The 72,089-nt window shown below is 42.1% G+C and overlaps 1 protein-coding gene across 2 annotated transcripts; it reads left to right on the top strand.

The window, feature by feature from the left end:
• The first annotated feature begins 28,971 nt into the window (after window positions 1-28,971).
• On the top strand, window positions 28,972-48,222 carry Asns (asparagine synthetase (glutamine-hydrolyzing)). 2 transcript variants are annotated; one of them, XM_059257360.1, is made up of 12 exons: window positions 28,972-29,049; window positions 32,610-32,881; window positions 36,554-36,791; window positions 39,396-39,581; window positions 39,792-39,893; window positions 40,250-40,377; window positions 42,267-42,393; window positions 45,312-45,418; window positions 46,058-46,158; window positions 47,095-47,176; window positions 47,262-47,417; window positions 47,865-48,222. In XM_059257360.1, exons 2-12 carry the CDS (start codon window positions 32,633-32,635, stop codon window positions 48,072-48,074), a joined length of 1,686 nt encoding a protein of 561 aa, XP_059113343.1. In that variant the 5' UTR covers window positions 28,972-29,049; window positions 32,610-32,632; the 3' UTR covers window positions 48,075-48,222. The 2 variants fall into 2 exon arrangements, with proteins under 2 accessions (XP_059113343.1, XP_059113341.1); XM_059257358.1 differs by having other exon boundaries at window positions 29,015-29,131.
• Window positions 48,223-72,089: the final 23,867 nt, after the last annotated feature.

The following is a 72,089-nucleotide window of genomic DNA, read 5'->3' as shown; positions in this document are numbered from 1 at the left end:
CCCTTTTATCCCCTCCCCACTCCGATTAGTCTTCTTTGACCCCCTGGAATCTAGGGATCACGCCATCTGTACATAAATTATTTATGTATCTATCAATTCTAGGCCCACCAATCTGAGTGTTCATATTATACAGTACTTAAGTGTGTTAACCAGCTCTGCACACTATGACAATACTGGAGACAACTTAAAAAGATTAAGGTTTTTTGTTTTGGGTTGGTTGTTTGCATGCTTTTTGATTCATGATCTTAGAGATTTCAGTCCATGTTGGGTTGGCCCGTTTGCTTTGAGTCTCTGGTATACCATGTCATGTCAGGAACACATGGCTACCAAAGCCTGTCTTCTACACTACGACACAGGAACGAGAGTGGGGAGAAGAAGAGGTGAATGGCACAGAGTCCAGTGACCACATTTATGGAATGCCTTCATTTACTGAAAACTTCCTGCAAAGTCTATGTCCTAAAGTTTCCATCACCTACCAATAGTGCCATGCTTCGAACAAGCCTTTAACCTGTGGCCACTTTCAAGGACACAGAAGGTCCAAACTGTAACATTCTACCCTTGGCTCCCAAAGGCTTATTTATGCCCACCTCACAACGCAGCATGCATTCAGTCCATCCCAAGAGTCCCCACATCTCGACTGCTCAGGATCACTCAACTGAACTCCAAACTCTGCTCTGCTTTAGGCAAACTCAGCTTTGAGCCCTTGTGAAAAAGTCATGAAAAGGTTACATGCTTCCGAGATACAGTGGGTCAGGTTGTACATTCCCGTCCCAGAAGGAAGGAACAAGGAAGTACCAAGGGAAAGTGGCAGCAAAGCAGGACCCAAACCCAGTAGGGCAAGCGTTAAGTCCTAAGTCTCTGTGTTCATCGTCAGGAACCGGTTTAGGCAGCCCTGTTCCACCACATCAGCTCTCCTGGACAGGTTTTGCATGCTCTCTGCTTCTCTGCCTGGCAGGTATTACTCATCCTTGGCCACTCTCCCTTCCTTTGGCTTCCCTCTCCCAGCTCCAAGCATTCTCTTGTCAGAGTCCATTTGCAGAGATGCCACACTGCCTGGCCTCCCAGGCTTTCCTCTGAAGTCTTTCTGGAAGCTCCCATGACTTCATAAGTCTTACATTCAGTGCTTTAGATATGTGGAGAGCACCATTTATTGCAAACAACTGCATAATGTAGACCATTCGATATTGACTATAATTGTTCACTTGTTATGATGACTAATCTTAGTTGTTAACTTGATGCACTGGAAAGAGGGAACCTCAGTTGAGAAACTGGCTTGTGAACATGTCTCTGGAACATTTTCTTGATTGCTAATTGACATAGGAAGGCTCAGCCCACTGTGGGCAGTGCCACTCCTAGGCCCAGGCTGTATAAGGAAGGTAACTGAGCAAGCCATGCAAATAAGATAGTAAGTAGCATTCTTCCATAGTGTCTGCTTTAAGTTCCTGCCTCTGCTTCCCTCACTGTGGAAGAATGATGCTATTTTGATGTTTTATCATGGCAACAGAGAAACAAACTGCCTTTCTCACACAAAATGGGAATTGCTATGTTCCAATAAAACTTTGTTTGTAGATGATAAACTTTGACTTTCATACATTCTCTTGCTACTCTCAACCCTTACAATACAAAAATCAATTCTTAATTTCTAGGTAATTGTGAGCTTTGACTCATGGGTCACCTTTTCCTGAGCCCCACTACAGAAGCCTATCTCCTTGTGTAATAACTTGCAGCCTTTGATCATTATCTGTCTACGTCATAAGGTGACCTTACCAGTGTTCAATACAGTATCCTCACACATTGTGTGCTATTGATTTACAGACACATTGACAGTGACATTTTCTTAATCTTAATGATTTTAACAGTGGCTTTATGACTATTTTGTTAAGTTCCACGTTTATTATGACATACTTTGCTTACAGTAATATTTGCTGTACAGTGTAATAGTGTTTAGCATCTTCCCAAAGCTGTGCCATCATTAGTAATTAACTTTGGGGCATCTTTTACCACCCCAAAAAGAAAGTCACTTCCTACGCTCTTGCCCAGCTTTTGGCAGTCATTAGCCACTTTCTGTCTCTGGGGTTAGTTTTCCTACAGAGTTCATATAAATAGAATAACACAACCTGAGTGTCCTCTGTCTGGCTCCTCATACTTAGTATAATGTTTTCGTTGTTGGTGTAGGCTGCAGCATGAATCTGTACTTTGTTCATTTTTGTGGCTGAGTGATACCCCTTTGTACGCACACACCGTATTTCGTTTAGTGCCTTGTCAGTGTCTGGACACTAGGCTCTTTCTACTTTTTTGATTACCATGTATAGTACAGTTATAAACATTCATGTACAAGTTTTTGTATAGACATGTGTTTTCAGTTCTACGGGATATAAATCTAAGGATAGAATTGCTGGGTCAGATGGCACCCTGTTTAAACTGTGAGCAGCTCCCTCATCAATGCCCGTCTTTGCCATCCACTGTACCATGACTGCCACCTGGTGGACAGTGATTTGATCTCACAGTCACTTGTAAGGCCTGAGTTTAGGGAGGTAAAATTTGATGGGATAATTGTGTTTAAGAGTTTATATAATACAATATAAGGATTCCGCTTTTGTCAAATTTATAATTTCTGGTTTGGAGAAAATATACTCTCAACCAAACCAAGGCAGATCCAGAGCTCCCAAAAGAAGTCACCAACAATTTGTCGGAGGGGTGGCGCCAAATGGCATGGACTCAGTGGGCCCATGCAGATATCTGGCTTGGGTAATTCCTTGAGTGAAAAACGGATCATTCGCAGAACCCTACATTGTGGCACTCTACCCGTTGACACAAAAATCACAGCTTTCATTGTAAAGAAAATAAGAGAGTTTACCCTAGAGCCATTTTGAGTGACCACGACCTAGGAACACAGATTTAGGTCACCCCAAATTCCTTGTTTCAACATGGAAGCAGTTTCATGAACATTTATAGTTTTACAGGACAAAGGAAGTCATACGTCAGGGCAATTTTAAAATACACAGGGGGAGGTACATTAGAGAGGCAGTTACAGAGAGACTGGGGATTGTCTTTTTGTAAGTCATAAAATGCTGTCTGATGATGCTCTTAGCCTCTGAGCTGCTGAAAGCTAGGGGCCTACTGAGTTGATAAATCCCAAAGGTTTTTGGGTTTTTTTTTTTGTTGTTGTTGTTGTTTTTTTGAGACAGGGTTTCTCTGTGTAGCTTTGCGCCTTTCCTGGAACTCACTTGGTAGCCCAGGCTGGCCTCGAACTCACAGAGATCCGCCTGGCTCTGCCTCCCTAGTGCTGGGATTAAAGGCATGCACCACCACCGCCTGGCCTCCCAAAGGTTTTTATGTCACAAGATGTTAGTTCTAACACAGAGGTAGGCAAGGAATGGCTGTTGGGGGTGTGGCTAAGATCAGCCTAAGACATAAAGTAAGTAGTCATTGGACCAGTAACACTGCAGTCTCCGCACAGAACTGCAGCTCTAACGAGCCAGTCTCTGCAGACAGCTTCTCTCCAGGAGTCCTCGTTCACAGTGGAGAGATGGATGACAGGAAGTATGCTGGGCTTCCAGAGACAATGCGTGGAAAGGTTAGATAATGGGGAAACCTTAGGACAAGGTTATGTCAACCGTGATAGGACAGAGATTCAGAGTCACACCGCCACCCTCATCAGGCCTGAGGAATTCCCCTAGCCTTTCAGGGGCCTTGACCCAAGCCAAACCGGGACTCATGGCTTCAACAGTGGACATCATTTTAGGACTAGCTGGTACAGAGAAGTAGAGTTGGCCATTTTGCTAAAGGTATTTTCATATGGGACTAAGCAGAAGGTTTGGGAGGAAGAAAGGTACTGAGAAGAAAGTAAGACACATCACCGAGTATGAGTGTTAGCTCCTCACAGTCACAAAAAGGAAGACTTCACCATGTATGGGGGAGATAATCCAGGTGGAAATGCAATCTGATAAAGGAAAGGCAGACGCACACAATCGCTTGAGGGGTTAGTCTGCCGCCTTGTGTAAACAGGGATTGGAATGAGCAGCTGCAGAAGGGGAGAGGCCTTAAGCAATCCCTCACTGTGCTGAATTCTCAGTCTGTGGGTGAGACACTGCAGTCAGATCCTGGGCGTAGGTTTCCTTTTCTTTCTCAAATTCCCTGGATTACCCCTGACTCTCTAGTCTGCCTCAGTTCACCCTTCATGGCTTCTGTTCTGTCGTCTTTGGTTGTAGCATCCTAGCCCTTCCCCGGTATAAGAAGTGTGTGTGCATATGGGACACCTTGCAAAGAGAAATTTATAATCTATTGCCAGGCAGCGAGGGGGAGGGCAGAGAGCGCTCCTCCTGTCCCCTGTAGTTTGGCCTTCAACTCAAACTGAACCTCATGCAAAAGTGCAGCACATTGTACTCCGCCACACAGTGAGCACAGTGGCCTTTATGGCAAAGGGAACCTTGTTAAGATGCAGTTAAGTTGGAGAGACTAGCTTGGTTGTGTGTGTGCTGCAAGCCACAATAATATGAAGTAGGATTTCAGCTGATTATGACAAGCTATACCTGGAAGAAGCCAAGGGCCTTCCAGAGGTCAAGCTGACGCTCAAGGAGTCTTGGTGATATTGGCTTTTGATTATTAGCCATTTCCTGCTATGAATTTCTCGTGTGCTATTGTAGCTTCTCATCACTCATTGGGCACTGAAAGACCCTAGTCCTTCAGGCTTACACCCCCAAGCCTCAGGAAGAGAGAAACTTCAAGCACCAGGAAATGAGAAACTAAAAATCTAGTTCCAAGGGCCACCTGACTCAGCCACTACTCAATCACCCCTGTAACAATATAACAATGTAAAAAGATTTCTGTTAAGAGATGTGCTCAACTGTGACTGTGATAGTTGCAGGTGTTCCGGGAAGGACCACTGTGACCTTTGTGTAAGCTCCACTCCTGCCCTGATACCCCCCTTGAGGTTTCAGGAAGAATGTACATGCTGATGTAACTGTATCCACTCTGTGATCACCCTGTGATCAGGCCATGAAATTGTATGGGAATTGTAATCTTGTGGGGTTTGTGGGTTTTTCCTTTAAAAGCCCTTATGGGGCTGCAGCAAGATGCGGCTCTTGCTCTTAGGACCAGAGTTTGCCCTTCTGTACAGAAGCCAATAAAATCCTCATGCTGTTGCATCAACTGGACTGGAGTCTGGGTTCTTGGGGTGCCCACTTGAGACCCTAAACTTTGGGGTCCAACAGGTACAATTTCCCCTCTACTAATGGAATATTTAATTAACCTTCTGTGCAGTAACACAGCCAGGATCCCTAATTTCAGGCCTTTCTGTAATTATCATCCTGGCAGGATACAGCCAGGACCATCCCCAGATGGACGAAAATATCTTATCAGAGATACCTCTGGACTCTCTAAGAACAGACTTAAGCATCCAGACTATCTGACTGGGAAGGCCTGGTGGATGTGCTAATTAAGCTTAACTTTCTCCTTTCCAAAGTCTTATCTCTAGTTTCAGATTAACTCAGAGCTAAAGGGTTCCTACTTATAGGTACATCTAGCTGTGATGGAAGTTGCCTAGCCAAGTTGAATAGCAACCGAGCACACTTGCCAGAAATGGCGGGAGCAGAGATAGCTTGGAGAGATAAGGGCCAAAAGGGATAAATGGCAGTTTTATTTTCAGAGCAAGGATAGAAAAGCAAAAAAGAGAATGGAAGATCTAGATGGGTAAGAACTCGAGAGGAACGAACTGAGATGAGAAAGAACTAGACTGGAGGACTAGAAGAGAGAACTAGAGGAACAAGATGGAAGATGAGGAAGAGCCAGATGGGGAAGAACAAGATGAAGAAGAACAGGATGAGAGAGAAGGAGAATGGAGAGGAGCTGAGATGGGGGAGAACTAGATGGATGAGAACCTGGATGGGGCAGAACTAGATGAAGAAATTAAGATAGAACTTAAAGGGAACAGCAGATAAATGTAGAGAGAAATCAGGCAAGAAAGGAGCTAAGTAAGAGAGCAGAATTGAAGCTGTGTAGACAGAGAACTGACCCAGAGGATTAAAGTGAATGGACTAAAGAGTATTGTGTATGTAGATTTATTAGAGAATCCCTCAGATCAATCCGCCACTGGTAGCGTCTCTTCTGGAACTCTGGGAGAAGACTATCGAGGGGCTGGAACCCTATAGCTTTCATTATGTGTGAGTAAGCAGGAACCCTTGAGGAATTAGGATGTGGTAGGAAGAGAAAGTGGCTGCGAACCTGGGATACAGGCCATCTCTAGAAATGCAAGGGAACGGCATTTCTCCTAGGGATGCCAAAGTCATGGAAGTCTATTGATTCCTGAGGTTAGGAATTCTGATCTAATAAGTTTTATTGCTTTGTTCCCTTTTTGCGTTTACGTCACAATGTGTCGTGTGCTGTTACGGCAACAGGAAAGCAGCACAGGCTTTCAACTCTCCAGTGGAAAACATCAAAAAAGGCTTGCGTTTAAGATCATTCTAATCTCTTGCCTCGAATCCTCACTGTGGGGTTTCCACCAATCCTGGACCGACCTCTTGATTCTTGGCCAACCATAATTAACCCCCTCTTTTCTGCTTTAAGGAACCTGCCTTAAACTACACTTGGAATTCTTGGCAAACCCGGACCTTACTGTCCACTCCTCTTCTGTCCCTTCAAAACATGACCTAAGCTCTGAGTGTGTGACCATTTTTTTTTTTTACCCCAGCAAACAATAAGCTTAGTTTTGGCTAACCAACAGGTTGTCTTTGCTTTGATTTGGTTATTGGTTAATTGCTTGTGTTCTCTAAGGGTCCATTGTGATCAAAGACTTGGTCCTCGGGAGATGATTTGGGTGCAATAGTCGGTCCTCAAGTGCTGTCTTAGTTTGGGTTACTATTGGTATGGTGAGGTAACATGACCAAAAGTGAGTTGGGGAGGGAAGGATCTGTAGATGTAACCAACCATTGTATTAAATAAGAAACACAGAACCAATGCAAAGAAGAAAGCCAAGAGGTCAGAGCTAAGAGCTAAAAACCTTACCCTTCCTCTCGTGGTGGTCCTACCTCTCCGAAAGAGACCTACTTCCTGTGTCTGTCTTTTCTTGTAGAGTTTCTGTTTTGTCTTCTCATTGGTTGTAAACCCAACCACATGACCTCCTAGTCACTGCCTTGTCTGTACAGACCTCCAGGTCTTCTATGGTTGGTATTGAGATTAAAGGCATGTGTCTCTAATGCTGGCTGTATCCTTGAACACACAGAGATCTACCTAGCTCTGCCTACCAAGTGCTGGGATTAAAGGCATGCACCACCACTGCCCAGCTTTCCTATGGCTTGCTAATAGCTCTGACCCCCGGGCAACTTTATTTATTAACATACAAATAACATTTTAGTACAAATAAAATACCACCATAAGGATCTATTTGGCTTACAATTCAGCATTGCTGTTCATCATTGAAGGCAGGCAGGACAGGAACTCAGACAGGGCAGGATCTTGGAGGCAGGAGCAGATGCACAGGCCATGGGGGTGGGGTGCTGCTTACTGGTGAGTTCCTCATGGCTTGCTCAACCTGCTTTCCTATAGAACCCAGAACCAGCAGCCCAGGGGTGGCTCCACCCACCATGGGCTGAGCCTTCCTCCAGCATTAATTAAGAAAATGCCTTGCAGGCTCATCTGCTTAGAGCCTGATGTTATAGAGACATTTTCTCAATTGGGAGTCCCTTCCCTCAGATGACTGTAGGTTATGTCAAGTTGACATAAAACCAGCCGGCATTGGTGCTATTGGAGATTGTGCAATATTTAGTAGGCAATGCCTAGTAGGACATAGAATGTGAGTCCTTAGTTTCTCTCTGTCTCTCTCCCTCTGTCTCTCTCTCTCTGTCTCTCCCTCTCTCTGACTTCTTATTTAACAATTTAAGCTCTCTCTCTCTCAGTCTCTCTCTCTCTCTCCTCTCTCTCTCTCTCTCTCTCTCTCTCTCTCACACACACACACACACACACACACACACACACACACACACATGTCCATACCATAATGAACTACAGTCAGGAAGGCTTTGGCCACAACTGAGCAATGGCAGGTAGCAGTCCCTTGAACCTCTAGAATAGTGAGTTAAACAAACCTTTCTTCTATATTAAGTAGATGTTTCAAGTATTTTGCTGCAGTAAACAATGCTGACATTTGATGAGCTAGTGTCTGATCTCTGCCTGAGTCAAGCCAACAGCACTTGTTAGATTTCTGATATGACTTTTAGAGCTCAATAGCAATGTCAACTAACAATGCTTCCAGCCTCCTGGATAGAAGGTGCAATGTCAGAGATCACATATGTTGTATCCTGTTGAAAGATCCAAACCTCTGTTGGGTGTGGTGGAAGTGTATAACCCTCTCTTCTTTTGGAGGGCAGATGTGGACAGATGCATGGGCTCCCATGGGGATTATCTTAGGATGGAGATTATTATCAAAAGCAAAGTTTAGATGGGCAACATTTAACAAGCCTTAGAAATGACTAAATCCCTGGGTATTAGGGTCTTTCAATTCAGGACAAGTGATATCTGTGAACTTCCTGGCCCACAACTGTCTGGGGACAGTGGCTTGAAGAACTGTCCCATTATACAGAAGACCAATTTGGAGAAAAGTTTTGAGTCACTGAGATTCGACCCTAGTGTGTGCTTTATTAAAACATTCAATATTATCACTGACATTTCTACCATCGTCTTTTGTTCCAGTATATTCTATTAAACAATATACTTTCCCCACTAGTCCATGTTTTCTTATTCTGTCAAAACATTGGTTCCCATGCCTCTCAGTACCAAGCCCAAGCCACAGTGTGAAAATAATTCTTTCATAGCATCTATTTTCTTGCCTTTTGTACTTACTCTTTGTCCCAGTCTGTAACAAATAAATCTGCACTAATAAGCTGTGTGCAGTCTCACTTCTGGTCCTGGCTGCCAAGGATTTTCTCTCTTTATTGATTATACTATTAGAAGTAAATGGTTTCCAGCCTTTGTGTGACCTCAATAATTGTCTGTCCTCCTGTTTACTTGTCCCAATCAGCTCTTTTCCCACAGGCCACCCATGACTTCCACCCTTGTCTCTTCAAATTGACACTCTCAGCAGACTTCTCAGGGGAAGTAGAAAGTCTTCCAACTTTTCTCACTTTTCTTTAGGCTCCCCTGAATGTACCCATTCTACTTTGCCTCTGCTCTTAACAAGGAGGTCACCTTCTCAGAGATCAGCTCCTTCTCCTGGGCCAACACCTTCTGTCTTGTTCATATTCCTTGGAGACTTTTTTCCTCTAGATTGTTTTTCATCCAATATGTTTTGATCATGTTTTTTCCCTCCTCTAGTTCCCCCCATATCCTCCTCATACCCCTACCCACCCAATTTCATGTACCGTCTCTCTCTCTCTCTCTCTCTCTCTCTCTCTCTCTCTCTCTCTCTCTCTATCCCTCTCAAAAAACCCTCCACAAAAATGAAAACCAAAACAAACAAACAAAAACCCAATAAGACAAAAATTGCCAAGTAAAACAAACAAACAAACAAACAAACAAACGTAAATCCATGATTTGTGTGTGTGTGTGTTGGCCACTACTCCTGGGCCCAGGACCTGCTCTGGAGTGTAGAAAACCAGATCTATATCCTGTACGGTGAGATGGGAGGCAGGGACAGGAGAACCACCAGGAAACTCAAAGGCTAGCTAGCTAGCCCCGCATCACAGTAGCAAGAACAAGAGAGACCCTGCTGCAAAAAAGGTAGAAGGGCAAGGAGCAGTTTCCAAAAGTGGTCCTCTGACTTCTGGAGGTGAGCTGTTGCTCATCTTCTGTCTGCTTTTCCAATTTAACTTGTTTTCAGCTCTGCTCACTTGTTCCCTCAGCACAACGGATTTTGCTCCCTAAGCATGATTCATGGCTTAGACCACACATCCTTTACTTACTCAGTTCCAGTTGTGAGCACCTGTGTTGCTCCTAACCCTAGGGAACATCTGCAAGTTTCCTAAATCCTTCGTGTTTACCTTGTAGAGAGGAGAACTATAAAGATGTAAATGTACAATATATCAGATAGAGCTAAGGAAAAGTTTAGAAAGTAGAGCAGATGCAAAAGACAAATGTAATAGTCACACTGATGGTATTTAGCAAGGTCACTATTACAAACACCAGCAACAATGCTAATCACCTCATTTGTCTTCATTCAACTTAATCCTTTAAATTTTATTAAATTTGACTAAATATTACTACTACAGTTTGCTGAAGACCTTTACCATAATTCAAAGTCACCAGTAATAAAATTGACTTCCAACTTGGATTTAACCTAGATTAATCTAGCCATACAACTGTTTTTTTTTTTTTAATCTATACCCTGTAGTGTCAAATGCATGCCAGCACTGTGCGTGTGTCTTCTGGGGAGATTTAAAAGGTGCAGGTGTCTTTATTGTAACCCTGTATTACATTTAAGTAACCATCACAGTGGCTGGGGTTAGGAAACATGTGCTTTTGAAAAAGTCACAGACAATGTCGCATAAAAGAGAGAAAGTCCCTTAGTGGCTGTTTGAAGGGCTACATCTCACTAGAGAAGTATTTTGCTACAAAACCATCTGAAGTGGGATCTTGGGGGTGACTGGGGAAAAGTCCAACGTGATGGAGCAGGCACTGGAAAAGACATTAATGAGCACACTGGCACCAGGAAACAAGGCCCTTCCCTCTTGTTCCCTCTCCCAACAGAGCCTAGCATCATGCCAGCTGCCTGAGAAAACTCAAAGGGTCCAGGTTCGATTCCACCGGACAGTTTTTGATGAGCATGGAGCTGAAAGGCTATTAACTATTAACAGGTCCAGGGAGGATGGCTGCGGGCTCCTTTCCTTTCCTTCCTTACCATCTTATCCAGTTGGTATCATGTCCTGTAGAACTTTCGCAATAGCTAGCTAGTGGCATAGTGGCATCCTCATTTTCTTCCTCTTCAGTGGTCTCCTGCCCCCAACTCTTCCCATTGCTTCAATTGACTTTTGACCTTTCCCCTTGAAGTTAAATACATATGGTGATGAAGTGGGAAATAATTTCTCTGTTAATGTACCAAGAGACAAGGTAGTAACTGGTCTAAACTGACAGAACCCATAATGTGGCAATATAATACCTGTATATGTACCTGAGCATGAGAATTTCTTGGCTGGGGAGTGGTGGCTCATGTCTTTAATCCTAGCACTCAAGAGGTAGAAACAGGTGGACCTCTGAGTTCAAGGCCAGCCTGGTCTATAGTGTGAAGTCCAGAACAGCCAGTGCTACACAGAGAAAACCTTGTTTCAAAAAACAAACAAACAAACAAACAAAAAAAAACAAACAAAAAAAAACACAAAGAAAGAAAGAATTTCTTTTCTTGAACTTTCTACCCTATTTTATCTCACTGCATTTTAGTTTAGGAACACTCAGTACATTCCAGAAATGGCAAGAGTCAAAAGATTGGGTGAAGAATTAAAGAGCAAGTGTCCTGTTTTTCCAAGGAAATCTGACTTTAAAATACTGAAAAGGAAGTCTTTCTAAATCCTAGGTTGAAGATAAGAGCAAAGAGATGACCATCAAGTATATAACAACTAATCATGTGTATACACTGTCTTGAAAGATAGATTTGGGCAAAGTCGACTTCTACACTACATGGTGCAAAGATACACAGTGAACATGTTCTCGTTTTAATTAACAACCAGAAAGAAAGGGAAAAAAAATAAATGAATGTTTAGGTCAAAGAAAATGTTTTAATGTATAATATTAATATATTTGGCTGCATATCAAAATGTTAGTGTAGGAAATGTAGGGCCCATGAAAGTCATGATGCAGCCCTGTGTTTGGGGGTCCAACAGAAGTTGAGAATCCAATTCAGTGTTTTCTAACCCAGTGGCCATGGGTTCACAGAGTTATGGCAAAATTTGATGAATTTCTTCTTGTCATATTGCTTGTAGAGTGAATGATAGTCTCTGATAAACAACATTAGTGTGTTTTTAGGTGCTGACTAAGATGAAATGTATTTCAGGGTATTTCTAAAGTCACTCTCTTATAACATGTACTCAGCAATATAACGGACAGAATGCTATTGTAGACTTATCTGGTCTACTGTAAGAGTGACCCATATAGCTCCCTGAAAGACGACCCAGTCCCTGTTGGAGATGATGAGCAGTATGTAGTGCTCTTAATTTCAAGAGGAAGGCTTCATTCTGAATTAGTTATGGTCTTCTTAGTGGTCATGACATGAGTGATAAGCTCATGATATGTAGGAACTAGCCATGTCAAGACCTGAGGGCAGAGTAGTCCAGATGGAGGGGAGAGCAGAGCAAAGTTCCAGAAAAGATGGTGGAATATATCATCAAAAGTCATTCCTAGGGCCTGGAGAGATGGCTCAGCGATTAAGAGCACTGATTGCTCTTCAGAGGTCCTGAGTTCAATTCTCAGCAACCACATGGTGTCTTACAACCACCCGTAACGAGATCTAGTGCCCTCTTCTGGTCTTCAAGGTCACATGCAGCGGAATACTATATACATAATAAATATTTTTTAAAAAGTCATTCCTAAGGGGTAATATGGAAAGAGACAAGAATTAGGAGGGCTAATTGGACAGACAGTTTCTGTTTTTAACTCCCCCTTTTCTAGACAGAAACCAGCTGAGGGATCAAGCATATTTATGGCAGTTGTAAAATGTTATATTCCCTGAGGAGCAGATATGAGTTTAAAGATGAACCGAAATCCGGCATCCCAGAGTCCAGAGCTCACATAGCCCCTCTCCTGGAGCTCACACTGTTATTCTCAAGGTCTTGTTTCACAACCAAACCATTGTGTAAAGAAATATTCAGACTCATAATTTTAAGAGGGCTTTGTTGCTTATTAAACTGTACCATAGATAAGAATGAGAGAATATACACCATTCAAGGGCCGAGGATCACCCTAATGATGTGTACTTGATTAGTTCTTTTAAATTTACTTTTATTTTTTAACGAATTCCCTGCAAGTGCCTGCCTTGAGGGGATTTCTCTCAGGGTCCAGAACAGGTGCTACAAATGGCTAAGGATTCTAATCTGAGGGATATTCAATGAATCTAAGCACACTGAGTTTGTTAGTCCATTCACTTTATTCTTCTAAGTCAATTCTAACTACACAGTTTCTTTTCTGTTCTCATATTTAGCTCCTCTCAGTCCCTCCTGCTCTCAGCCCCTCTGCTGTTCTACCTAGTTCTTTCCATCTTTGTCCTCCTCTTTGTTCTTCACAATCCATTCTCTTCTTACTGTTCTCTCGTATCTATCTCGGTCCTTTCCATCTTCTTCCCTTCCTTGTTACCCCAAGCATACATATATATATCCATCCATTCATTAACAACTTGTAGTAAAAACTACAAAGTAAACTCTCAGGCTTAAGTATTCTGATAAGAGTCACACTTGGCAAAGACTTGGTCATTGACAACAACTGTAGGTTGTAAAAAGTTCTGACTATCTCTTTAAAAGATAGCTACAAAGGTTATAAGGAAAAATTAAACCAATAAGAGATTTAAGGAAAAGGCAGAGAATATGTGTACTATTTTATGTGATTAATAATATCCAGATATGCTTGGTCAGTTAACAGCCTTTTTCTGTTAGTCACCTGAATCTCAGGACCTATATATAATTAGTCTACTGAGCCTAAAATCTTGCATTTAAAACTGGTGTAGAAATAAATACAAAGTGTTGTTATTTGAATCAGAGTGGGGGTTGCTAGTGGAGAAAGCTTAGGGTAACATAGGTGCTATTGATCTCTTGAAGGACTAAGATATACCAAGGCCAGACACCTTCACTATCACTTCTGGTTCACTATAATTCTTCTGAAGGGTTTTGATCTAACAAGGCCAGGCACCTACAATTCTGCTCTGTGAAAGTTCTATGAAGACACTATGTCTGGCCAATATTTACCTTGTCAGTGGCTAAGGTTGGAGAACAAGACCTCTAAGTGTCTACAGTCCACATGGAAAAATAGATCTAGTATGAAGCGTATTTTAATACGTTTCTATTCATAAAAATTGTACAGTTAAATAAGAAACTATCTTCTAGACTATTCACAATTACGTGTGCCCATAAGACTGAGATGCAATCATGAGATTACATATACAGGTAACATGGAGATGCATGGTAAATGGGGAGAATCATAGCTGTTACTGCACAAGAAGTTTACAAGAGACAGCCACTTCATTCAAAAGTCAGTAATTCCACAACACCTTGCATGATGGTTTCCTCTAACAGAACTTTTAGTTCTGATAGGTAGACCTTCTGAACTCTAGTTGTCACTACTGTATCCTCCATGGAATTTTGTCACCAGCGACTCTCAATAATCTTTTACTTGTATAAGTATTTTTTTTTGTCTATGCACCATGAGTGTGCAGGGCCCACAGATGCCAGAAGACAGTGTCAGCTCCCCTGGAACTGGAATTACAGACAGTTGTAAGCTGCCGTGTTGGTGGTAAAAATCAAACCTGGGTCCTCTGGATTTGCTCTTCACCACTGAGACATCTCTCCAGGCCCCCTTGGCTAGTTCTTAATAGAAAACTGTGTTTGCTGAAAAGTCATGAGCCAGATAGTCTATTGAAAACTAGCCTTAGACCACATTCTGCCATGTGCCAAAGAAAGCCCATGATAGTGTTTTCAACAGTATAGTTTTATTCACTTGCTAGAGCACAATCATCTTATTCCTTTAGTCATTCTGAAAATGTATTGAAGGTTGATTTGAGACAAAGGCAAACTGTTTCAGAGACAGGATATGGTAGTCTTTACATAACATCTCCATCAGAGATTAAAACCAATGGCAGGTCACAACATGACACAAGGTCAAGAATAGATGTCATCTATGAAGCTACAAACTAGCCATAGAGTAGTTCTCTACAAATTGTTTTGTCTGCAATGAGTTCCTCACTTTCCAGTCCAATGATAAAAAGTTCCTTATTCCATATACTGATGGTATTGGCCTACTCTGAGCTGTTATAACACTTTGTTCATTGTTTGCAGCTCACCACTTCCTGGCAGTTTTCTCTTTCATGGTTGATGACCTTTTTTTTTTCTTTACTCTAGAATATTAGCATTCTGAACTTGGCCTTTAATTCCTTCCTAACTCTCAACTTTCAGGACTTTTGTTTTTCACTTTCTAAACATGTTGAAGACTGTCAAATATACCACTTTTTATTCAACTGTTTTGTGTCAGGGACTATGTATGTATCTTACTAATTCTTTCAGAAATCTCGAAAGGTCATTATTAGCATCCAGTTCACATGAGGTTCAAAGTCACATGCTTTGCTCAAGTCACAGTTTGGGTGAACTAGGATTTGATCTGAGATCTGGCTACAAAATCATCTTAAACTTATTCTGTTCTATCAAACATATCTCCAACTCAGGTTAAACACAAGACAGGGACCTCAGGGGACAGCCTAGACAGATCAATAAAAACTCTTTTAAGCATTTACATTCTCCTTAGATCATAGATATGTAAATAGCCTTCTTCATCTTTCTGTGAGAGCAGTCATGAACACATCTAAAGGAATGCATTTTAAGGTGGGTGTAGAAGCTGAAGGATTTTCAAGTCTTTAAATTTTAAATAAATTTATCGAATCACAAAATGAGTATCTTAATTTTTCTCAGTTCGTAAGTAAAAAATAACTATTGTCATGTGAATCGGTTCAGCTTGTCATAGGAAAAAGACATGCTTACTCATAACTCTATATCAACTAGACTATGTTCATGTAAAATTTCTTTTTTAACTAATATTTTTAGCCAGACACTTCTTTGGCTGTAGACCTGGGGCTAGAGTGTATTTTATAAAATAAACTATGTAATATAAGAATGACAAAGTGCATGGAGGACAATGCCACCATACAGACACCAAGACCTCAAACAAGAACACAGTCAATTCTTTCTTAATAGCCCAATTGAAATAAGAAAAGATAGCTGTGGTCTTTTTGTTGGCTTCCAAGAGGAATTTAGATAAAGCTTGAAAAAGGATTCTTCTTAATAAGGTATTAAACCTCACTGATCTGGTCTTCTAACCTCTGATATTGCTAACATGCCTCTTGTACCAATATTATAAGGCTGGGGCATCAAGTATAAGGAAGTAGTCATTTTTCTGCAGACTATGAAAAACTTCATCAGATGACTTATTCCATTCCAATTCAATGCAAAGTAATTCAACAAAGGTTCACACGCAGTAAGTCTGCTTGGTAGGGCTTAGACTGTTCTAAAAAGTTGGGTTGACTGATAAAGTCGAGGGAGAAATAAAATGGAGGGGAAGGCAGTAACAATGAACGATGGCATCCCTAAAGGAATTCTCAACAAAATGCAGAAGCACATCATTTCTTGTTGATTGCTTGCTGACTGATTAACCATGGTGCTGGGGATGAACCTACATGCCCAGAAAGTGCTCTGCCACTGAGTTATATCCCCAACTCATATTTTAATAGCAAGACAGGCAACCTCCTAATAACCAGAGATGAAGTCATCTCTAGTGAAAAATGAGCTCTCTTTTGTCTCAGCACCAAACCTGTTTGGAAGGGGCATTCCAATTCCAGACAAATAGAAGAGGATGAGAACAGTGGACCTTGCAGGAAGATGTGAGCAGGAAAGCTGAGGACAGCTCTGGACAGAGTCATGCATGTTGTCCACATGACTCTGCACTCCTCTTCGACTCTCCACACCTCACAGCACTCTGGTAAACAGATGGATTTGTCACCCTTTAAACTTATATCTCCACTCTCCATCAGGGCATGGCAGCATGCTGGGCCATGCTTGGTGCTCATGGTAGAACCAGATGAAGTGAATCCATAGGTTGCTTTGGGATCATGTTGGGATATTTCCTTATTCGTGACTCCCAAGCTCCCCTTCGCCTTCTGCTCATTTTCAGACTTGGGATGAAGCTCAATGGTAGAGCAAATACTTTGTATTCACAAGGTCCTGAATTACTCAACAACCCCAACATTTGCTTATATACATATTTATTTCTATGTATATATATATAGATTTATAAATAAATACATATTGATATAAACACAAATGTCAATATATAGGTGACATAAAATTCACATTTCTCACTTTATAGTTCATATTTGTTATTTATTATATTCACAGTGATGCACAATTGATGTGCTTTTGTAAGGCATTGTGTCTTCAGATACCATGTGAAACTAAAAAACACCCCTTCAAGAGATCAAACCAGACTCCAAGAAAGTCACTTTTTCAAACTAGCAAGTATTTTCTTATCGTTTTTATTCTTAGCTCATTGAGACACATCTGGGAATCAATGAGCATGTTCTGTACACCTCTCCAGGTCTGAAAGGGTGGATGAGGCTGCATAGGGTCCAGAAGACCTCCCTTCTCCAGTCTGAGACCCGCATCTCATGGCCACGTGTCAAGGTGGTCAGCAGAGCAGGGAGCAGGCCTTGAACCTTTTCGTGTGTTCCAGCTTCTCTACTAAGTTGCCAACCTTCCCTTTCCTTCCAAACCTCCCAGGAAACATGCTTTATTTTCAGTCATGCTTGTCAGTGCGGGGACTGAGAGTCTGAGGGGGCCTTGCTCAAGACCACGCAGCTTCAAGGTTATGTATTGTGGATTGTCTGGTCCAGCGGGGGCCATGCCAAGAGTTTTTCTCTCAGAACTGCTTGTAGTCCCAACACTTCTGAAGTTAAATGTGATTGGTTTTTGTTTTTGTTTTTTTCCCACAAACCAATTCTTCAACTATTTGGCCATGACTGGCATCCTATGATTTAATTTAATTTAAACCTGTTTTTGTTGTTGTTTAACCTGGAGTTAGCATCAGACCCCACAGGTTAAGGGCTAACTCCCACAAGACTGCATTCTCGATTCGGATTCCAAGTTCAAGTGTTACTTCTCTTTATGGAGAGAAGATCCTCTCCTCTGTTGAGTAACCTTTTAGAATGACCCACAGACCTCAGGAAGGCACTTTAGTTAGGATCACTACGTTGTTATAAAGCAGCCAACTCAGGAAGTACCAAATGGAAAAACTGCATGGGGCCTGATGTGGGGAAGTGTGGCAATTTCTTGCCCTCTGAGTGTGTGTGTGTGTGTGTGTGTGTGTGTGTGTGTGTGTGTGTGTGCCATCCGCCGGCTCCCCAGTGTGTTCATGAGCCTAAACACCTCTGGATGCCATTCTTTGTAGATTTTATGGAAGTTTCATTACATAGGCATGATAGATTAAATCACTGCCCATTGTTGATTAACTAAATCAACAGGTCCTATTCCTCCCAGGAAGCCGGGCCTGAGGGGAAGCGGGAGGGAGTTCCAACCCTTTATCACAAGGCTGGTTCCTGTGGTGGCCACCAGTCCTCCCAGTCTCTTCATAAGCATAAACTCAGATGCAGTGGCAAAGGACTTGAAGGACAGAGACGCTCCCCTCAGCCAGCCAGGAAGTTCCCAGGGTTTTAGAAACTCTGTATCAGTACCGAAGACAAAGACTCAGTTTATGTTTCTTACTGTCCTCCCAAAAGACTACAGGAGACCTTCTGAGCTTAACATTTCACAATAGCTGAAAGTTCATCTGAACCTGAGATATGGAACCAGGCAGGATAAGCACTAAGAGGCAGAGGGCAAAATGCTAGACAGAAGGTAGGGATATGCTCAACATTTAATCCACACTTTATTGACCACTCTTCCCCGGGCAGCAAAGATTTGCTGGAAGCAGATGTGTTCCTGTGTATCCACAGTGGAGGATCAGGCGATGGCCTGCTCTAATATACTCTACACAGTATGAAATAGTAGCTTTAGGGTTGGGTCTTGCTCTATGTGACTCCATTTTACAAAATTGCAATGGCCTTTATTTCTGAGTACAAATTCTGAGGTAGAATGAATCTACATCTTTTTAAAATTTTTTTTCATATAAGATATTCTGAGCATATTCTTTACCCTCCCCTAACTCCTCCCAGATCCCCCCTACCTCCCTACCAATTTAACTCCTTTCTCTCTCAAAAAGAAAAACAACAAAATCAAAACAAAAAAAAAAGAAAATTAAAACAAACTGAAAAAAGAAAGAAAATTAATGAGAAAAAAAAAATACCAAAACAGAAGAGCTCTCACACAAACACAAGAAAGGAGTCTGTTTTGTGCTGGACAACTACTTCTGGACGTGGGGCCTGCTGTGGAGTGTGGTTGATACGCCCAGTGTCACTCCATTGATGAAAACTGATTTTCCCCATTCCCAGCATGCATCAATTTCAATGAACTTCTTTTTTTTTTTTTTTTTTTTTTTTTTTTTTTTTTTGGTTTTTCGAGACAGGGTTTCTCTATGTAGCTTTGCGCCTTTCCTGGAACTCACTTGGTAGCCCAGGCTGGCCTCGAACTCACAGAGATCCGCCTGGCTCTGCCTCCCGAGTGCTGGGATTAAAGGCGTGCACCACCACCGCCCGGCTTCAATGAACTTCTTGATTAGGGGTGGGACTTTGTGTCCACGTCCCCTTCTCAGAGCTGGGATTTTGTCAGGACTGAACTCTGCGGGTCTTCTGTGCGCTGTCACAATCTCTCTGAACTCGCATGTGTATCAGTCCTGTTGTGTCTGGAGGACGCTACTTTCTTGGAGTCATCCACCACCTCTGACTCCTGCAGTGTTTCTGCCTCCTCTTCCACATAGATCTCTGAGCCTTGAGGGAAAGGGCTTGATAAACACATCTCATTCAGGGCTGAGTGCTCCAAAGTCACTCTCTGCACATTGTCCAATTGTGGGTCTCTTTGTTAATTACCATCTGCTACAGTGGCTCTCAACCTTCCTGAGGCCGCAACCCTTTAATACAGTTCCTCTGTTGTGGTGACCCCCAGCAATAAAGTTATTTTATTGCTACTTCATAACTGTAATTTTGCTACTGTTATGAATCATAATGCAAATATCTGAGATGCAGAGTATCTGATGTGCGACCTCTGTGAAAGGGTTGTTTGACCTTTCCGAGGGGTTGTGGCCCACAGATTGAGAACCACTGGAGTAAGCAGCTTCTCTAATGAGGTTTGAGGATGCTCTGATCTGTGTTCTAGCCTAGTGTGGCAGCTGTGGTCCCTAGTAGAGAGAGGCTCTGTGGTTGTCAGGGTCACAAAGGACAGATGGGCTGAGTCAGCCTGGTGTGGCAGCTGTGTTCCCTGGTAGAAAGTAAATCTATGTCTTATTTGTGCAAGTAAATACTCACCATCTGTCCCACATGAATGATGACACAGACTGAAGTCACTTATTTAATAAATATAATATTACCACCTACAAACTTATCAAGCTCAGTGAGGAACACATGAACATGTGGGTATATCAAACCTCATCAGAGAAGGTAAGTTCACACACTAGATCAATGAAAGGCACAACTCCCCTGCCTGAATTGTGTAGAGGAGGCATCTGTCACTGGGGTATGTGGCACCTACCAGACCTGTCCTGAAAGCATGTGGTGCATGCTTCATGAGACCCAGAGATGATGAACTGGGGACCGTGTCTCTAGCATTTCAGTGCAGCACCCACCCCCCCCTGCTGATGTGGTTCATCAAGCAGCTCAGGGCCTTGCTGTCTCTCCTCTCCTCCCCTCACAGAGCCTCCAAACTGTCTCCTCCAGTAGCTCTGTGGTAGGGTTCTTTCATATCTTACCTCACCACCCACATTGACTCATTCCATTTATCCAGGTCTCTTTGAATCTTGAAAGGTGTATTATCTTGCCTGTGCCTGGGACCTGATGAGGGGGACCTGTTCAACGTGATGGATTTCTGGAGGGTGGGGCTATCCCTGCCTTACCTGTGAGTTCAGCTTCCAAGCAGGTTTTGGATGCTTAGCAGTAAGTAAGAATAACTTGCTTGGAAAAAATGACCCAAATGCCCACACTTCACAGTAGCTCTGGATAGTCTGAGTGTGGCCTTCACCAGCTGCCAGTCTATTGAAGGCCCTCCTAAGCCAAACAGGCAGTCTCCATAAGGAATACTGAATACTATTTGCTCTTAGCTTTCTGCAGTATGGATGAAGCAGTGAGTGTCACTTGTTTTTTGTTTTTTAGACAGGGTTTCTCTGTGTAGCTTTGGAGCCTTTCCTAGAACTCACTCTGTAGACCAGGCTGTCCTTGAACTCACAGAAATCCACCTGCCTCTGCCTCCCGAGTGCTGGGACCAGCCATGAGTGTCATTTGTACTGGTTTCTCCCCTGAACACCTGTCTCCACAATCGTGTTACAAATCTTACTTTGATTGGGTGGTGGTAGTACACACCTTTAATCCCAGCACTCGGGAAGCAGAGGCAGGCAGATCTCTGTGAATTTGAGGCCAGTCTGGTCTACAAAATGAGTTCTAGGACAGCCAGGATTGTCACACAGAGAAACCCTGTCTCGAAAAAACAAAACAAAATAAAAACAAACAAACAAAATCTTACTTTGAAGTACTATGCTGGTTCCTATTGTGGTGGCCAAAATTGGGGTAAGAGTAAAATGAATCTTTAGTTGGTGTTAGGTTCTACTGAAGTCTGGAATCCAGCAAACCACTGTTCAGAGCAGTGCTGGCTGAGATGCCACAGTTTGGGTGTCCACAGCTGCCAGCCTTTGGTGGGGTATTATTTGAGTCTGTTACATTCCAGCAATATAGACTCTGGCTTACTATCCTGGGGTGATATTTTTAGCATTTTACCCAATGCTGAAATCCAATTAGCTTTTACATGGGATGATATTTCTACATGACAGAATTTCATTGTGTTATTTTCTCCGCACTGTTTTTCTCTATAGCACTTCTTTATTCTTATCTATATGAAGCGTACACCTTGTTTCCTGTGTTTCCTTGCATCATGAAGTCCAATCCTGGCATACTGCATGCACAAAATGATTTGGTAGGTCAGTGAAGAAACTCAACCCCCATTTTCAGTTCTAACAATGCTAATCATAACTTCCACCAGACAAAAAGGAGCGTTGGCCTGCTCTCTAGCCATAAGTGAACTTTCACCCCTATTGTGTCTGAGAACAGCAGTAGGACCGGTGTGTCTCAGGTGAGTAAACTAGGGAAGGTGGAGGATTTGAGACAGACGAGGGTAGACATCATCAGGTTGCAGGGCTCACCATATGACCTTGATTTTCTGGGGACATTTTATTTCAGGCTGCTAACTTCTAGTGCAGTATCTATAAACATCTTGACCGGACAGGGTACAGCTTGGAAATGTTCCAGGGACTTAGCTTTGAGAAGATCTGTTTTACTATTGTGTTCTAGGCCCTGGGCTGAGAGATCCTCCATACCTTGTTTTATGTGATGGTGTAAACGTACATCTTCGTCTCTCATGGAAACACCAACGCCCTCTGTTGCTCTGATGTCTATGCTTTCATCCAGACTTGCCTCCTCAGCCTCTGCTGTGTTCTCACTCTGGCTTTCCTTCTTCCCTTCCCAACAGTTGTATTCAGCCTCTAGTATTCAGGATAGGCTAATTTACACCACACTTACAAAGAACTCCCGAATCTTGGGGTACGTAGAGTGAGAAAGGCCTCACTATTCACCCAAGCTGCGTGGTGAGAGGCGAACTGTGGCCTCTTTCCACATCATTGTCAGCCTGGGCCCTGGCTTAGCAGAGCTTCTATCTGAAACACAGTCAGAAGAAAGGGGAGAAGACAGGGAGCCCCAGGGCTGCTCATAGCCATAGCGACACCTGTCACTTCTGTGCACATGGCATTGTCAGTTGCAGATGGAATGAAACAGGCTGGAAACAGTGTAATCCTCCCCTTGGGAGGGATCGTGAATAGTTTTGAGCAAATACAGACTCCACCAAGTGTGCCCCTCTTGCTGAAGCATACTTGCATGCTTTCTCTGGGCCAGTTGTTTTTTTTTTTTTCCCCAGCAACATACTTGACCAAACCCAGATCTATTCATCTCTGTGGCCTGACTCCAGCTCTTAGCCTACTGCACAAGACAGGACTGTGAATGTCTGTCTTAACTGTCCCAGGACACACATCCTTGCCTTCTTCACTGGACCATCGTCTTTTCTCCCTCATCCAATTCTCTTTAGCATTTGTCTCTTTTGGTCCCCTCCCCTTCCTAGTCCCTCCCTCTTTCCTTTCTTCCCCACTCCCACCCCTCTTTCTTTCTGGGTCTCATGTAGCCCTCAATCTGAGTATATAGCTGCAGATGGTCTTGAACTGAGCCTCCTGATTCCACCTTCCAAGTGCTGCTGTCATGACCACACCTGGCTTGTCTACTATTTCAAAGACTTTCATTGTCTTGTCATCATTGTTGGCTTCTTTTTCTTTTTCTGTCAGCACAAATTCTCCTAAAAGTTCTTGTAATCCTATCCTCCTGACTTTTTTATCATTGTTTTTCTATATTACTTATTATTATTGAAGCAGTAGATATAGTTGGTTTCTCTGGTTATAGATGCAGTTGGTTTCTCTTGTTATAGACATAGTTGGTTTCTCTTATTATAAATATAGTTGGTTTCTCTTGTTATAGATATAGTTGGTTTCTCTTGTTATAGATGCAGTTGGTTTCTCTTGTTATAGATACAGTTGGTTTCACTTGTTATAGATACAGTTGTTTTCTCTTGTTATAGATGCAGTTGGTTTCTCTTGTTATAGACATAGTTGGTTTCTCTTGTTATAGACATGATTGGTTTCCCTTGTTATAGATACAGTTGTTTTCTCTTGTTATAGATACAGTTGTTTTCTCTTGTTATAGATGCAGTTGGTTTCTCTTGTTATAGATGTAGTTGGTTTCTCTTGTTATGGACATAGTTGGTTTCTCTTGTTATAGACATAGTTGGTTTCTCTTGTTATAGATGCAGTTGGTTTCTCTTGTTATAGACATAGTTGGTTTCTCTTGTTTAGATATAGTTGACTTCTCTTGTTATAGATGCAGTTGGTTTCTCTTGTTATGGACATAATTGGTTTCTCTTGTTATAGACATAGTTGGTTTCTCTTGTTATAGATATAGTTGGTTTCTCTTGTTATAGATGCAGTTGGTTTCTCTTGTTATGAACATAGTTGGTTTCTCTTGTTATAGATATAGTTGGTTTCTCTTACAGTCTCTTTCTCTTGCTCCTACTTCCAGATTTACCCGCACCACCATGCTTTCTTCTTCCCTCTTGTTTCAGAGAAAAAGGAGCTTTTTCCCCTTCCCAAATGCTTTGTGATTGTCCCCTTTTCTGCAGCTCCCCTCTGAGCTCTGCTTCCTTTGTTTGTTTGCTCTAATAAGAGGGCATCTCTTCCATTTCATTAGCTTTGCCCACCTAGTCTATGGACTGGCTCCTGTTGTCCTCAGGGACACCCTTTCAGCTTCCCATGCTGGTGTCGTCTAAGCCTCTTTATACTAGGAACACTCTGGTCAACATACTGAGACTGGAACATTCGGCCAGCCGCTCAGTGTGGTGTGCTAATCTTTCTTCTTTAATCATCCACCCGGTCTTTACTGTCAAAAAGAGAAGAAGAATTGTTTGATGTAACGTAGACGTGCTGTACAATAGATAGGTTCTCACTCAAAGGCAAGAAGTGTCGTAGAAATTTCTGCCCACAGTGACCAGCTCTCTGATCTCTACTGGGAGCCACACCCGGTAGTTCTCTGTGTTCACTGCACTGTCTTCTTTAACCCCTTAAAGCACCAACCACTCCAGCTCTGGTTAGTGGTCTTTCCCTACACATTTGTGACTTTTTACATCAACACCCCCACCCTCTACCCCCAGTTGTCTTCTTCCTCAGTCCCCTTCAACAGACTAAGGCACTTGGCTCCTTTTATTTTGGACTAAATTAAAAAAAAAAAAGTTTGGCTAGGTGGTAGTGGCGCACACCTTTAATCCCAGCACTCGGGAGGCAGAGACAGGCAGATCTCTGCAAGTTCAAGGCCAGATTGGTCCAGGACAGGCACCAAAACTACACAGAGAAACCTTGTCTTGAAAAACAAAACAAAACAAAACAAAACAAAACAAAACAAAACAAAACAAAACAAAACAAAACAAAAGTTTGTAAGAATATGCAGTTCCTTCTTACATGAAACCAGAATCCTACAATTATTATCTACATGGTCTGGGTTAATATTTCCACTTTAGTTTTGTAAAAGGCCAAACAAAAACATTCTAGAGTGACAAAGCAAGGAGTATCGCAGTAGATTTGTCTCCCTTGAATGTGGAACTTTGTGAATCATCCATATACCCATGGTAACTTGCCGAATGGAATATGTGAAATTGGAAGCGAAGTAGGAGAGACTCACGTGAAGACCAGAAGTCCCATTTCAAACTACATTTCAGTGTCAAGTAAAAGGTCTCATAAACACCTGCCCCAATCGCAGAGGGGACGGAACTGAAGGCTCTGCTTCTGCTTCCATCTTTGTCTGCTGCCTCCCGACAGTTCACCAATACGGAAGGCAACCAAGTTTTTCCGAGCAAACAAATTAGTGGCCCGTGGACAGTTCCTGGAGTTCCAAGAAAAGGGGTCTAGCTTTGGGGATCTGAGGTGGGGCAGTTTCTGACCTTGAGGTAAGTCCATCTGACCTTGCACTAAAACGTTTTCACTGGGGAGGCTGAGCAGGCTGGTAAACTAATCCTGTTCAATGGGGCTCCTATGCTGTTCTTCAACAGATGCTCACCTTAGAAGTGTAGACAGGTCGAAAGCAGAACAATGCACCATTGTTTCAAGACATTATTAATCTCAAAGGAGCCCTTTGTTACTATGTACAGTTTAATCTTAGCAAAGGATAGCTGTCACTGAGATTATGTGCTTAATTACCATACATTAGAAAGTTAGGAAATGGGTCCACCTTCAAAAAACCATTGAGAAGAACAAATTTAATCTGTATTTAAAGGAATGTGAAAGAGGTTCTTACAAAAATTGATACTCTCAAGGCCGAACGAGTGTAATATTCCTTGTCGAAAAACAAACCCAGAGGCTTTCCAAGCACTGGCTAAAATCCGAGCTTAGAAAGTTTCACAGTACAATTTTATTGTTTCTCCATTTGCTGCTGATGTTTAGTAAGCTGCAAATTCATTTAAGAGTGTTGTAAAGTATTTATTTTTCTATCAAAGAAATAATAGCACACTACCATGTTTGTGGGGTCAACCTGAAAAATATTATTTTTTGAGGTACTGAAAGGACTCTTTGTGTGTTTTTATGTGTACATGTATATTTGTGTTTGCGTGTGTATGTGCGTGTATATGTATATGTGTGCATGTTTGTGTATATATGTCTATATGTGTGTGTGTGTATATTTGTTTGTGTGTGTAGCCTCAAACTCTCTACGTAAGAGGATAATCTTGAACTCTTGACCTCCCTGCTCCCATCTCCCATGCACTGCAGGCCTTACCACTCACTACCTACAGTCTTCTGAAAGAGGTTTTGAACTTACATGTTCAAAGTCTACTGATCTGTTTGAACTTAATGTGTCAACTTGATGGACACTTTGTGAAGAAATCAGCCTTTGCATAACAGTGCCTTAGATATAAAGACAGATCCTTCTTTATATTGCACAATGAATTGTAGACACTATTTGTACCAGCTCAAGAGTGCTTTTCAAAAAACGTGTTTCGCCCCCAGGGAGTCATAACACATTCCTTTAACCTTAGCATTTGAAAGGCAGAGACAGAGGAACCTTTGTGAGGCCAGCCTGCATACCTGGCTTTTTCTTTTAGGCCACTAACTAGCTCCCAAATCATGACAGAGACTTATTAATAGTTATGAATGCTCGGCCTAGGTTAGGCTGGTTTCTTGCTAGCTTTTATAACCTAACCTGTTTCTCTTCATCTACGTTTTACCTTGGGGCTTTTCACCTTTCTTTCTATGTGTCCTACTCTGTGTCTGCTGGCTGGAGGCTGGCTGGCTGGCACTGGGAGTCTCCCTCTCTTTCTCCTTCGTCCTCTCCTCTCTTCTCTCCAGAGCCTAGATTTCTCCTCCCACTTCTTCTCTCTGCCTGTCAGCCCTGCCTAACCCTTTCTCTGTCCAGCTTTTGGCTGTCCAGCTTTTTATTAGACTAACCAGGTGCCTTAGGCAGGCAAGGTGAAACAGCAACACATCTTTTCATAACGAAACAAATGGAGCCTAAATAAATGTAATACACCTTTACGCAGTTAAAGTAATAGTATACAGCACAAACAAATGTAACACATCTTTACATAGTTAACTATTCCACAACAAGCCTGGTCTACATGACAAGCTCCAAGACAACCAGAGTAGTGGTTTCTCAACCTGTGGGTCTTGACCCCTCTGGGCAGTTGAATGATTTTTCACATGGGTCGCATATCAGATATTTTATATATCAGATATTTACACTACAATGCATAACAGTAGCAAAATTACTGTTTTGAAGTAGCAATGAAAATCAATTTCTCGCTGGGGGTCACCACAGCAAGAGGAACTGTATTAAAGGGTAGCAACATGAGGAAGGTTGAGAACCATTGACATGGAGAGATCCTGTCTCAACAAACAGAAAAACAAAATAAAAACAACTGTTTTAACTCACAGAGGTCTCTCTGTCTTTACCTCCTGCCTGGCTAAACATTTTTTGAAAAGTTATTTGTGTGTGTGTGTGTGTGTGTGTGTGTGTGTGTGTGTGTGTGTGTGTTTGTGTGTGTGTCACAGCTCTTGCGTAGAAGTTAGAAGAATCCACCCTCCACCATTTGAGTGCCATGGGACTCAGGTTGTCAGGCATGGCTTGGCAGCAGACACCTTTATACCCTGAGCCATCTCGTCAGCCCTCAAGTGCTTTTAAATGGGAAGGCTCCCTCCTAAACTCCCAGTGTAGATTATAAATAAGAGAAATATCTAATTTTAGAACAGCATTGCAACATTTAAACAAAACTTGGAAAAGAAAAGATTTAACTCTAAGAGGAAACTTCATGCTTAATAAAAAAAAAATCACAGTAGTTGATGCAGACTTTGCCCTTCTATTAATGTTCCCAGGCTAACCCACCTATTCTGGGTCATTCAAATCCTCAGGTATGCCATAATAAGAGAAGGGTGTAGGAATGTGGATGCTCCTCTTCCAATGGTCCCCAGTGCAAGTATCCCCATAGTGCAGCTATTTTGACCCTCTAAGATGTAGACTGCCTTTCTAGGGGTGAAAAAATGAATTTCTCTCCATGGATACAAAAGCTTTCTCAATTTTTTAGGACATAGATTTTCAGGTCTGGAAAGACACCATTTAGTTTCTATGTTCTTTATTTTAAAGATGAGAACCTAGGAATGGGGGTGTAGGTCAGTGGCAGATGACTTCTGTAACAATGCAAGACCCAGGGGTTCATAACTAGAGCTTTCATACATACATACATAGACGACCCAACAAACTCCACAAAACAAAGAAAAAAAAAAAACTACAAAAAAAATCCCATAAGCAAAAACCAGAATGAATAAAAGACAGTTGTAAGATGCACCAATACTATCATAAGTCACAGTAAAGTTCAAAGAGAAATTCAAGTCCTTTCCTAAAAGTAGTACATCAAAAATTAAATACAACAAGGAGTCAAATTGAATTATCTATGTTTAGAATCCACCCAGTGGTATTCACTCAGCTGGGGAACCAAAAAGGGAAGTCATAAATACAAGCAAGGTCAAAAGCTGGCTACAACCAGGACACAACCACATTTCATGCTTGTCAGCCGGGTATATCCAGGGAAGGAAATTTTCACCCTGCCTGTAAGTAGAGCATAACGAATCCACCTTACACACTTAATCAAAGTGTGTGTGTGTGTGTGTGTGTGTGTGTGTGTGTCCTTCCTATCTGCATTGCAGTCTTGTTATTTCATCAAGTATTTTTGCATCCACATCTATGCATCAGATACTCTGTTAAGGAGTATTGAAGAGTGATGGGCACTGTACTCAACTGATGATGAATTCCCTAAAACATCCTAAGTCCGGAGACTTCTAACTGCCGTTAGAGTAGGTCAGGTAGGTAACCTGAGGTAACCAATGAAGCACTGGGCCCGACCTCTGAGACTATCCTGCACACAGGGTCATAGCACCTAAAAGAACAGAAGCAGGCAGAACATCTTCCTAGCTCTAGGCCCCAGGGTGCCTCTTCGCCTTGGCCTCAGCCCCGCCTGGCGTCGCACGTCAGCACTATGGGCCACACCCCTGCGCACGGGTTGGGTCCTGGCGACATGATGAAACTTCCCGCACGCGTTACAGAAGCCGGGTGGCTATAAGGTAAGAAGCGGTCCTCCGCCCCTCCTGTTGTGGCTGCGCCGCCTCCGCTCCCCCACCTCCGGCTCTGGCCGCTAGTGCACAGGTAAGCGGGACCCCGGTGCTCGGCGCGGTGCGCTCTGCACGCTCGGGAGGCTGGAGGATGCTCTGTCCGCGCGGGCACGCAGGTCCCCGACAGGCGGGTGCTAAGCACACCGGCCCCGCACGGGACAGATGCTGCGGTGCAGCGGGTGCCAGGGCGGGGCGGGCGCGGGGCGATTGTTGCGCACCTGGGACGGAGCGGGGCGCAGAAAGCTCACCCCAGAGCGAAGTGCCTCGTGGAGGCTGGGCCGCTCCAGATAGAGAGGCAACTGTGGTCTTAGTCGGGACACCATAAGTGTTATTATTTTTTTTTTGCTGTATGTCGTCTCAGCCTGGGAAACTTCGGCAATCCGAGGGCCTTGCCTGGGACCAGCTGGAAGCCTGCACAAGACCGGCAGCAGTTGGGCGACCCAGGCTAGTGCTGGGGCCTGGTTGTCACCCTGGACGGAGGCTCGCCCGAGCTCTAGAGCGAGGGTCCCTGGGGTTGACTGTCTGGATCCGGCTTCCCGAGCCCCCATTCACCTAGCTGCCCGGCCCCTCCCCCACGCCAGCACCAGACTTGCGAGACCAGCAGTCCTGCTGAGGAGCGGTCTGTTTAAGGAGACGGGCGGTCAAGCACAGAAAAAGGCAATTAGCATGCTTTTTCTTAGTAATGGGTAGCTATTCACAGGCCTGGCTTCAGATTAATGTAACTTTGAAATACAAGGACAGGTTTTATTTTTCTTGGCCTGTGGCCTACAGTTCTTAACAGTTAACTCTTTTCGTTGATTGATGCCAGCACTATAATATTAATTAGAAGTAAGACTTGCACAAGTCCACAGGTTAATTATTGAGATAAATATTAAGTTATTAAAATAAGGAGATCCAGTGAAGTTTAGGTAGATCATCAGAACAGAATTTCTGTTTGATGCACCCGAAGTGGCGCTGTCCAGCCAGGGAGCCACAGGACACACGCATTTGCAAGCACTGACCTGTAGAAACACTGCCTAGTCTGAACTGAGATGCGTTATTAAGTGTGAATGAAATACATCAGATTTGAATGATTTTGAAAACCGAACTCTTGATGTTTAGGTTGTGACCCTTCCCTTTGACGTCTGAACTATCCCTCTGGCCTGGTTTTAATGATTTAGGGAGAGTAGTGTAAAATATAATTAATTTTGATTATATTGGTTTGATGATTTTGCTTGGGGTGTGCCGTGTTAAGGGACGTTTAAAATTTATTTCAGTGCCTGCTTTTGCCTTGTTAATGTCTATTAGAATTACATACGGCTCACATTCCCTCAGGACAGCACTGCTTTAGAAGTTAACCCGGAAATGTGGGAAACCACAGGAGCAGACAGCAGTGAGGGAAATGAGGCATGCAGGTAGACTTCTCCCTGACCAGAACACCGATTCCAGTCACACACAAAAGAGTTTGAATTTCCGTATTCCTGCTGAGGGAAAGTATTTTAAACTTGTCTTTCCACTTACAAGTGGATGGCATATGTTTTGCATAACAGACAATTCATTAAGGAGCCTTAAGACCCAGGTAAATGCTTTTCTGATGATCACAACTGATTTTGAAAGCTCATTGCAAGCTCACTTTTCTTTTTCCTCCCCCCTTTATTAAACACAGATTCTTTTCTCATACAATATGATTGCAATTCAGTTTCCCTCCCTCTACTCCTCCCAGTTCCTCCACGCCTCCTCTCCCATCTGGATCTACTCCCTCCTGTGTCTCATTAGAAAAAAACTGGCTTCTAAGAGATAACAAAACATAATAAAATAAAATATAATAAGATAAAAACGAAAACCACCATATTGAAATTGGACAACACAAGCCAACAGAAAAATAAAAGCGCTCCAAGAGAAGGTACATGAGTCAGAGACCCACTCGTTTACACATTCAGGAGTCTCATAAATGTACTAAACTGAAAGCTATATATGCAGAGGACCTTGTGCAGACCTGTGTATTCCCTATGCTTGCTGTACCGTCTCTGTGAATTAATATGAATTTTGCTCAGTTGTTTTAGAGGCTCTTGTTCTCTGTCCCCTCTGTCTCCTCTTCCTCTGGGTTCCCTGAGCTCTGAGAGGAGGGATTTGATGGCGACATCTTGGTTAAAGCTGTGTGGCTAACCCACTTTTCATTGGCATTGAGTCAAACACTGTATTAACAGCCACTCCTCCTAAATCTCTGCATTTTCCTGCTGAATGTACAAGCCAATCCCATGGCAGACTATTTGGACAGCTTTGTGGAGGGAACTGCACAGCACTTGACTTCGTCTTCAAGTTGCTTTGCTTGATACCATTTTTTATCGTTTTTATCTGGTTTTGCTCAAAGTGCATCAAAGCTTTGATACAAATGGAATGTTTTGAGGGATTATCCAGAGTGGCTGATGTAAGCAGGTGTAGTTTTAGGGTATTTGTTCCAGATTATGTTGCTGTTTGTTGTGGAGCATTTTAAGGAGATACAGTATTATTTGCTAGTTGGAGACTCTTTATTAAACTATTTAAACTATTTTGAGTTAGCAGTATTCAAATGATACATTTGTAGGCATTACTTGCTTCCTGGCCTACAGGGATCTAAGTTGCCCCTTCCCCAATATTGCTTCATCTCTATGTATTACAACTATTTCACTAACCAATGCAACTTTGAGAAAAATATTCAAGAATATTTTTGTCATTGAGGACATTTTGATACTGAACTTTTCTGTTGTTAAGACAAGATCTCATGTAGCACAGGATGGCCTTGAACTCCTGAGCCACACTGCTTCTACACTCCTCTCTAGTGGTAGGATGATGTAGGATGATGTCCTACAACACCTCGCCATAGCAAATATTCTGTATCCTCAGTCAACTCAAAATACTTGTGAGGTGTCAGATATCAGATGATTATTCTTTATCACATTTAGAGAAATCACTTAGATGTTAAGCTAGAAGTCGTGACATGCTTAAGGAGATGTATTAATACTACATAATAGTGCTTATAAGCTGTTACTTATCCCCTTTATACTTGATCTGCAGAAAGTACAGATAAAGCAAAGGTATTAATTATAGAGGCTTGGGAAGAGGCTGTACTAACATGGAGAACCTCCGACATCTTGGGGTTTTTTGAGATTCTCAACTGGAGAATGCTGAGGTTGGGATCCCTACCTACCTAGCTTGGAGCCAGCCAAGCTTGCCATTGACCTTGGGAGCAATCCTGGGCTGCAGAGACACAATGTGACCTGGAGGTTGTTGGGTGTAACTCGCAACCAAATCCTAAGGTGGAGGAGATGTGGACTTCGGCTGGGTGCTGAGCTTATATATCTGGTTGAACATAAAGGTCATCTGTATTTTTTAATATTTTTAAGCAAATTAAGTCATCCTCATCTGTCTGCCAACCTAATGGAAAATTGCTGTAGATAAAGATGGTTTGTGTCCAACTTTTGCAGAGACTTGTGTAAGTCTCTGGAATCAAGAGTTGGTTCCTGACTGTGACCCCACTGTACTTTTCTCCACAGAGTGCCTGCAGCTCTCCTGCAGCATGTGTGGCATCTGGGCCCTCTTCGGCAGCGATGACTGCCTTTCCGTGCAGTGTCTGAGTGCTATGAAGATTGCGCACAGGGGGCCAGATGCCTTTCGCTTTGAGAATGTCAATGGATACACCAACTGCTGCTTTGGATTTCACCGGTTGGCTGTGGTTGACCCCCTGTTTGGAATGCAGCCAATAAGAGTGAGGAAATACCCTTATCTGTGGCTCTGTTACAATGGTGAAATCTACAACCACAAGGCGGTAAGCGGGACGGAGCCGGGGGTGGCTGTCTATAAATAAACCTCAGATGTGGTGGTTAGGATGTTCATATTCTGTGTCATGCTTCTTGCTCTGTTAACTTTTTTCTATGTTCTTACCTCATGTGCTCTGGTCATGTAGGTCACTGACACAGAGAGGTAAAATGACTTGGATTTTAAAAATGAGACAAAAATGAAGATGTCAACTCAATTTTTTTTCTATTACAAGTTTTAATATTTGTTGGGGCTGTGTTGTATTCTGTGTTAGGTGACAGAGCTCCAGCAGTGAAGAAGATGGTTAAGTCTTTCCTGCAATGGAGCTTGTTCTCTTAAGAGACAAGGTCACTGTTTATAGTGAACTTTCTGGAAGAGCAGATGTAGAAGTGATGCGTGTGGGAGAGCTGTTTGCAGGAAACTTGAATCGGGACCGTGTCCTGAGGAAGGGAGACTTAAAGGGAGACCTAATAGACAGAGAACACCAGGCAAGGCTGGGAAGAGTGTTCCCATGGAGGGGGACAGTGTGTGTACAGGTCCTGGAGCAGGAAGCAGTCTGGGATAGAAGGAGTGAGTAGGTGAAATGTGGGGCTGGGAGTCAAGACGGTGGTCAGTCTTACACTGCCAGAAGGGGGCGTATCATTCCAAGGGGGAGCAGCAATTGAGGACTTAAAGGAGGGATAAACTTGAAAAGTTGGGAGATGATGATATTTGTAGCATTATATAATACGGCCACTGAGAAATTGACTGCAATTCCACACTTAGTAGGAGCCAAACGGTAGAAAGGTGGCTGGAGGCAGTGAAGTATGTTAAGTAAGACTTGGCACTATTAAAGTTGGAACAACTTTCTACTCTGGTGCCTTAGAACAGAAGTGGGTGAGGGGATAGAAATGTTGATTCTGGAAGCCAGACATGATAAGAATCCCCCAATCCAGGATTATTTGACTAGTTTTTCATAAGGAAAAAAATTAAATCTGTAACTTAAGAGCTTGCATGAGTATAATTCCTTGCTATATTTGCAAGCTCATTAACCCCTTCCTCAACCTTTAATTGCTTCAGAGCAATGTGCATGAAAATTGATAATTATTAATATCTGACTGTATTTATTTTACCTCTCTCCAGGCCTGCACATTCTTTTTAGGGTGAATTATTCTAGTATGGTACATCATAATTTTTTTTCTCTAAACTATATAACCATTTCTCGCCTAAGGATTAGGACATTCTCCTAGCTAACATCAACAGCAAACTTAAGACTCTATAACATCTAACATCCAATTCACGTTTAAGTTCCCCAAGTGCCTCTAGAATATATTTAACAATGTTTATTTTTTGTTTTGCTTTGCTTTTTTGGGGGTGTGTGTGTGCATCTGCATGCATGCACATATCTTTTTGTTTTAGGGCAGATTTTCGTCAAGGTTTAGGCATTTGGTTATGATGTTTCTTGGTAAAATTTGAAATCTCTGTGCCTAGCCTTCACTGGTAGGCTTTCCTAGCTGCCTCTTGGTTAATCTCATTCCTGAACAATAGTTTTTATTTGCCGGTTTGCTTGCTTGTAGGAATACTTTCAAAGTAGAGTTCTTAGCTGAGCCTTTATCCACTTAGCAAATATACCTTTATTAAAGCCCTCTACATACAAACTAAATACTTGGAGATGATATGGTAAAGAGGAAAGCTAAGAGTGGAGGGAAGGAGTGAGGTGAGAGGGATTCGGGTATCATTAAGTCAGGCTAGTACATGAGAATGCTCGGTTGCACTCGGCCAGCATTGCCCTGCATCTCCCTGAAGTGAGGTTAGGAAAAATACCCTGGTTTATTTTGACAGTACTGCTCCTTGTTAATTTTGTTAAGAAGCTAAAAGTTAACATCTTAAAAACATCCTTTTAAAATTAGGTAACGTTATATGGTATACTTGCAAAGACTTTCTGCCTTTTCTATCGAACATCTAAATTTATATGCCAATGAGACAGCTAGAAATTTGTCTAAGAGTAGAATGAGCAGATTTAATCTTATGTATTTTCAGAAATGCAGCATCCAAGTTCCGTCTCCACCCCCTGCTTGGATGATAACAGGAAATAGGATCTGCTGGTCTAGGAGACAACAAAGACAGACCCCTCCCCGGGGGGTGGGGCTACAACACGTCACATGCCAGTGGAACTTAGGAAGGTGGCAGGATACAGGTGCAGTATAGGAGCATCATTTCAGGAGTTAGAATTAGTACTTGGGAACTATTCATCAAGGGACACTCCCTTTTGAATAAATTACTTTTGGAAAAGAGAGTGGAAGTGATGGTAATTATTTTCAAATGATGTAGGGTCTTTCCACCCAGGGGGTAGGTTTCCAAACCCACCTCCTTGAGCTAGGATTACCCTGGTAGTCCCTTAGTTGGGAAGAGTGGCCAGATGGTAGCGTTGTAGAGGCAGCCAAAGCCCATGTTTTGACAGTTGTGCAGGCTTTACACAAAGAACCACATGTTGGGGATGGAGAAACCTGAGGCATAGTTAACAGGTAGTAATGTGCATTTCAATTTCCTTGGGAATTGTGAATCCTTGTGAAAAACACAGTGCAAGTCTGAAGTGGGGATGCGAGGGCTTTGTGGTAGCATTGGTGGTATGCTCGTGTGGTAGAAAGTCCCAGAATTGGGACACAGCTCAAGCCTTTTCACTTTGCTGGAGGTGACAGTCAATGACGGCTCATTGCTGTTCCTGTGGGACGTATGAACTGGTGATAAAGCCCATGGTCGTTTTGTCTGTCCCTGAGAAGTAGCTTTAATGTCGCCACTGCCCAGGAAGGTCTGGATGATGTTCACTCCTGGGGACCAGCAGCTTGTTCACTCCTGGGGACCAGCAGCTTGGGTTTGGACTGTGTCCTTGTGAAGGAATCATTTATCCGGGCAGCAAGGAGTGGTGACTAGTTTTGTCCTTTTCCTTTACATTTTCAAGGTAGGTCTTTGAGGATGAGCTAGGAGAACCTCAGCTGATTCTGTGTCTCAAACCAAAAGCTAACAGTTGCTGACTGTGTCATGGGTAAGGACATTCCAACAAACTGTTCTAGTCCTTATCCATACGTCTGCTTGTATTCTACCTTCAAAGATCGGAGCACAGATTCATGGAAAATGTTTGGGAGAAAACTGTGTCTATATTGAACATGTCCATGTTTTTACATTATGCATAATATTGCATAACAATTACACCTAAAGCATGTTGTATTAACTATTCTAAATCTAGAAATGATATAAGTATACAGGAGGATATGGGTAGATTATATGTAAATAGTACTCCATTTTATAAAAGGCACTAAACCACCTGCAGATTATTGTTTGTCGGCTGGAGTCCTGGAAGCAAAGGATGACTGCATATGGAAATGTGCATGTTAAACTACATAGTGTGAACCATGGTGTATAACACACTTGGACCCTTTCATGTGTCCCTGCTCTGGTGCCTTCCCACGGTATCCTGTCTATCAGAATGCAATCTTTATTGTTTTGGGTTCAGCCTTTGTGGTGGAGAATTTACAGAATTTTGAGTTGAGACAAGGTAGAGTTTGATAATGCTATGTTGTTGTTGTTGTTGTTGTTGTTTTCAATCCTCCAAGCACATGAACTGATTATAGAACACAGAATTGCTGAATCAGGATTATTAGTGGATACATAGGATACTAACATTTTGTGTGCTCTGTTTCCTTAGCTACAGCAACGTTTTGAATTTGACTATCAGACCAATGTGGATGGTGAGATTATCCTGCATCTCTACGACAAAGGCGGTATCGAGCAAACCATTTGTATGTTGGATGGGGTGTTCGCGTTTATCCTACTGGACACTGCCAACAAAAAAGTATTTCTGGGCAGAGATACCTATGGAGTCAGGCCCTTGTTTAAAGCCATGACTGAAGATGGATTTCTGGCTGTGTGTTCAGAAGCTAAAGGTAATAATGGAGTTTTACTATTCTGGGTTTCCGTTTCTTCCTGGATCATATTAAAAATCCTATAGATGTCAATAAAATCACTAGTAGATGGATACTCAGTGTGAAGAGGATTTGAAATCCTAGCCACTTCTCTCTTTGTGTATGTGTGTACTCATGCATGCATGTGCACATGTAGAGGCCAGAGACTCACACTGGGTGTCTTCTGTCGCTTCACCTTAATGTTTGGTTTTTATTTGTTTGTTTGTTTGTTTTTCGTTTTGTCTCACTATGTAACCCTAACTGTCCTGGAACTCACTATGCAGACCAGGATAGCCTAGAACTCAAGATCCACCTGCCTCTGCCCCTTGAGTACTAGGATTAAAGGCACACACCACCATGCCTGGCTCCATCTTAATTTTTGAGGCAGAGTCTTTAGCTGTCCTTAGAGCTCACTGATGTCAATGATTTAGCCAAATTGGCTAGTCACTAGACTCCAAGACTCCACCTGTCTGCCCTGCCCTGCTCTGCCTGTGCTGGAGTTAGAGATGCAGAACATTGCTACCAGGCTTTGTGTGGGTACCAAGGATCTGAACGCAGGTCCTCATGCTTGCTTGGCAAGCACTTTATTGACCAGGTATTTCTGCAGCCCCTGACTCTTCTGGCCACCAGGAGGTGAGCAAGTTTCTTCTGCATGCCGAGTAGTTCTGCCATGGTTTACAGATAGAGCCAAGTGACCATGGACTTGGTCATTGTGACCCAAATGCTTAAGCTAAAACAACTATTTCCTTTAAAATATTTTATCTTGGGTATTTTTTCATAGCAACAGATACCTTGTGAACACACATAGCATTTTCTGGCAGCAAATGTGGTAATCATCTTTTGTCTCAACTAGATGGCAGGTTTTCTATAATGTATCTTTGCCATTTCTTGAATCCTTTGCCACTTAGTTATCAGATTTAACATTGCTTGAAACGAGAATCTTGGTCTGTTAAAGGACCCTTAGCACACTAACTACAGTTTGGGTATTAGTCGATGCTTTGTTTGGTCTATCAACAAGCAGCATAGGGCATTGTGCATCAGTTACCTAGAGTCCTGTTGGGGAGACCTGGCAAGGGAACACAAAGCTTCTACTGGCTATCCTTTGGACTCTTAGACCTAATGGTCCCTTGATAGGGAACTGTAATCTCACCAATGGTTTACTCTCTGAAGTTCAGATGTTTTCTGCATCCTTAACTCTGTCCTTTTCCAGACTGTCGTAGTTACCTTTCTATTACTATGATAAGATGCATGACCAAGGCAAAAGTTCATTTGGGGCTCATAGATTCAGAGAGTTAGAGTCTATGACATCATGATGGGGCAGCATGGCAGCAGGCAGGCAGTGGCTGAGGGCTCACATCTTGATCCATAAACATGAGGCAGAGAGAGCTAACTGGGAATGATGTGGGCTTTTGAAACCTCAAAGTCCACCTCTAATGACATACCTCTAACAGGGCCATACCTCTTAACGCTTCCCCAACAGTCCTATCCACTGGGGACCAAGTATTCAAACATGAGCCTACAGGGGCCATTCTCTTTTGAACCGCCACATCAATTGAATGATCTCACCTGGAGTGCTGCATCCTTTCTCAGTCTTGTAAAGCATCTCATTGTAGTTCTCTGCTTAAGGCCCATCAGTGGCCTGCATCCTCTACAGGCGTGGGCGGCATTTGAGCTCTGCCAGCTAGTGAGAACACTGGCTTTCTTTGGCCTCTAACTTCTGTGTATGTGGACTGGGTTCAGAAACTCATAGTAAATTATAACAAGTCTCTGTGTAGATGGGTGTTAACTATTGACAGCAAACATTGGCTTTTGTGTCTGATGATGGTGTCAGGGTAGCTACTGCCTGCAAGAACTGCCTGAAGAAGCTTAAGTTATATGGCTTTCTCACACACATATGGCAGCTATAAGGGAGAGGTGCCAGCTTCTGAGTACCTGATGGTGGGTCATTTGGCTTGTTAAAGGCATGGGAACCATGGGTCTTTACAAAAAAATGCCTCAGTGATGACAAATGCTTAGCAAGATATCACGACATTAACATTTTGATTTCTCTATTTTCTCGGGTTTATATCTCTTCATGTTTGCTTTCTGGTAGAAAGTAGACTTTCCCTTTAAAATGTTTTATTCTTCGAACATTTTATAGGCATCTAAACAATGGGTTCCCTTGATCAGAAATTTCAGCTAGGGAAAGGAGGTAGATGCTGAAGACTTAAAGGTAGCAGGGTCATTCAGTGCGGGAGAGGACCTTCTCAGAAAATGTTACTGTAACAACTGGACAAACGGGTTAAAAAGTGAAGTCTGGCATCTTTATCTCACACTGCATTCAGAAATTATCTTGAAGTGGATCAAATCATTTTCCCATTGCATCAAATAACTGCAAGTCCATGAAGTTGGTGTCCTGTCTCTGTGCCACTCTGACCTCTTCAGTAAGCAGAGGAGGGTTTCGGTTACTTCCTCTCCCACTGTTTGGCTTGTATAGTGGACATATACGTGTATTTAAAGGGGGAAATAGGAATTTGAGGATATTATCCAACCGTAAAGGCTGCAGAGAGGAACTCAGTTGCACACGTTACTGTTTTGCATCTGTAGGGCTCGTTTCGTTGAAGCACTCCACAACTCCCTTCTTAAAAGTGGAGCCCTTTCTTCCTGGACACTACGAAGTTTTGGATTTAAAGCCAAACGGCAAAGTTGCATCTGTGGAAATGGTGAAATACCATCACTGTAGGGATGAACCGCTGCACGCCTTCTATGACAGCGTGGAGAAACTCTTCCCAGGTGACTGACGCCCACGCCCTGAACGCACACGATCCATTGGCCCCATTTGAATGATTTTGATTCTCAGATGTTTCCTTTTTGATGGGAAGTGGTGGGAGCTCCTTGGGTGATGGCCATCATGGTGGTATAGGGGACTGCATGCCTCACCTCAGCTAGCTCAGCCTGAGCTTCTCTGGGGCTGGCTGTTTCATTTACTTTCTGTGTTGACAGGCTTCGAGTTAGAAACGGTGAAGAGCAATCTGCGTATCCTGTTTGACAATGCTGTCAGGAAACGCTTGATGACGGACCGGAGGATTGGTTGCCTTTTATCAGGTGACGTCCATTTAAAGAAACATTCTGTCTTGTTGGTATTTAAATGAAATGATTTGTAGCTGGCCCTCACTTTATTGTAGATGTGTTTATAGGCTGTATTTGTTAGTATAAGAGCTGGTTGGTACACATTTCATAATCCTGTGTACTGATTTTTTAAGCCACCTTAGATACAGTTACCATTGTAGGGGCCAGTAAAATGTATGTGTTATATTCTTCACTTAATCAAGTTGATTTCAGTTTATAAAACTTGGAGATCTTAAGAGTGAAACTCTCAGCCAGACTTTTAGCGGATGTGTAACCGCCTTTGCCCTGTCTTATGGAGGCATGTAACCATCGAGCTTGTTCTTGTGACACAGGCGGCCTGGACTCCAGCTTGGTTGCCGCCTCCCTGCTGAAGCAACTCAAGGAGGCACAAGTGCAGTATCCTCTGCAGACATTTGCGATTGGCATGGAAGACAGCCCCGATCTCCTGGCCGCTAGGAAGGTACCTTGTAACTTGCCCATTGTGTGTTTAGAACTTAGTCCTGTTCTTAGACTCAAAATCAAGTTGAAGTTGGCCTAGTTTGCTTGCTGTTACTGTGATAAAGGCAACTTGGGAAGGAAAGGGCTTATTTGGTTTACATACTCCGAGGCACAGTCCGTTGAGGGACTCCAAGGTGGAGACTAGAGGCAGAAACCTGTAGGCAGGAACTGAAGCAGAGACCATGGAAGAGCGCTGTGTGCTCCTCCTGGCTCCAGATTCCTACCTATAGTTCCGACTGTGAGGTGCTGCCTTGGTGATGGACTGTGACTCAGAGTATATGAATGAAATAAAGTCTTTCCTCCCCGGGTTGTTTCATGGTCTTTATCATAGCCATAGAGAAGAATCTAGGGTAGAAATTTGCAGTGATGGACCTGACCCACTTTTGGGGAGGATTATGGAAGGCATTTGGAGCTTTGGAGTGTCCAGAGTTTAATGTGCTAAGATGGAAACTTGGAAGAAAACTCTAACACCTGTGCACATCATGGGGGTCTGGTGTGTGACGTTTCAGAGGGAAGGTTTTATGATACGTGGAAATAAGGATCTGTGGTTCTGGTGAGCTGAGGCTGAAGAATGAGTTGTGATGAGACCCACACCTCCTGGGTGAAAATCTTCCTGAGACAATAGCGTTTTTTCTGTTTCTGCTGCTGACCCTGGTCATTATTTTGGGTTTTTGAGACAGTGTTTCTCTGTGTAGCCCTGGCTGTCTTGGAACTCGCTCTGTAGACCAAGCTGGCCTTGAACTCAGAGATCAACCGTGTGCCACCACTGCCCGGCTCACTTGAGTGCTTTTATCCACAGTGTCCCAAAGAATCTCCAAAGACTAAGTGGTTATAGTTTTCTTCTGAAAGTGAAGGTGTGGTCAGTGTTAATACTGCAGGCTTTGAAGTCGGCTTGATGGTTTCGAGTCCTGATTCCATTGTGCAAGTCTTCCCTTTCTTTACAGCAGTATTTACAGTAACATGATTTACAATAGTGTGTGTGTGTGTGTGTGTGTGTGTGTGTGTGTGTGTGTGTGTGTGTGAGACAGGATCTTACATTTAGTTCAATCAGGGCTGGAACTCACTATATGATCTAGGCTGGCTGTCAACTCATAGCAATCATTTGGCTTCAGCCTCCCAAGTAGAATTTCCTCGCCTTGCAGGATTTCAGGCATGAGCCACCACACAGCTTGTAGTGGGATAGTTTTAAAGTAAAAGTATGTATTCATAGGAAGTGTGTGATGTAGAACCTAGTGTGTAGTAAGCACTTTGGTAAGTATGAGCTATAATTTTATTTTCTATAAAACAATACTTTCAGAACTGTAGGCAGAGTGAAACTTGTACTCACAACTCAGTGTGCAGATCAGGTTCTTACTCTGGAAAGGCCTAGAATGGCTGAGAAATAATCCCAACAAATAGGCTTATACTGGAAGACAGACAAAGAAAGTAGAAGACTGTTTGGGTAGGACCAACATGCTGGATATAAAATTAGGCCTTTCAGCTCAGCAAAAAGTGTGTTTAAAAGGGGACCATGTTGGACTAGAGAGAAATGAGATAGGTTAGGTAAAGTAGAGGCGAGAGGTACACTGATTGGGAACCTGGACTGTTAGGTTATAGCTTTGATTTGGAAAGAGCTGGTAGATTTATTTCTTGTGGTTGAGTAGGGATGAGGGCCAGACAGAGGCATGTGGCAGGGCTTAGTTAGCATGTGGTGGCCTGCATTGCATCTTGCCATGGCATTCTGGAGAGACCTTCAGCCTTTCGCTTTATTTCTTTTCACCATGTTAATTCAGGATTCCTTGAGAAGAACTGACCTGCTTCACTTTCAAAAGTACTTCTTTAACAAGGATATGGATTTTTCTTCACAATCAGGTGGCAAATTATATTGGAAGTGAGCATCATGAAGTCCTTTTTAATTCTGAAGAAGGCATTCAGGCCCTGGATGAAGTCATATTTGCCTTGGAAACTTACGACATTACGACAGTTCGAGCATCTGTAGGTAAGGGATTTTGTAGTGAAAAGAGTTTTAATACTGAAAAAGGAGAAGGTTTAAAATGATTTCAGTTTAAGAAAGATTGTGTAAATATGAATCCAAGCAAATTTCTTATATAGCTATTAATATTATATTCTTAAGACAATTTAAGAATGTCCTAAATTTTTTTTCAACTGGAGAAAGTCCTTTTAATGAATATAACCAGATCTTTGGAATGTTGAATTTACAAGTCAGCTCTGCCTACAATCTTCAAGAATGCTTCATAAAAATAAATAACAGCTCACGTTTACTAAGTACTACATACTACATGCTACATTCTGTCTCCCACACATAATATGAGTTATTTATGGTTACTTCAAAACATCATACTGGTATGATGGTTCAGCACCCAAGAGACTGAGCAGGAGGGCTGCTGCACCCTTGGCATTTATGGCATCACTATAGAATGGATCCATATTTTAGATCCCTTTTCCCCCATTTTCTCTGTACGGAGTATCTTGGATGGTATAGTTGGGCCACAATACTTAACCTTATCCTTTAGTTTCACCAACCAAAGTTTGAAAACACTGAGAGCAATATTGTGTATTACTGAATGTGTGCAGACTTTACTGCTGGCATTATTCTAAGCAATGCAGTCTAGCAACTGTTTACATAGCATTTATACTGTATCAGGTACTGTATGTAATCTAGAAGTGATTTAAGGTATAAGAACAGTTCACAGGTGTTTCAGGTTCAGACTTCAGCAATGATGCAAGTGCCTCAGTATGGTGAGTTTTTGTTTCTTAGTGCATATAAAGACTGTGGCTACAGTGTACTGTAAAGACTGTGGCTACAGTGTACTGTGGCCTACTGAGTGCCTTGACTTAGGCCTACCTTATTGCTGTTGCTGTCTAAACCATGGGAAAATGATGCAGTGTATTTGCTCTTTGCAGGATTGCTAGTCTTATAATTTCTAAGAAATGGACTTCCTCTGAGGCATAAAGCTGTCTTAGTTAGGGTTTCTATTGCTGTGAAGTGACACCATGACCATGCCAATGCTTATAAAGGAAAAACATTTAAGGGGTGGCTTCCATCTTCAGAAGTTTAGTTCATTATTGTCATGCTGCAACATGTTGGCGTACAGGCAGACATGGTGCTGGAGAAGGAGCTGAGAGTCCTGTATCTTGACTCCCAGGCAACAGAAAGTGGTCTGAGTCACATTGAGCAGAGAAGCTTGAGCAAAGGAGACCTCAAAGCCCACCCCTACAGTGACACACTTCCTCCAATAAGTCCACACCTACTTCAGCAAGGCCATACTTCCTAATAGTGTCACTCCCTATGAGCTTATGAGAGCCAATTCCATGCAAAGTACCATAAAAGCCAAACACTAAAATGAGATATGCCTGTATATGTGTATAGGTTATGTGCAAACATTATCATTTTATAAGAAGTTGAGGTATCTGAAGATTTGGGTAATTGAAGGGAGGTCTCAGAACCAATCCCAAGTGAAATCTGAGGGAGGACTGGTTTGTTGTTGTTGTTTTGATTTTTTTTTTTCAAGACAGTATCTCTGTGTAGCCTTGGCTGTCCTGGAACTCACTCTGTAGGCCAAGTTAGCCTCAGACTCACAAGGTCCACATACTTCTGCCTCCTGAATGCTGGAATTAAAAGTGTGTGCCACCATCACCCATCTGGGAACACTGTTTTTTATAAAATGGAGAAATAGATCTATATACTATAATACATTTTCCTTAAGGAGTTCTCACGTAGATGTATTGTAAATACTCTGTCACACAGCTTACCAATTACTAGTTATTATTGTCATGTAACAGATACTAGTTTTAGCTGGTGAACACATTCTGAGATTAGAAGTGGATCACAAATCAAATAGACTCAATGTTGTTGAGCCCTTAAAATGCTACTAGCTGAGTAGACCTTTTTTAAAACTCACTTTGGAGTACAATAAGCTACCTTAGTATTATAATGATTTGGCTTTTTGAAACATAGTAAAAGAAGTACATTTGTAACATGTCTGTGACTGAATTTTCATGGTGTGGAGGCATTTTTATACTAAGAAGGATAAAAATGAGATTAAGAGAGATGTGGAATGGGTGACAAGCAAAAACATGTTGCAGTACCATACAGAGCCTTAATCAAATGTGGAATTTGGAAGTGAGAACTGATAATGGAAAAGAATAAAATAATTAAAACTAAGTGATTTCCATTAGTCAGTCCATTTTTCTGTCACTATAATGGATAATCCCCAGTGAATGACTTTTTAAAAATGAGTTTTTTGTTTTTTTAACTCAGAATTTTGTAGGCTGAAAGGCCAGCAGCATGGCACTTGGGTGGGGCGGCATCAAGGAGCCACCCATGAGGGGGATATTTTGTAATGAGATGAGAGACCGAAGAATAGAGAGGGTTCTGTTTTAAACAATTGACTGAGGAGAACTTGTTTGATTTCCTCTGGGAACTGTCTTAATGCCTTCTAAGCTAAGATTCTTGAGTAGCCAAGTAACCCCAAGCAGGCTTTACACACCACTTCTCGGTTCACGTGGACCACACCGCCAACGTGAGTCCTTGGGATCCAAAGCATTGCACTGCCTAAGCGCTTACCTTTCTGTAGTAATGTTACTATGAAGCCATTGCATTTAGGTATTTGAGTGGTTCAGTTTAGCAAAATTTTGAGGTAGAAAGTCTTGCTCTAAGAACATAATTTTGGAGCCTGTTTATAAAATATTACAGTGGTTTCCAGGCTATTTTATTGCCTAAGTTGGATTGACTGCATGTAGATGGCTTCTAAGTATTTATGTGATCATTTTGGAAGCTGCTTATATTAACTCAAAGTCCGACAAGACACTCCAGCCTGCAGTTTTTCCTGAAAGCGAAGGAAAGGCTTTCTAGAAGACATACTGACATCAATGCTAATTTCTCTTCCATTTAAGGTATGTATTTAATTTCCAAGTATATTCGGAAGAACACAGACAGCGTGGTCATCTTCTCGGGAGAAGGGTCAGATGAACTTACACAGGGCTACATATATTTCCACAAGGTGAGCACTCTGGAGAGAAAAGATGTCCAGGCTGAGTTCAGAAAAGTCAGAGTCACTTGACTGTTTCTATACTGTCTTTGTGATGAGTACCATTTGTGTGTGTGTGTGTGTGTGTATCTGAATTGATGGTGTCTGTTTCTTTCAGGAGAAAGAAGTCTCAATAGTATCAGAAACTTTTCATTCTTAAAATTAGAAATGAGAATTGCTGTATTTATTTATTTATGTTGCCACCCCCCCATCCCCCGCTGCCACCCCCACCCCCGAAACAGGTGTTCACTATGTAGCTCTGGCTATCCTCAAACTCACTGAGATCCACCTGCCTCTGCTTCTCAAGTGCTGGGATTAATGGCATGCACCACCAGGCCCAGCTGCTTTTGTTTGTTTTTTTTTTTAAATTCCTATGGAATCATCACTGTTGCCCTAGGCATCCATCTTATTTGTTGCCACGCTAAGCGCTTTGGAGGGTGGAGGGGTCTGTCTTATAAAACATTGTTGGACTCTGAAGTCATCCAGTCCTATCCCTTACCTTGTTACATTTTCCATCTTACTCATGACTTGTTTTAAACGTAAAAGGGAAAGATAAAGGCTGCCTGTGTGCCAAAGCAAAGGCACTCACCTTTGTTTTTATTTACTAAATAGGCTCCTTCTCCCGAGAAGGCGGAGGAGGAAAGTGAGCGGCTGCTGAAGGAACTCTACCTGTTCGATGTTCTCCGTGCTGACCGCACTACTGCTGCCCATGGGTAACTTTATAGTCAGCGGTAAAACGGAGGGAGATGGGGGCGGGAGGACATGGGGACTTAAAGTGAGATCAGTTGCTTATGTTTTGTTTTGTTTCTTTTCGGTTGGCTGCAAAGTATGATTTTTTAGCTAAACTTATCCCTAAAGAACTGGGCTATGGGCCTGGATACTATCATCGGGGTGAGGAGAGATCATCTTCTGAGGATGTGTCAGGAAGGTTTTGTGTCATTAAATCATAACAGTAATGTACCTTATGTGAACTAGAGGGAAGGCTGCAGCTGCTATTTCTAAGCATTTTAGACAGAATCGCAAGTTGTAAGTAGCAACCTAGCCAGTCCTAAGCACCTGCCCTGCCTCTTTGATGTGTCCATGAGGGGTCAGGGAATGAGGATGCATGCGGTATGATGAGATTGTATACTAAAAATAAGTTTCTTTGGCGCAATTTCTTCTTGGCTAGAGTTTTCACATTTAACTGGGCTTGTTGAAGAATAGAAGACCCTTATTGTGCACAATAAACACCTGTCATTCACTATATTAGTTTCTTCTACCGAATCATAATTCAGTTGAGTGGGCTGGAATCACAAGTATTACCTGTCTGCTTACCCTGACCAGAGTCACGGGGACTCTGTACACATGATATTGTATTTGCGTACATCTTCATGATGAGGCCACTCATGATTCTTAACTCTTCTGCTCTTAGAGAAACAGTTAATTTTTCACAGGCACAGAAGGAAAGAAATAGCTCCAAACAGGACCCTCCCTAGATGCTGGTTTTATTTTGAGTACAGACTTCAGTGTGTATCCAGTTGTGCAGAGTGGCCATTAGGAGGCTGAAATAGGACTCTGTAATTTGTGTTACTCAGTCTGGTACAGTTGCTGGGATACACATGCCCACTGCTGACTAGCTTTCTGGTTGATTGTCTTCTGTTTTCCCCAAGTCTCGAACTGAGAGTCCCGTTTCTGGATCACCGGTTTTCCTCCTATTACCTGTCTCTGCCACCAGAAATGAGAATTCCAAAAGTAGGTAAATCAGCTCTGCATAAAACCCCCAAAGCCGTTGGCTTCACTGGTGACTTCACTGACCTTCCCTTTGTGTTCATGTCAGAATGGGATAGAAAAACATCTCCTGAGAGAGACATTTGAGGACTCCAACCTGCTACCCAAAGAGATTCTCTGGAGACCAAAAGAAGCCTTCAGTGATGGGATCACCTCAGTCAAGAACTCCTGGTTCAAGATTTTACAAGACTATGTGGAACATCAGGTCTGTCTTCAAAGATATTTGCTGGAACAATATCATTTAGTAGAGACCTGGGATCTCTGATTTGTATTTAGTTTGAATAGTGGTGTCTGTAAGAGTCACAGTTCCTACAAAGAGCACCTGCTTTATAAGCATTACATAAGAATTAAGGAAAATGAACTCGTATCGATAAGAAGTAGAGAGGACACTTAGTAGTCATCACTGACCCTTTTGCATGTGTCTGGGTATCCTGGGTACAAATAAATAAAACACTGAGCCTCCAAATACAAAATATGCATGAGAATTTTTAAGACGTCACTGCATCTGTTTATTATGTCTTGTTTCAGCATTTTACTAAATGATGAGTGACTTAAAGGGTCTTGTTAACTTATAGGATGCCTTAACTTTAGTCTGGTCTGTATCAGAGCAAATACAAATAAAAATGTGTTCTCTTCTGAATTTATCTTATAGGTTGATGATGCAATGATGGCAGCGGCAGCCCAGAAGTTTCCCTTCAATACTCCCAAAACTAAAGAAGGCTATTACTACCGCCAGATCTTTGAACGCCATTACCCAGGCCGGGCTGATTGGCTGACCCATTATTGGATGCCCAAGTGGATCAATGCCACCGACCCTTCTGCCCGCACACTCACCCATTATAAGTCAGCTGCCAAAGCTTAGCTGCTCTCTAAACTCTAGTGTGAAAGTAAGTGTTCCTTCTGACTCTGAAGGTAGAGACATTGAGGCAAACACAGAAATAATACAAATCAACCATCAACCGCTCAGGCTTACAAAGGCATGGAAAGAAATAAAAATATTACATTTAAAATGCCTTCTGGTGGTAGATGCTAATACAGCCTCATTAGAGGCAACTGGGGACAGGGTGGCGTTTGCTGCCATGTGGGTGACAATGATTTGAGCTAAAGGGAGGGCATAGGATCTTCACAGCTCAGTTCTGCCTACGTTCCTAACGGCTGGCTAGGCAGACAGGGATGTGAGTCCTCTGAGAATTCATGGCAGTTCTGCTTTATAGGACAGGAACTCAGTTTCTGCTTTCTTGCATTGTGTTAATATCCCCTCTGAAGACTCGTGAAGCTGGGGATAAATTTCTCAACTACAGAGTCAGATGCTAAGTTAGGCTCTTGTGGGTCTCTATGGAACTGTTAACACTGATACACAACACTGGGCATTATGGAACTAGTTCACACAGATTTTTCTTATTAAAGCTTCATTTATAAGAGCAGGTGGTGGGCCAGGTATGAACCCTGGGCCATTGTTTATTGATGCTTACTCCAGAGGAATTGTCCAAGCTACACATTTCCCATAACTGTGGTTGGGGAAGTAGGAAATACCACTTAGAAACAGAAGATACTCATTTGAACGCTTCTTGAGGGCTTCAGGACAACATGTTGAGATACGTAAAACAGATGAATTTAGCTGTTAAAAACTTTTGAAAAGGGAAGAGTTGGTGAAAGACTTCTTGATGGTGTCAGATATTTTGATGCATGACTCTCTGAGCACTGGGGAGGCAGCAGCAGGATTAGGAGTTCAAGGCTAGCCTGGGCTACATGGTGAGGCTGTCTCAAATGAAGGAATGCTTGATGGGAAAAGCTGTTGAGGCCAGCTGTAGGCCATGACTTACCATTTATAAATGTGTCTAAGAGACTGAAGATGTATCCTTACTGTAGGGTAACCTAGTGCTTTTCTTGTATTTATAGATATTTAAGTTGTTAAACTTAGCTAGATTTGGCACCAGACCTGTTTTCTGCTAAAGTTGACCCGGCCCAGCTACGTGGCATTGCAGATCCTTTGGCTTGGGATCTGTGACCCTGATTGAGAATATTTACACAGTGCACATGGCAGGATCGAAGTGTGGCAGAAAGCACATTGCCAGTTCTGAGGGTGTGGGAGAGGCTTCCGATTTTAACTGAAGTGACTAAGGTGAATGTTCAGATCCCGTTTAGAACTCTGACCCACATGGAGATAGTGAAGTCAACTTCCCCGCACCAAACTTGTGTGAGAGCCTTTTCTCCCTCTGCCAATAAATGCCCAAGAAAGGTGTACTTCGGTGCATAGTTTGAGAGCTTATGGTTCATGATGGGCTTGTTGTGGCTGTTGGCTATGTCATTTCTCTGCCAGTGATGAGGCAGAAAATCAGGGCAGAAGAACCCAGTGTAACACAGCTGTTTACTCACGGCGATGGGAAAGCAAGAAGGGGTTTAAGGACAGCCCCTGAGGACATCTCCAGCGACCCCACCCGACCTCACCTTTAGACGTTTCTACCATTCTCAGTAATTGCCATTCAATGAATGAATCCATCAATGGATTCATTGAATTAGTCAGAACCTTTATGATCTAGTCACTGGACAACGATTGCATGCATTAGTTGGAGACTAAGCCTTCAACCCACGAGGCTTTTGGGCAGACCCTTCATACCCAAACGATAACAAACAAGGTTGCCCCATAATGGCTATAGATGACTTCCAAACTGTACGTGTTCATGTGGTTAACCTTTTCTTTTGCAACTTCAAAGGAAGGTTTGAAAAAAAAAAAAAAAACCACTAGGGTTGCTAGCATGTGTGTGATCCAACAGCTTACATACTAAGCACACTCGGTTTTTAGACCATCCCAATGGATCCTATTCACACAGGACTGCTAATAAGCAGTCAGACCCTTCAGGCACCTTTATAACTAAGGATTCCCAGCTGACACCTTCCCTCTTCATCCTCGTGGCCGCTTCTCCACAACCTACTCGGCGGAGTTTGCTTCCCTTTGACTTAATATCTACTCTAAGAAAAGCTACCATGTGCTATGGCAACATTTTTTTTGTGCTTTATTTTTAAAAATGAGAGCAAAACCCCAAATTCTCCCTCAGCCTTTAAACAATAGTCAGCATGATCTTGCACATCTTTCATTGAAAAGGTACCACTGTACACGTGTAGGTAGATTTCCAAAGCTTCTAGTACAGGGGTAATATAAAGAGCCTGATAGGCTAGCCCTAACCCACCCTTTAAAGAAACTTGTGTAGCATTCTGGCTGTGACCACAGTGTCAGCATGCTCCTTGTACCTTGTTTGATTAAGTTTGGTCTGGAGCCTTGAAGAAGGCCCATATGGTCCAGAATCTGACTGTGAGAAAATGTGGAGTGGGCCTTGGGCAGTTTGTCCACATACAGGTAGAAAGCATTCCTACCCAGCAACACTCTGGCATTGTCCTGAGGATTTTGTTGCCTTAACTCGCCCAGCCTCAACTGCAAGCTTGGCAGGTTTTACATTCTAAAAGTGTTTCTGGTGTACCTCCACCAAAGCTTGCTGCCCTGTAAAATGTCTGCTTCCTTATCTTGGCGCCAGGTAGGGGTTTATAATCATGCTGGCTAGCAGAGTATAGCGGAAGTGAAGTGATGGTGGGAGACTTTTGTGATTTGATTGATGTCTGCTTGTTTTGAATGTGGAAGGAAGCCCCGCCACAGAGACAGGTCCTGTGTAAGAGTTGACCTCTCCAGGGACCACTCATTCAACATTGAACAACTACCACCATGCTTGTGAGCGAATGAGCCTCTGGAAGATTCCAGCTCCTAGTCTGAGACTTCCGTCTGTGACCTTGGTGTGGTGCCAGAGATTAGCCAGTTTTGGACTCTGGCCATGCTCCTCATTCATAAACCCCAGAGCACAATGGGTTCTCAACAGTGTTAGGTTGGGGAGGCAGTAGCTCTTATATATCACAGTAACTGGAAACTTGAAATACTGGTTGATATAGTTTAAGTAAGCTGCCAGATTGAACAATAAACTAACTAGTAAGGGGTTTACCCTGGGTTAGCCAGGCAGTTTGCTCCTTGTGTCTTGGTGGCAATCTTCCCTCTATTTATTGTCACCATTGGGAGGCTAAAGGAAAAGGCTCCTCTGGGCTACTGTAGGGACAAGAGTGGGAAAAGCAGGGTATGCCCCCAGGTTCCCATGACAGCTGAGAAAACCATCCTGCCATGACAGCTGAGAAAACCATCCTGCCGCAGTGCATCCCACTAAAGAGTTAGTTTTCATTAAAGCTGTGTGTTTTAGCTAGTGGAGGGCTTTGTTCATTGTTGGGGGTTTTATAACCACTCTAGGGGCCAGGAAGACATTCTCCCACCATCAATTAGAGGGGGAAAATGGTGAATCATGGGCTAAAATACAAAGCTTACACACATGTCATTTTTGTTCACTTTACAAACCAGTTATGTGGCAGCACTCAATTCCCGTGTGTGTGTGTGTGTGTATGTGTGTGTGTGTGTGTGTGTGTGTGTGTGTGTGTGTGTGTGTATGCATGTGTTGGGGGTATCAAAAAGAAAATGAGGCCAGGCAGTGGTGGTGCACGCCTTTAATCCCAGCACTTGGGAGGCAGAGGCAGGTGGATCTCTGTAAGTTCAAGGCCAGCCTGGGCTACGAAGTGAGTTCCAAGAAAGGCACAAAGCTACATAGAGAAACCAAAAAAAAAAAAAAAAAAAAAAAAGAAAAAAAGAAATATTTTGGAAAAACCCCCAAATCCACTAACCCATCCTCTGGTCACCAAATAGTTCTCTCTATGTATAACCTACACTTGCCATCAAGAGTGACATACTGGGGAATTCTACATTGCTAAGGCTTGAAACCAAGCTGTCAGGGTTTCTGGGTGAGGTTCTGATGTGATCGTCTGTGTCAGGCTGAGAGGGAGGTGAACCAAGAGCCTCTTCCTTGCCTGCCTGCTTTATAATAAAGAAGCAATAGAGTAATTTCAGCAGCAACAACAAAACACATGCCACTATGTTGTGGGATATTTGTACACCATGTGAAGATACATTGCTGTGATTGGTTTAATAAAGAGCTGAACGGCCAATAGCTAGGCAGGAGGTATAGGTGGGACTTGTGGGCAGAGAGAAGAAGTAGGAGGAGATAGCTGAGATGCTAGGGAGATGTGTGGGAATGGAAACATGACGTTTTCTAACAGCGAAGCCTATTGGGCTCATGCATTATAATTTTGGTTCCCCAGAATAACACTTAGCAGTTAAAGATCCTCCTGCCTGCTGAGGACTGTCCTGGAAGCTATAATCTTATCATCAGTGCAGTCCTGTACCTGTACCTGTACCTGTACCTGTACCTGTACCTGAACCTGTACACCAGCGTCTTATGGATAAGGAGAATGATGTACAATAGGAGTTAAGCAGCGTGGCCAATGTCACATGGCTGATGGTAAATGAGGAGGTGATTGATTGCAGGTGCCAAGAGTTTAGAAACTCCCTGCTCCATGTGACACACCAAAGGGTTAGAAATATAAACATAGAAATAAACTATTCCATTTATATTGTAATGGGAATATGTATTTTATTTTATGAATAATACTTTATTTAGCAAATCTACTGATTTAAACATACTGTTATTTTAGTTTTCCAATGGATAACCAACATTTGTGATAATGTACATTTGTGATTTAAATATTGTATGCAGGAGATACTCTTGAGTTCTGGCTTGATTCCCAGCCATGCCTAGCTGGTAAAAGCACTAGGGAATAAATGCACTAGGGAATTTAAAATCATTCAAAGAAAATCTTTGGGAAGAAAAGCCATATCTACACATTGTCAGAATATTTTAAAAGTAATATAAAAAAGCGTTTGATTTCCGAGGACAAATGATACACTACACAGCCACAAGGTGGCAGTTCTGATGCGTTTCTCTTTTCAGGCAAATGTTTTGAATTTCTCAAAGGCACTCACTGGCAGTACTAGCATAAAGAAACTTTCATGTTGCCTTGAAGAGATAGCACGTTCATTTCATAGAATAAATCACAACACAGAAGCTCCATGGTGTGCTGTAAGCAAGTATGGAGCTAACAGCTTGTGACTGTTGTACAGGCTGGTGTGAACTTATGTATGAATTTCTTATGATCGCTCTTTATCCGCCATCCTAAACACAACCTGTACAAAGTGAGTCTCATAAAATTAGAATCCCTAGCTAGGGGAAGGGGAACTAAACTCTTTGGTGGTGTGGCCACTGTTAAGTGCCCTTGCTCAAGTAAATAACTACCCCTCTCAAGCAAGCCACACTAACTAAATGCTCAACAGTGCATGTGCATGCACACACACACACACACACACACACACAAACACACACACACACACACGAACATGAGACTTGACAGAAGAAGACTTGTAGGGAAGAAGAAAGGTGGTGGGTGTGAGAGGCAGATAGAGATAATATTGAGGGTATAATCCTGTTACCTCATATGTGCATGGAAGTATAAAAGAATAAAGTTTTTGAAAGGGTGGCTCTTCTATTCTCTGGAGAGCAAAGGATGTAGGCAACCGACATTGCCTTTTATTTGGTTTTCTTTTGCTTTTGGAGACAGTCTTGCTGTGTAACTGACATTGGCCTTCAATTGTGAGCCTCCTGCCTCAGCCTTCTGAGTGTATGCCAACATTTCTAGCCTTATTTGCCTTTGAAATGAAGTCAAAGACCCACACGAATGCCAGTTCCCTGATCTTGCACTCTTAACCTCAACTCATCTCGGGTTATGCAAATGCAGCTACAAAACAAAACCTGCATCGTGCCCTTTGCACATAGTGGCAACTAACATATACTGTGTGTCTAAGGTTGGTCAAAGATGTCGGTTTGTGCAATATCCTGAACATTGAAGAAATAGCTGAAACACAGAAACAGAAGATGGTCAGCTGTGACCAATGGAATCATCTGCCTGGTATAATGAATCCCACAGAAACTATTTCTACATTAGCAAGGCGATTTTTACATGTGGTTAGATGGTCCATAGAAACATGGTGAGCCCTTATCGAAGTGATCATCATCCTCTGGCATCTTTAGTTCTTTACAAAAACAAAACAAAACAAAACAAAACAAAACAACAAAACAAAACAAAACAAAACAAAAACAAAAACAAAAAAACAAAACAAAACAAAAAACCCTTCAACATTAACCTTATATTTATGGGTTTGAGCTTATAGGCTACAGCTTTAATGGAAATGTAGATGTTACAGAGCAAGAGTTTAGAAGTGTGAGTGCAGAGTTTGGAAAAACCCTGAGGACACAGACATGCTGGTCTGTATCAGGAGTGAGAAAACACAGTTGAAAAGAACAGCTAGCTAATGACTAAAATGGCAGAGCACCGAGAGCTATCCATGGACCAGATCAAACTGTAGCTTGTAAGAGACAGGTTGAATGCAATATCATCTTGAGTCTACTGTATTATTATTTGGTCCTTTGCATTATGTTGCAGTTAGCGCTCAGAATATCTAGACTCTATGACTCTCAAACAACCCTAGTGGGATAAGATGATACTCAACCAAATATGTTTCACCATCTCTTGAGTTGAAAAGTTTCTGTCACTCTTAATATGTGAATTGGTTATGTATGTGTGCCTCTATAGTTAAGCACTTTTCTTGGTTATAGATTAAAAGTCACAACCTCAGGTAATGATCAGATAAATATGTTTGTCACACTGTCTTGTAATATAACATGCTACAGACTTGGGTAGTATTTCAGAACTTTTGTTTTCAATCAGCATGACACAGGACTGTGATTAACCTTGATTTAATGGTGTGAGAAAATGAACAACTCAGAGATTAAAGAGAAAGTGAGGTGGGGAACCATGAGTTCTGTACTGGGCAACAAAATTTCTGATGACAGTGGGGGATTTGTGAAGCATGTCATCTGTCAAGGCCACAACGTCTTCATCACCTGGCCAGAAATTACATACTCAGTTGCCAAGAGGGACCAGGCACATGTACAGGACTGCACCTGCCTAGAGTGGGGAGCTGTAGCCAATGATGAAGGTCACTCAGCCTGTCCTCAGATCCAGTTCTTCCAGGCCATGTGGCAAAACTGTGTGATGCATTGCAAGAGAATCCAGAAATACAGATTTCTGTGAAAGTTCTTTTTTAATTCTTAAGTATTGATTAAAATGTTAAAGAATGTTCAGGCCAAACAAAATGTCCTGTGTGTTAACAATAATTTACATAATTTAATCAATGTTTGACTCTGGAGGCCTGTTAAATAAGACAAAACCTTCTGAGAACTGATGGGGGAGTTCCCGCTGGCTGGGGAAGACCGTTGGAGAAGGGTACAGCTTTGGCCATGTTCACTCTTGGGGCATCTGCACTGCTGGGGAATCTGACATAATAATCTAGTAAAAGGATGGAGGAGACAAAGTATCAACAGCATCCCTGCAGTTTTCAACATTAATGTCTACAAATGCATAATGACCTTCGTATAAATAATAATGTGTGAAAACAGGTTTTCTCCAACACTCTAATAAACGTAATTTTGTAGTGTTGTGTGTGTGTTTCCCCTTTAACACTGGTGTAATTTTCACTAACTAGTCCTAAAAAATTTCTTCATTGTTCTAAATATTTTGTTTACTCTCTAAGTCATCCTTGACACTCAAACCATTCATTCATTCATTCATTTCTTTTTATATTTAAGGATTCTCTCATGAATCCTCCCTCAGTCTTTCAAAAGTTGAGATAGGATGCTTCCTTGCTACCAAGTGTCCATAAACTTAGTATATGCCCACTGTCATTAACAGTAATGCGGGAGAATGACCTCAGTATATGTGTGAAGGAGCTAGGGTGTCTTTAGGACAGCAGAAGCCATTCCAAGCTTTCTGGGATGGTGCGTTCACTGCAAGGCATTAGTGGTTTACTTGACTGTTGGAAGCATTGAAGGAACAATGAAGTTCGGGAGATCCAGGGGTAGGAAGCTGACACAGACCTCAGCCTGAAGCAACAGAGCAGGTGACTGAAAGACACTTTTTACGGGGTACAGCTTCTTTCTCTCTCCTGCCCCTTCCACATTGTGGTGTCCTCTATGAGCAGCTCTGCACTCTAGGAAGGGGATCCTGAATGGGGCACCTAGGGGAGACAATGGCTTGGCTCCATTATCGCAATCTGACAGAGTATCTCATGATATGTCAAAAGACAAAACTTCAAAAACGTCAGTGAACTGACCTAATTGGATTATACTTACCATTCCAGAATCATTTTTTATCTAAAAAAATGTAGAAACCCTCTGCTGGGTTTGGCAGACCAGTTGGTTTTTATAACATAGTTTGAGCAGACAAGGAGGCAGTGCAACACAGAACACAGGTCTGTCAGTGTCTGGTTATTTCCAGTTACTTCCCCTTGAGAGTTAAGAGGAAGGTACTGCTCATATTAGTTATTTTCTGTTGCTGTGATAAAACACCATGACCAGAAGAAACTGATAGAAAAGTTTATTTTATTTAGCGTATGGTTCCAGAGAGAGAGTCCATAATTGTGTGGCAATGGTCAGGGAGAGCAGAGAGTTGAGAGATCATATCTTTAACTGCACACAGGAAGCAGAAAAAGCAAACAAAATGGAGAGAGGCTATGAACTCTAAAAGCCCATTTCCGGTGATGTACTTCCTCCAGGAAGGCTGTACCTACTCAAGGTTCCCCAGCCTCTCCAGACAGAGCCTCCAGCTGAGGACCAAGTGTTCGAATACAAGAACCTATGGGGGAAGTTTCTCATTCAAACCACCATAGTGCTTATCAAATTGTCTACTACTGGTGCTTTGGGGACTTTGAGTATCATTGGACTCTCTCCTAATTTCTCAGAAGTTAGATAAACAACTTCAGCATGAGTGACTTCAGTGGGTCAGTCTTTTGGCATCTGCTGCAAAACCTTGGTCCAAATGGCCTCCTATACATTTTATTTAGCATAGATCACCAGCTCTCAACAACTAGACAACGGATCTTATTCATTTCCTTTTTATGTTTTCAGTGTCCAAGTTCATGGAAAGAACAAATATCCATGAAATGGTCGAGTGAATGAGAAGGGAACCAGATGAGCCTGACCGCACTGTAAACAATATTCAGAGTGGCCACTTACTTGCCAGTCTACCCAAAAGCAGATTATCAGACAATTTATGTTTGATAATTTATGCTACAGATAATGGCAACTCAGGGTGACATCTTTTCCAAGATGACCAAAGCTGTCACATTTCTGAAATTTTAAATCCTAAGTAGGAAAGAAACTTTGGAAATCAGGGCGCTGCAGCTTCTGAGACATATTAGGGTGAAGAGCCGATTCCTGTGCGTTATTCCGTAAACTCTCAGGCCATGTCCAGTAGCCTGGTGCATAATACGATATGGCCACTAGGTGGTGCTCATGTTTGCTGTCTTTTCTAGACAAGGCCACCAAAGCTAATGAAGCCAGAAATGATTCAATTTGAAGGCAACTAAACCCTCCCTCAAATACTAACTACAGTAACTTTCGATTCAAACAATACTTCGGGTAAGAAAAAAATAAAAGAACAATTGTCTAACACCCTTTGCTATGATGCTTTTGTGCTTTGAGTTTGAGTATAATTGACACTAGAATCCTATCCTCTTCAAAGTTGTGTGTGTGTGTGTGTGTGTGTGTGTGTGTGTGTGTGTGTGTATGTGTGTGTGTGGGGGGGTGTTGGGGGGGATGTTATTATCCCTGGTTCATATATCCAGATACAGTGTGGGGTTCCTAAGCTCTTGTCTCACTTTTTTTGTTTGCTGGTTGGTTGTTTTCATTTTTTTGACAGGGTTTCTCTGTGTGGCCTGACTATCCTGGAATATCCCCCAGTGCTGGGATTACAAGTGTGCACCACCACTGCCTGGCTTCCTTTTGAAGCATCCCCCGACTCCAGCAGGTGAGCAGACTCTTGAATGAGCTCAGGTTATGACTAACAGCGGAGCATGACAAACAAATGAAACAGCTACAGCATGACTAAAATGCTTCCCTTTAAGATCCATGAATTTCTTTTTAACTGAGTTAAAGCTTTGCCTATGATGTCTCATACTTTTTTATATCACAAAAGTCATAATACTCATTTATAAAACCCAGAAACAATAAAGAGAAAAAGAAAAACACCATTAATCTTGGTTCCAATAGGAAATAGACACTTTCATATTTTGTAGTCATTTATTAGTCATTTATTTATACGTGATGTGATAGTTTTAACTGACAACTTAACACAGTGTAGAATCACCTGGGAAGAGAATGCCAATGATGGACTGCCCCCCCGGGCTGGCCTGTGGGCATGTCTGTGAGGGGCGGGCTTAAGTCAATTCATTGGTGTGGGAAAAGCCAGTCTACTGTGGGCAGCACCATTCCTTAGGAAGAGGTCTCGAACTCTTGAAGGATGGAGAAATAGAACTAAGTGCAAGTAAGCAAACAAGTGACCATGTAATGAACTCATTTCTCCCTGCTCTTGACTGTGAATGTGATTCGATCAGCTGCCTGCCTTGACTTTCCCACAGTGGTGGCCTGGGACCTAGACTTGCAAATCAAACCCTTTCTCCCTAAGTTGTTTCTTGTCAGGGTATTTAATCACAGCAACAGAAACAAAATAAGAACACATGGCTAGTCTGGTATACTGTTAACATACTCACAATGTTGCACACACCATGTTAAAATTTTCAGTTCACTAACACTGATATCTCCAATTTGGACAACATTGTTTGTTGGATACACACTGTTTCATGTGTGTGTGTGTGTGTGTGTGTGTGTGTGTGTGCCTACAGAGGTCAGAAGAGAGTGTTGGATGTCCTGGAAATGGATGACTGTTAACCAGCATCTGGGTGCTAGAAACCAAACTGCTCCAATGGCAGCTGCTGTGGGATGTTCTGTATGGCAAATGTGTTGCTAATTAATCAATAAATAAAACACTGATTGGCCATTGGCTAGGCAGGAAGTGTAGGCGGGACAAGGAGGAGAATAAAGCTGGGAAGTGGAAGGCTGAGTCAGAGAGACACTGCCAGCCGCCATGATGAGAAACAGCATGTGAAGATGCCGATAAGCCACGAGCCATGTGGCAGGGTATAGATTAATGGAAATGGATTAATTTAAGCTGTAAGAACAGTTAGCAAGAAGCCTGCCACGGCCATACAGTTTGTAAGCAATATAAGTCTCTGTGTTTACTTGGTTGTGTGGCTGTGGGACTGGCAGGTGAGAGAGATTTGTCCTGACTGTGGGCCAGGCAGGAAAACTTTAGCTACAGGCAGCAAGTACTCTTAACTATTGAGCCATTTCTCCAGGCCAGTCCCATTGGTCTATGTATTTAAAAAAACACTATCATGGCCAGGTGGTGGTGGCACACGCCTTTAATCCCAGCACTCGGGAGGCAGAGGCAAGAGGATCTCTGTGAGTTCTGAGGCTAGCCTGGGCTACAGAGTCAGTTCCAGGAAAGGTGCCAAAGCTACATAGAGAAACCCTGTCTTGAAAAACCAAAAAAAACCTACTATTTTTATCTTGCCTTGTATTTTGTTTTCCTGAATGGTATACTTAGAACATTTTTCACATCTTCAGTTCTCCAAAAGCATATTTCAAATTTTATTTTCTGGATATACAGAAATTCATCTAATTTTTTCTTTTCTTAAGCTATAGAATATATATATCTTTTATAATAAAATAATAATTTAACTCATAATATTTCAACCAAATCTTTACTCACATTTAGAGTGATAAAGCTAAGTTCCCCAAGGTAGAGTTGGTGGGTTAAGTGATTTATAACCTGTTAAGGTTTTGATATTTCTTCTTATTCTTTCTGCATGAAACCTATGTGGATTTGTCTCTATTCTCACACTTCTTTGAATCCTCATCATCAATGAGAATTTTAATTTAAATGTAGTTTCTAGTTCTAAAGGTAAAATAGTATTTGAAAATTTATTTTATTTATTATTACTGTGTGCATAGTTTATAGGGGTGTGTGTGTGTGTGTGTTTGTGTGTGTGTGTGTGTGTGTGTGTGTGTGACAGCACGTTTCCGGAGTTGGTTCTCTCCTCCCATCAAGTTCTAGGACTTGACCTGTGTCATCAGGCTTGTGCAGCAAGCGTTTTTACCCATTGGGCCCCATTTATGTTCCTTTGACTACTAACAAGGTTAAAGATGTTTTCTAGTTAATTGTTCTTAATAGGTTTTTGCACTGCTTTGTTGATTTTCTTCATCATTTTTAACTGGTATTAGCTTTTATTCTTACTATCATGAAGAGATTAAAAAATATATTAGTTATTAACTCAGCAATCATATTTCACACATTAGTGTGTTTCTGTCGTATAGAATTTAACATCTTAAGAATGAAATAGTTTTGACTAAAGTTGCCAAGGTTAGTTTCCCCATTTTGTATCACTTAGCAATCAGGGGAGACAAGAGAGAGCATTGTATAGCCCACAGAAGTGGCCTTCCTTTGTGTCCTTAGATGACCATTTCTCTGAAGAGTCTTTGGCCAAACACTAAGGAAATACCTGGAAATCGTTCAACTCTTACTGGGAAAACTTATCAAGTTGGAGAGAGGGCAACACTGTTTCCCTTTCCCTTGGGGCCACTTGGAAATACCGGGCTTTTTTTTTTTATTGTTATTATTGTTGTCTTCATCAAGGTTCCAGAAATACTAAGTATTTTAGAGAATGTAGAACAAGGGATTGCTCATCCCCAGTGCTAACAGCAGTGCCCACCAAGAAACACTGAGTTAGACCATTATCCAAAGATATCTTTAAGACATACCTTTGTTTGTTTTGCTTATTACTGTGATTGTTTGAGATAGAATCTTACTATGTTGCCTAGCCTAACCTTAACCTTGTGATCCTCCTGCCTCAGCCCCCTGAGTGCTGGAATCACAGGCTGTATTGCCTAGTTTGAATGAAAAACAACAAATTCCTTTCCTTAAGATATTTGAAAGCCACATTCCGGCTTCTATATCAGTGGTTCTAAACCTATGTGTTGTGACCCTTAGAGGAACTGAATACTCTTTCACAGGGGTCACCTAAGACCATTGGAAAACACAGCTATTTACATTATGATTCATAACAGTAGCAGAGTTACAGTTACGAAGTAGCAGTGAAAACATGAGGAACTGTATTAAAATGTTGCAATATGAGGAAGGTTGAGAACCACTGTTCTATATGGCTATGTGTTTTCCACTGTGTGTATATCAGCATAATGGATGGGAGCAAATGCACCTGTGTTTTCAAAGTAGAAGCGGCTTGAGTCAAGTGTGAGCATGGGACTGACCTTCAGAATGTGAGTGGTCATCAATCTGACAGTTAGTTAAATTATCATTTGCTTAGAAAGTATTGCAGAGGGAGTTAAAAATAAATTGTTAACTTGATAGTTACAGTCTTAACGATGCCACCACTCCAAGAGAAAGGAGAGAAAAAATACCCGTTGGGGACATATCTACTTTCCATTCCCCTGATGCTTTCCCGTCCATGTTTTCTACCAAAGACGGCAGCGGCAGCCTCAGCCTTGCCAGTGCCTTGGCTCATGCTGTCCTGTCTCCTCTGGGTGCTGTTTGTGCCAGTGAAATGTGGAGGGCAGGAAACAACCAGGTCTATTTTTATCTGTGAGTACATTGTTCTTAGAAATACAATTATTTTCTTCATTGGAGATTGCCTTTGATCAAACAACAAAGAGGTGTAAGCCAGAGTGGGGTTTTTTGTTGCCTGCAGATGGCAGCAGTTATTAACCTGTCATTTTAAATACAAGGTGTGGGTTTTCTCCAGTTCCAAAGTGCTACATTAATGCAGGGCTGATTGTGTTCTAATCAATCATTAAAGGTGCACACAACACATTTGGAGAAGAGAATTGAATTTACACACTTGATACATCATTTAAAATGTTAGTAATCAGAAATGGAACACAAAAGGCTTATTAAATTAATACACTTCCCCCATTAGACAACATATTGAAAAGTGACATGAGAGTTTAAGGACAGGATTTGATTAATGTTAGCCTGTTGTTAATCTCAATTAATGTATGTTGGAAAATGACATTTCAAAATATGCTTAAAATATTATAAACTTTAAGATCTTTAATTTTAGTTTCAGAACAGCAAATAATAGTAATGTTGATTGTTCTCTGAGAGATACCAATGAGATGTGTTCTAGATTGCAGACGCTAAGTAATGCTTTCAACTAATCATACCATTCAAATTGTAGACTTTAGTAAGGTACAACACCAATGCCATCGTCCTTTTATGTCACGTAAGCATGTGGATAAAGTATGGAGTTCTGATGCCACGAGGAATGTAGAGCGGAACTGCAGAATTTTGGGAAGAGTCCAGTGAAGCAGACAAAGGAAATTGAAAGGAATTGCACGAGGCTGCATTTAACAGATGTGTCTTTCAAAGGAGATAAAGGGCATGGCAATGTAGTTGGAACCACTTCCATCCCACCTTTTGTTGTGAAGTAGTTTCTTCTAAGAATGGAACAACATTACATCCTACAGGATGCTCATTAAGATTAGAAGTAAACAATTCCAAATAGTTTCAGGAAGTTCCTGAAACTGACCAGATTCACTAAGCCCCTCCTCTCCTAAGCTTATGTAAATAGTAAAGAGCATTGTTGTCACTCTCTGAAGAGCCATGCTTCAAGAAGACTTTCAGACAAGCCCAACAGCCTGAGAGAAAGAGAGACCAGCTGAACTGCCCAGAGCTCCAGGAAGGGGCTCAGGCCGACTGAGAAACTAGGAAAGGACACTCTGCAACCTGTTGAGTTGCCTGCAGGCTGTGCAGTGTGCTCCAGGCTTTCCAGCTTTGTCAACTGTCACCAATGCTGGGGTAGACTTTGGTGATATAGCTGTCTTTGAGTCATTACCGCTCCTGTAAGTAACCGCTTAACCATATTCCATTAAGTAATCCCAATAAAACTCACTGGTTTACCAAGTTAGACTTTGGTGATATCTGTACTTTGGTCTTGTGGTGGGCTCCATATCTGAAGTGATATGTGTTGTGTCTCCCTAGAGTAAGTCTGTCATACAACATCATTAAGTACTGCTTTTCCCCCAACAGGGGCTAACATAGCAGATATAATGAGAGGTACCTCTTTCAGCTATGTGCTTTCACAGAATTACATATCAAGAGTATGTAGAACATAGGAGCATAAATATGTTGAAGATCATGTGCCCAGACAGGGAAAATAGAAACTTTGGGACTGTATTTGGTCCCAGGCAGAAGTGATGAACTGGTTATGGAGACAGACTACTGGAGGCTTGTGTCAAACTCCATGGCAATGCTTATATTCCTATCAATATAATCACAAAGCATTATGTAAAGGTCAGTCTAAATCAGTGTATTGGCATGAGTCTAGACATCTCTCAGATGTACTGGGTACTCTTACTAGAAGTATTCAGAGGAGGCTGGATAATACCTCAATGGAAATGCAAGAGGAATTTATGCATTAGATAGGGTCAGATTAGATTTGTATTCTATAATTACTCTTTTGAAAGTATATTAAGAGAGGGAGATGAGAGCCAAGTATGTGAGTGGGACAAACATAAATACACAATGCTGCCAACTCTCTCCACTTTGCTCCCTCCAAGCTGAAATTTCATTTGTTTAGTTGGTAGATATTTACCAAGCTCTTTCTCTGAGCTGCTGTTAGAAGCCAATAGTCTCTCAAACCTTTATCTGGCTGGTAAATTATGACAATTAGAAGCAAAACAAAGAAGATCAAACCATAGTTTCTCTCCTATGTGGGTTAAAGGAAATCTTGAGAAAGGGAGGAACAGAGCAGAGGAACTTGGATATAGATGCTAAAGAAATACATACAGTACATGATGCTGCCAAGTGCTCTGCTCCAGTGGGCTATAGAACACTCCCATACATATTGAAATGTGATGTTTTCACTTTTGACTCTTCTAAATACTTTCTAATTTCCATTAATTGACTTGTGGGTTTACTATAAGTGTTTTATTTATTTTTCCAGTATTCAGGCAAAATTTTCCAGATTATTTTCTGTAGATTTATTAATTTATTGCCATTGTTCTTATATATCACACTACAAATTCTTTAAAATTTATTGAACTTTTAAAAATAATATGCTTAATGTATACTATATGCTTATATGAAAATTCATACAAAGAAAATTTAAAAAGAAGAAATGATAATCATGCAGAATACAACTCCTTGGACTTGGGTAGTCACTGAGCATACTGTCAGGTTAAGTAAAACCAATTGCTTAGCTACTGTAAGGAACACCCGCAACTTCCAGTAGCTTAACATATTAGATGATTTTATTCTCGCCGAGAGTGTTTGGTAGCAAACTTTCCTGTGATGATACAGGCACTCAGACTCCTGCATTCAGGCTTGATTGTTCCTTAGATTCTCTTGGACTTCCTGTACTCCAATCTTTGTGTTCAGCCGCTTGAAATAACATGAATGATCACACAGCATACTCTAGATGCTGGATTTGGAAATGCTTTACATCAGAGCTACTTTGTTTTTATTTTTTTATTTTTATTTTTATTTTACTGGATCCAATTACATGGTCCAACCTAATAGCAGTGACAGAAAATGTTTGGGGTGTTCAAAAGAAGAAGAGAGAGAAAGACTGAAGAAGGATTTGGAACCATTGATAAAGAAGAGGGATTTGGAACCATTGATAAAGAAGAAGAATCTGTAACCACTGATGAAGGCAAGTATTTCTTAAACTTTCTGAAGTTACTGGTTCTTTACATCTTTAAACCAACCTCAGGCTTTCTTCCTGTGAGGTGACAGAATAAAGCACAGATTCTGTAGGATTGCTGCTTGTCACTGGTCACCTACCTCTCAGATGGTCTTGGCTTTTGACATTTCCTCCCTCTGTTCTAGCTTGTCCAAGTCACTATAAGCACAAACCCAGAACCATTTCTCCATCCTCTGAGACCACACTGAAGCACAGCAGACAACTAGTAGCAGTATACTAGCAAAACTTCATTGAGAACTAGGATGATCTATCAAGTAGGAATTTCAATCTAGAGTAAAGATGACTAGCTTTGCTCTTTCAAAGTTTCAGCAACCAAGCCTGGAAACAGAACCCTGCAACTGGGCATTTCCCTCCAGGTTTTAGGGGATGGAGTATTGACAAGGACCTAGAAGTCTGTGTAAGCCCACCCCATCTTCAAATTCTTTCACAAAAGTCCTAATCTAAACAAGCAAACCAGACAAATGAAAAACAAAACAAAACAACACCAAATTATTTGGCTGCTGAAGAAATGATCTTTTACCTGAGTCTTCTGAATGATTTAACCCCTCAGGAGCTTCTCATAGGGTTTGTTTTTTGTTTTATTTTGTTTTTTGTCTTTGCTTTGTTCCTCTAAAAAGCCTTAAATAATTTCTCCCAAATAACATTTTTCTCTCTAAAATGCACTTCCATTTCCCAGAATAACAATAATTGTTTTGTCCTTGTTTATTTATTTGCCTGATTCCTATCGACATTTCCCCCACCTCCCTATGCCAGCAGTACATTCTAATAGCATCCACACAACTTTTGGAAATTGTTTAAAAAGTAGACGGAAATCTGAGCTATTAATGAGTCCTTTGGAAAACAAAGCAGATGCTCCACCTTGTCTGCACATTAGAGTCCCCCAGGGGGCTTCTAACCCTCTTGGTTCTCAGACCACGCCCCAGACCAATTAGATTAGAATGGTGCAGAGAGGCAGCTAGACCATGGTTTGCTTTTGAAAGTGCTTTACATGACTCCAGTGTGCAGCCAGGATTGAAAGCTACCAGCTTAAAAAGAGATCCATCTTCAACTTCAAAGAGTTAACTTTTTAGATGATGGCCAAATTGCAGCAAGATCTATGTGTTTTCAAAAGTGAAGTACTAAGTGTACCTTTAGAGCTACTTCTCTTGGGAAAGAGCCTACAATTTCTTTGGACTGTCACTGTTTGAAGATTTGACACTGGGGTATGATGTATTGGCTTCCAGATGAAATTATATTGCCTTCCCCCCTGCAAGTAATAGCATCAACCATAGCAATATCTTGGCTGTCAAATTTGTACATCTCAAAGCTAAGAATAATTCCCATTACCAGTAGAATTTTTTTTAGGGGTAATTAAAACATTTTATCATAAATATCATTTAAAATAGAAGAAATTTTATTGAGCTTTATTATGTTTCTCATGATTAAGGTTATTAGACAGCTGGAAAAGCTTTTAGAACCAGTCACATGAAGAAAATGCAAGAGTGATTAAATGGCTTTGCAGAGCTCCTACAATCTCATCCCACCCAGTGTATTAATACATTATTAACTTCACCGTCAGCTTTCTGGGTAACAACTTCTCTACCCTGAGTGGTGGGAACCATCTGAGTCTCCTGAATTCCATCTATGTTAGTAAACGCTGGAGAAACACACACACACACACACACACACACACACACACACACACACACAATTTCGTTCAAGGTGTCTTTCTGAGTCTACCTCCACTTCCTACTAATTAAGGAAAGATTGATGGCCACCTTCTGTCTGCTGTGGTTCCCATTCTCCTCTTTCCTCAAAAGTACTAATTCTCTTTAGTCTTCTAAAACAGAAAACCTTGTTCTTTTTCACTCTTTATGCTTTGCTATCTTTGCACCCAAGGGCTACTGAACAAAGAAAGATCTTTCTCACTTTGGACCATCTTCTAGATTCTTAACATCCTCTACATCTCAACTACCTTTTTGAGGGGAGGGTCAGCCAGTTGCTTACTATTGAAGTTCTTAGCTGTGTCTCACTTTTAACATCCCCTGCCTTTCTAAATTAAACTTGTTTTTCTGTGAATTTTATCTTCTTCACTTTTATTTTCACCAAAGCCATGAATTCTAAAATCTTTAGCCTAGTTGTTTAGGAATATTCTCTGACTCTCCCATGCACTACTTAAGAGTCCAATACCTATTTGTGACACCAGGGTAGAGTTCCTACAGGAAATGAAGGAAAAACGGGAAGTGGAATTGATAGGGAGTTATTAGGTATTTTGAAAATTGCTTTCAAAGCAACATATTTCCCTGAGGATGTAATTTAGTTGATTTACACAAATGCAATTCATTTATTCCCCTAAAACCAATTGCTGTGTGCCTTGGGGAAATCACTTTGACACTTGTCTGGTTGTAAAGGGATGATAGCAACTTCTGACCCTCTTCCAGTCCTGGTGAGAATGGACAGTCAGAGAAGATAATTGACAAGTTAGCGTTCAGGAGGAGGTCGTAAGTACAAAGATGTTGATTGTGAAATTTGTGCAGAGCTCATCCACTAACGGCCCATCTCTCCCGCTTTAGCAGATGGCACCAGGGATGCTCATGTGTAGAGTTCGCCCCCTTCAACTGCTTCTGCTTTAGGACAGTGACAAGCCTTCCACCCTGCAGCAGGGGTAGATTTAAGTCAGTAACTAAGGTTTTCACTTTATAACTACCTGTTTCTGCCTCTTTGGCCCAGTGGCTTAGTCCGTTGCTGCTCTAACACAACATCAAAGATGAACTAGCTTCTGATCAACAGAAGGTTCTGTTCTAGAGGCTGGAAGTCCAAGTTCATGATGTGCCTGACTCTGTTTGGTACGGACCTGTTGTTTATAGACACCTTAGCTATTTCTTTTTTTTTTTTTAAAGTTTATTTATTTACGTTTTATGTATGAGTGCTCTACATGTGTGCCTGCAGGCCAGAAGAGGGCATCAGATCCCATTACAGATGGTTGTGAGCCACCATGTGGTTGCTGGGAATTGAACTCAGGACCTCTGGAAGAGCAGGCAGTGCTCTTAACCTCTGAGCCATCTCTCTGGCCTCTAGCTATTTCATATGGTAGTGGGAGAGGGAATTCAGTCCCTTTTGCCCCTTATAATGACATTAATCTATTTCTTGGGGGTCTCTACTGTGAATGAAAACTGAAAAAAAGCTGTTTCTGCAAAAACTTATTGAAAAATTAGAGTTTCAGTACTGTGGAGAGATTGTAATGCTGCAGGTCCAGAGCCTAATTACCTTACCTTAGTCTAGTCCTAGCTATCAGGAACAGCCAACCCTTGCCCACCTGTGTCTGAACTAATATCTTGTGACTGATAGAAACCTTTTGGAATCTATTAACTTAACAGACCACTAACTTCTACCAACCCCCAACTAAGAATGTTATCAAACAGCATCTTGGGTCTATAGAAAAGCTCCCCCTAATTTGCTTTAACTGTCTATGATATGCCCACCAATGTATTTAAAATTGCACTGATTTGCGAATTTCTTTTTTTTTCCTGTAAAACTATAAAAACCTTATGAAACTGCTTTCATGTTGAGAAATAGAATCTGGGGTGACCAAAACTTGAGTTCCTGGACCTTAATGCCTAAAAATGTCTCTAAAATAAACCTTCTCTTACTCCCTTTAAGTGGGAGCTGTGGTTTTTGTGTTATCACAACCATCATGACTTGGCAGCAGGGGCCTTGCCTCCTAAGCCATCACACAGGAGATTGCCCTTCACTCCATAACTTTGGGGAGGGGATTATACAAGCATTCATTCTTCAACAGACAGTCAAATCGAGGATAATAGATGAACTTTCACCCCAGCCAAGGGCCATCAGCTTGACTGAATTAATTAATTTACTCTTTATGGAAGCTGATCTAAGTGAGAGCAGGAACTTTGGCCAGTTACTGATACAGCTGAAAAGTGGGTTGTGTTATGTACAATTTCATTAATATTTTCTCATTTTATTTCATCTAGCACCTCTACCTTCTACCCTTTATTTTAAAGAACATCCAAGGTCTCTTACTATTTTATTCTAAATATTTTATTAAGTACATCTAACACAAGGCTTAAAGCATAGATCATTGACCCCAAATGGCAAACGATAAAATGTGTTAACAGTTAGAGGTTTCTGAGTGTGTAATCAACCAAAACGTAATTCAAAACCAAACGTGTAAGGAATCCCTGGTGCTTCTGAAAGCACTGACCCATGTTGTCCATGCAGCTTCACTGAGACTTGGTTCTAAGCATGTCACATTTTGTGTACTGTCTTACCATGCAAGGCCAAGGAACACTGCCTGGAAAACTGTGGCTCAGATTCACGACTGTTTTGTGATATGAATTACAGCATCTCTACTGTAAATAAAGTTCCCTGGCCTTATAGAAACATAGTACTTTAACAATGGAAAAAATAAAGATTTTTTAATATTTTCCTACCATCATTTCTTAGTATCTAAGCATCCAATTAGTGTACTTCTGGATTACACTGTGTTAAAATACGTGATTTAAAAAATGGCTGTTTGGGTTGCTGACTAGTTTCATTTTTAAAAAATCATGAATTTTGGTTTGGGATTAGAACAGAATGGCTTAACAATTTCTTAATTGATCCTAAATACTTTTTTTTGTTATTTTGTACCATATATTTATATGAAACTGAGTATAAGCACTGATGATAATGCTTAGTATCCTAAGGTATCAAATGTTCAACCTATGTGGAAAAAAGTATTAAAAGGAGAACATGACTGTTTCTAAGGGGTTGAGGGTTTTATTTTAGATATAAGGGAGAGAACAGGCAGAGGCAGAGACATCTAGGAGAATCTAGAGTGGACATGACCAGCCAACTGGCCCAGGCCATGTGAGGAGACAAGGGAGGGGAGGCCATGGAGCCAAGAGGCCAAGAGACCAAGAGACCAAATAAAGGCTCACCAAAAGGTCTGAGGTTATACAGGGAAGAGCAACTGGGGGAAGGGCACCCCAGCCCCTGGGCTGGAGAGTTCTGGGTAGAAGGTGGGGTATGAGAGCCATACCATGTAACTGGTAGGGACTGAGGAATGCTAGGAGAACCCAGCAGGCCAAAATCCACTTGGAATTATTAATAGGCACATTAGCCATTTGTCCCAGGTTTGGGACCTAACAGCACAGCCTTTTTGTTGCTGGTAAAGGGGTTATGTAGTCTCTTCTACAACTACTCCAGCTGAAATTGGGGTGTCATAGTTGGGGATCCAGAAAAGCTAGGATGCTAGCCAAGGCCAGAAAGAGAGAGAGGAACACAGGCTGTTTTTCTCACTGCTCAATTTCTGAGGGACCATCTGGAGCTAGCTAGTGCAGGCTGGTTTGGAGCAGTCTGTGAGGCTGGACCACCAGGGGCTAGCCACTTTGGAGCCATCTAGAATGCAGATTCTGAAGGAACACTGAGGCTGGAACTGTAGGCATCCTTGGAATAGTCTGCAGTTGACTTGAAATCTGCTAAGACAGATACAGACTAAGGAGTTGGGAGAGGGGTGCTTTTTATCTTGGGTGTACATTTAAAACTTCTAGGCTCATGGTCTTTGTAGTTGGGGGAGGACAGTTCTAAGACCAGGAGAAAGAGGGAGAGAGATCCCACCCTCAGGAATATGCAGTAGGCAGGGAAACTTACTTATCTGGAGTCCACTTGACCTATGACAGGTGGATCCAAGTCTCATGACTGCTGTGGATATCGTTCTGTATAAATAAAACACTGATTGGCCAGTGGCCAGGCAGGAAGTATAGGCAGGACAAGGAGAGAGGAGAATTCTGGGAAGTAGAAGGCTGAGTCAGAGAGACACTGCCAGCTGTGCCATGACAAGCAGCATGTGAAGATGCTGGTAAGCCGCAAGCCACGTGGCAAGGTATAGATTTATGGAAATGGATTAATTTAAGCTATAAGAACAGTTAGCAAGAAGCCTGCCACGGCCATACAGTTTGTAAGCAATATAAGTCTCTGTGTTTACTTGGTTGGGTCTGAGCGGCTGTGGGACTGGCAGGTGAGAGAGATTTGTCCTGACTGTGGGCAAGGCAGGAAAACTCTAGCTACACATGACTCTTTAAAGCTTACATAAATTTTTAGGAAAAGAATTTTTAAGTCTATACTTAGAAGACAATGAAAGGAAATTTATATCTTGAGATAGAGTTTACAGCACAGTTTTAAGAGATTTTTTTTTTTTTGAGAGCAGAGAATAGAGAAATAGTAGAAACAAAAGAATTTTAAGAGTGGGAAATAGAAAAACCTTAGAGCAGTGGTTCTCAACCTGTGGGTCATGTCCCCTCTAGCAAACCTCTATCTCTAAAAATATTTACACTATAATTCATAGCAGTAGCAAAATTATACTTGAAGTAGTAACGAAAACAATTTTATGGTTGGGGATCACCACATCACGAGGAAGAGTATTAATGGGTCGCAGCATTAGGAATGTTGAGAACCATTGCCTTTGAGATGAGATGTTTAGAAGGTAGAGCAGAACAAGTTCAGACATAAGAGATTTGGGATCATTTGTTTGTGCAGTGGCAGAAGTTGTTACCATAGCAGAGGATTTGAAAATCGAATGTGCCAATCTTTGGCCGTTGATCTGTACTGAGTCAAGCAGTAGTCTGAGGAGGAGAGAGGGAGGGAGGGTAGCAAAATGAAGCTCTACTGGGAGGGATTTCTCTAAGCAACAAGAGAGAGCTGAGAGAGAGAGAGAGAGAGAGAGAGAGAGAGAGAGAGAGAGAGAGAGAGAGAGAGAGAGAACAGTGGACCAGGGACTTTTAGGAGGGAGCTGGGAGACAGAGACCATGGTTGCAGGGGGACTGCAGGGGGACTGCAGGGGGAATGCAGGGAATCTGCAGGGGGGATGCAGGGGGAATGCAGAGGGAATACAGGGGGACTGAAGGGGGATTGCAGGGGTACTGGAGGGGGGATGCGGGGGGATGCAGGGGGATGCAGAGAATCTGCAGGGGGGATGCAGGGGGGATGCAGGGGGAATGCAGGGGGAATGCAAAGAGACTGCAGGAGGGACTGCAGGGGAGATGCAGGGGGAATACAGGAGGACTGCAGGGGGATTGCAGGGGACTGGAGAGGAGATGCAGGGGGGATGCAGGGAGATGCAGGGGGACTGCAGGGGGATGCAGGGAGACTGCAGGGGGATGTAGGGGGATGAAGGGGGATGCAGGGAGACTGCAGGGGGATGCAGGGAGAATGCAAGGGGAATGCAGGGGGGATGCAGGGGGACTGCAG

The sequence above is a fragment of the Peromyscus eremicus genome, chromosome 3 (assembly GCF_949786415.1).
Source record: "Peromyscus eremicus chromosome 3, PerEre_H2_v1, whole genome shotgun sequence".
In the NCBI taxonomy this organism is placed as follows: Eukaryota; Metazoa; Chordata; class Mammalia; order Rodentia; family Cricetidae; genus Peromyscus; species Peromyscus eremicus.
The sequence above is the reverse complement of the archived record's forward strand: the minus strand, read 5'-3'. Positions and strand labels throughout refer to the sequence as shown.

What these genes read in the sequence shown, in the direction of transcription:
- Asns (XM_059257360.1), top strand. Translation starts at nt 32,633, where the DNA reads ATGTGTGGCATCTGGGCCCTCTTCGGCAGCGATGACTGCCTTTCCGTG. An exon ending in AAATCTACAACCACAAGGCG is followed by an intron (nt 32,882 to 36,553) that starts GTAAGCGGGACG and finishes CTGTTTCCTTAG; the next exon opens with CTACAGCAACGTTTTGAATT. An exon ending in CAGAAATGAGAATTCCAAAA is followed by an intron (nt 47,177 to 47,261) that starts GTAGGTAAATCA and finishes TGTTCATGTCAG; the next exon opens with AATGGGATAGAAAAACATCT.